Here is a 70,814-nt window from a genome sequence, read left to right on the forward strand (position 1 = left end):
CACACACACACACACACACACACACACTACCCCTAAACCTACCCATCACAGGAAACATTCTGCATTTTTACTTTCTCATAAAAACTCCTCCTGTGTGATTTATAAGCCTTTTGTAAAGTGGGGCCATGGGTAATGTCCTCATATTTCACCCTCTCCTGTAATACCTGTGTCATACCCATGGCATTATACACATTTGTCCCCTGATAGTTTACAAAAACAAGCGCGCACACACACACAGACACACACACACACACACACACACACACACACACACACACACACACACACACACACACACACACACACACACACACACACACATTTTTGCTCATATTTGCTTTTGCAATACATTTGTTATTACTGGCCAGTATGTGGATGTGTAATGATTTTTTGAACATTGGCATTGTTAAAATTGTAACAAAACGTATTGCTATGAGTATCATATCAAATTAAAAAGGTTTGATATCACCCATTCCTCAAATCAATCCCTCAAACTTCCTCCAGAGGTCACATCTCCAGCGACTGACACTAACCCTGATGATCCTCACCTGTCAATCATTCATCTTCAGCTCAGAGAAAAGATCATCACTGCTCTTCAGTTCCAGTAATAATGTTCTCTTGTTGAGGGAGGGACGGATATTTCTGCAGATGTGTGTACAGTGTTAACTACTCAAAATCTGTCACTGTAAAGCTAAAAGTCAGTCGTTGACTAATAATTAAGTGTTTGAGTAAAGCTTACTTGTTTACTAGCCTGATAAGCCAGACCCATATCAAGATGTTGTCATCTTGTTATTAATTTGTAGTCAAAAATTGAAGACGAAAATGTTATAGTGAACACATGCTTCTTCATGACGGTTTTGTAATGTAATAGTAGGCTAGGACCGATGATGAAGCGATTGTGCTTCATGAATGTATTTGCAGACTTTGACTTTTTATGATATATGTACATTAAGATAAATATTTAGTTTCCACATTGTGTTGTGTAGTTCTCTAATAAAAGGGTATTTCCTGCTATTCTCTATCACATGTAGTCACGCCATCTCCTCCTGCGCTCCTGTTGTGGACGATGTGACTGTAAGGCAGCGGTATATTATTTTAATAAATGTTGAATTACGTTTGGATTTTACTAGATATATATATAACCTAAAACAATCAGCACAAATAACACTGTTGGATTTAATTCATGACAATGTGGATATAACGTATGAAATGGAGTGAAAATGAAATGTCATTATTAATTATTATAATCTCACATTTATTATCTACAATCTAACTTCAGTTCACGACTTCACCATCTGTGTCACCAATTCCCTTTGTCTCCAGAATGTGTGTACGCACAGCTCAAAGTTTGCTTAAAGGTGCGCACATTCTCCCGTCAAGTTTGTTTTTTATAGATCACAACCTTTGCGTGGGAACTGGCGTACGTACGTTACCAGACCCGTTTTGTGCGTACACACGCTTTATAAATGAGACCCCAGAAGTCTATTGAGAGATATCAGACGACCGCAAATTAAGTGTCACAAACACGCCAGACTCCATAAGCATGATGCACTGATTCTGCTGATCACACACACACCTGCACTTCATCATCACCTCATCACTGCTAGCACTTTAGCACAATGGAAGACCTTGAGGTAAGTAATCAGGAAAGTCCTATTACAAATGAGACCAGACTGTGTGCGTGGGGCTTCACTCCTGTTCCCTTCGTCTTCAGTGTGTCTCCTCGTCTCCAGTGTGTCTCCTCGTCTCCAATGTGTCTCCTCGTCTCCAGTGTGTCTCCTCGTCTCCAGTGTGTCTCCTCATCTCCAGTGTGTCTCCTCATCTCCAGTGAGTCTCCTCATCTCCAGTGAGTCTCCTCGTCTCCAGTGTGTCTCCTCGTCTCCAGTGTGTCTCCTCATCTCCAGTGTGTCTCCTCATCTCCAGTGAGTCTCCTCATCTCCAGTGAGTCTCCTCGTCTCCAGTATGTCTCCTCGTCTCCAGTGAGTCTCCTCGTCTCCAGTGTGTCTCCTCGTCTCCAGTGTGTCTCCTCGTCTCCAGTGTGTCTCCTCGTCTCCAGTGTGTCTCCTCGTCTCCAGTGTGTCTCCTCATCTCCAGTGAGTCTCCTCATCTCCAGTATGTCTCCTCGTCTCCAGTGAGTCTCCTCGTCTCCAGTGTGTCTCCTCGTCTCCAGTGTGTCTCCTCGTCTCCAGTGTGTCTCCTCGTCTCCAGTGTGTCTCCTCGTCTTCAGTGTGTCTCCTCGTCTCCAGTGAGTCTCCTCGTCTCCAGTGTGTCTCCTCGTCTCCAGTGTGTCTCCTCGTCTCCAGTGTGTCTCCTCGTCTCCAGTGAGTCTCCTCGTCTCCAGTGTGTCTCCTCATCTCCAGTGAGTCTCCTCGTCTCCAGTGTGTCTCCTCGTCTCCAGTGAGTCTCCTCGTCTCCAGTGTGTCTCCTCGTCTCCAGTGAGTCTCCTCGTCTCCAGTGTGTCTCCTCGTCTCCAGTGAGTCTCCTCGTCTCCAGTGTGTCTCCTCATCTCCAGTGTGTCTCCTCCTCTTCAGTGTGTCTCCTCGTCTCCAGTGTGTCTCCTCCTCTTCGTCTCCAGTGTGTCTCCTCGTCTCCAATGTGTCTCCTCGTCTCCAGTGTGTCTCCTCGTCTCCAGTGTGTCTCCTCGTCTTCAGTGAGTCTCCTCGTCTCCAGTGTGTCTCCTCGTCTCCAGTGTGTCTCCTCGTCTCCAGTGTGTCTCCTCGTCTCCAGTGAGTCTTCTCATCTCCAGTGAGTCTCCTCGTCTCCAGTGTGTCTCCTCCTCTTCAGTGTGTCTCCTCGTCTCAAGTGTGTCTCCTCGTCTTCGTCTCCAGTGTGTCTCCTCATCTCCAGTGTGTCTCCTCGTCTTCATCTCCAGTGAGTCTCCTCGTCTCCATCTCCAGTGTGTCTCCTTGTCTTCATCTCCAGTGTGTCTCCTCGTCTTCATCTCCAGTGTGTCTCCTCGTCTTCATCTCCAGCGTGTCTCCTCGTCTTCATCTCCAGTGAGTCTCCTCGTCTCCAGCGTGTCTCCTCAAAAATAAAAAATAAAACGGCCTAAGTCACACACTTGACATAGGCCATTATACTACAGGGGTAGAATTGTATGATCTATTCAACTGAGGATGTGGAGGATTTTACCAGAGGTGGCCAGCATCATGAGGAGATGACTTAAGCAAAAAAATAATTTTTGTCAAAAAATGACTTAGGCAATTATTTTAAGAAGGTGACGTAATGGTAATGTTGTGATTCTCTTAAGGCTTTGTGGAACAAGGAAACGTGAGTGACTGTATTGTACAGGATACAGCTTCTGTGAGGTCAGGATTTGAATAAAAGTTTAATGCAGTTCGCAGGCCTCTTATCAACACACAAAAGAGGAAGTGAGACTAAGGGTTTTACTAAAGATAATCTTATGAAGTCCCATCAAACTCTGAAAAACTGACCACGGTTGCATTTGTTCGCTTTGGCAGGAACTCCGTGAACCGTCCTGTCTGAAGAAATAAAAAGTTCCACTGCGTGTGAAAATAACACGTCTTAAAAAATGTGAAGAACTTTGCATGTCCTCGACTCTTTTCACTTCATCTTTTTCTTTCTTTCTTTCTTTCTTTCTTTCTTTCTTTCTTTCTTTCTTTCTTTCTTTCTTTCTTTCTTTCTTTCTTTCTTTCTTTCTTTCTTTCTCTGTTTGGCTTATTCTTATGCATTGAGGTATTATGTAATATATTGCTTAATATTTTGCAGTATATTTACATATTTTTTGTTCCATAATAGAAAACAAGAAAAAAAATCAGGCCATTATTACAGTAAAATTACAACTTACAGTAATAACAGTATTTTTTTATTATTATTTTTTTAAATTCAATACATTTGTCCTGTCCATTTTATGATGAGGTTTTGTCTTATATTACAAAAAGTTTTCTTTGAATAGTTTTAATCAAAGCTGGTTTTGAAACCACAAGTGAGGGTAAAATGTATCCTACTTGAAAAGAGGAAGATAAAGAGTTCGTCTTCAAGAGAAAACAACTTGTGGTTATAAACCTCTGTTCTCACTGCATCGTTTCCAAGATGAAAAACGTTAAAAGATAATTTGTCTGTTTATAGCTTAAGTTACATTTTTAAAAGTAAAAATTGAATTATTCTTATTATCTGCATCTGTTCAAACTGCATGTTTAATGTTCAGATGTTGCATCAATAACATACCAGTTGTGTATTATATTTTATTACATCATATATTTCCATATATGGGAAACTTGTGCTTATATTTTTCAATATACTGCAATATATGCATTGACCAGGAATGGATATATATTGATACATATAACATATCAAACCAATGCCGCTTGGGTGACACTGTTGAGGAATTCGCCCAGCAATTCTCGCCAGTCCAGAAGCAGTCTGAGCAATATAGCACACCCTGACCCAGTGTGACACCGCCACCAAGCCCCCCACAGGCTGTCCCTCAGCCTGCTCATCATCAGAGTCATCCCGTCCACCTCGTTGAGCCTCCTGCAGGAAGGGGACAGCCCTTCCAGACCACATAACCCTGAGACGGGTGGCCCAGAGATGGAGGGAGCAACTCTGAGCCAGGAGATGGTGACCACACCACTCCTTCCCCTAGAGGAGGGACAGTTGGAGAATCTCTTCCACCACTGGTCTTAGGGCCAGCGGTACCCATATTCTCAATAAAAGAGCAGTTTCCTCAACCTCTGTGCCATACTGAGTCTGTGCTGACAGCAAGTGATGCTCTTCTTCCTCACTCTCAGCCACCCTTTGATTCGCCACAGGCAGGGAGTCTCTGTTTCAAGGATACACTCCCTCCTTATGCCTCCCTACCCAGTCCCTCGGGGGACCCACGGAGCCAGGTAAGCCTCTACTTCGGGACACTTTGGTCTCCTTCAGGCCACTTCCCGGGTTGTGCTCCAGTGCCCTTCCTGCGGGTACAACTGTTGTCCCATTTGCACCAATCGTACGAAGCATGGAAGTATGGCTAGCGCAGTTTCCTTACTAGTGCATATTTTTAGATTGCGGATACTAATCTTCCCCCACTTAGGGAGGTGGGCATTTGCATCCTCAACTATTTTGACGACTGCCGCATGTCATTCTAGCGCACTCAGAATCAGTTATGTGACTATACACGTTATCCCTCTCCATTGGACTAGGTTTGTTTCCCCAACATTAACAACACTGGTCATGACTGAGAAACAACAGGAATTGAGATCTGAAGTACTCTTCCCTGTGAAATGCCATGATATAGGAACAGCAGCTATGTACGTCCCCAGAGTAAGGCCTGTTCCTTTCATCCATTTTGGTATGGAGGATTATGTCCTTAGGCTTATATGGGGCGCTGGTAGGTTATGAATCTTTGAGGGCATCTGCATCTCCAACACTTGTAATACAGTTCAGTGACTATGGCGCTTTCCATAGGCACCCCATGACATCAGTCTGACATAACATCGAACTTGACTGACTGATTGGGAACGTCAGGGTTACTAATGTAACCTCATGGGGTCCATAATGCCGGTAGTATTTATACCCGTATGTCCGCATGGGTATGAATCGGCATGCAAACTCACGGCCCAATATCCATCGGCTCATTTAGTTACCACTTGGAGGTGATTGGGCTCCCAGATAAGACCCCATGACATTATTCCAATGTAATGTCTCCATTCCCTTCTTCAGGGAACGGGGGTTACATTAGTAACCTAGATGATTCCTATATAATTCAATATCAATTGGCTTATATATTATCTAGGTCTTTTCTTCTTTTTTTTCTTTTTTTTACATAAATACTTATTTTTGAGTTAAGTTGTGGATTTGGATTTATATTTATACATTCTCAAAGATTACTTTTTGTTAAGGTTTAGATTTTATTTAAATTGTATTTATTTAAGTGTTCATTTTAAGTATTTTGTATTCATTTTACTACAATCAAACCTAAACACAGGGGGCATTTTGCTAATTCAATAAAATGTAGTTTGAAAAAATCTAATCTGCATCTTTACAGATGGTGGTAAAGTTAATCTCAGTTTAACGTTTATGCTTAGTTTAACTTTGTCAGCCAAAACTCTTATTTTGCCTTGTCTGCATTATAGTTGAGGTGGCATAAGTTCATATTAAAATATGTATTAATCACGTGTCATTAAGTGTGAAAACACCCGTTCTGGTTCCAGCCTGATCATTTGTTAGACTGGCACTGGTCACGAGTGTTGGTGAAATGGTAAGAGTATGATTTTATAAATGTTCTGAATCTGTCAGATATCTAGAGGGATTCATGGGAGATTGGTTGGGGCTAGTTGTCATAGGGCGGTGTCTCAGTAATTATATAGTTTAAAATCAAAAGTCATATAGAGCAAATAGGTTTTGTGACAAATTGATAAATCCACTTAATATTTTACACAACAGATAACTATATAATGAAGCCTGCTGTCAATTAAAAGGGGGCGGGGGAAGATGTTGGACAGTTCTGAACTCATGCATTGTCTTAGATAAATAAATTATTTTAAATGTATTTCTGTGTGCATTAAGCAAATTACGAGAGATTATTTGGTAAAACTTTATAATAACCCTGCAATTTGTACAGTGTCCCAACTTTTTTGGAATTGGGTTTGTGTGTGTGTGTGTGTGTGTGTGTGTGTATACAGTATATAGTGTAACTGTTAAATTTAACATAAGAAATAAACTGTTAACTAATAGTTGGTCTACCGTCATCACAGGCTTTAAAGCATGTGAAAATCCAATAAAAAGTCATAAAAATAACTTTTCTGCCTCAAAAGTTAAAAATCACCTCACATTAATGAAGCATTAATAAAGCATTAATAGACATTAATAGGCAGTTTAAATACAACGATAAAAGCTTTATTCTTGATTTATATATATATATATATATATATATATATATATATATATATATATATATATATATATATATATAATGTGTTTAATAATTATATTTTCATACTTAATAAATTATCAATTTATAATTTCTAAATTAAGTATTACATTATTTACAAACCCGTTATTTAGGAGTTATCAGTGGTTCATATGATCATTTAGAAAGTGTAAGTAAAGGGTTAATAAACTATTTAAATTTACATTTATACATCTTACTATTTAGACATAGTAATAGTCACTCTAATGTTTTAAAGTCAGTACTGTTTTGACACTGCAAAATATTTTATTATTTTATTATAATAATTGTATTTGTTGTATTTGCCACTCCTGAAATCCAGTGTAATCCACTGGTACATTTTTTATTCAGCAATGTTTACACTTTGCATAAATGTATTTTTATAACAGATTGCAGAGGCTTGGTTTCATTTAACTGCAGTTTCTGTTCAGAAGAAAACTGAGTCTTTGTAAAAGCCTTACGAGGCATAAATAGTCCTCACTTTAGTTGAGCTCACATAAATGGTTAGCTGACAACTACTAAATGTTTTATAACTACCTGAATTAATACTGAACTACAGTAGGAATACATGTTAATAGAGCATTTATTAACACACTGAGTAACTATTACTATATGTCTAAATAATACAATGTATAAATGTAAATATAAATAGTTTATTAACCCTTTACTTACACTTTCTAAATGATCATATGAACCACTGACGACAACTAAATAACTGCTCTGTAAATAATGTAATACTTAATTTAGGAATGATAAATTGATCATTTATAAAGTTGGAAAATACAATTATTAAACATATTATAGATATGCTTATAAATCAAGAACAAAGCATTTATACCTGTATTTATAAAATGTCTATTAATGTCTATTAATGCTTTATAAATGACAAATTAACTATTTACTAATGCTTAACTAATGCTTCAAAGCGTGTAGTTATTATAAAGTGTTACCGATTATTTATATCTTCGGTTGTTCTCTATGTATTTTCAAAACGGGTGGTGCTCAATTTACACTGACAAGAAAGAGTGAGATAAGGTCACGGATGCTACATTTGGTGAAGCACAGTAAAAAGCACAGTAAAAAAGCTACAGTCAAGACAGAGTGGGTTAATCTGTAGTTGAGCTAGTGACTTCATCTGTATGTCCATGAACAGTAAGGCACACAGTGTTGGGAAGGTTACTTGGAAATATAATAGGTTACAGATTAAAGTTCCCTTTCAGTCAGTCACAATCAACGTTATGTCAGAACGAACTGACAAATGGGAGGTAATCACCTTCGAGTTGTAATAATGAGCCAATGGTAAGAAAATAGCATGAGTCTGTGGATTCGCAATTTCTACCCAGCCTTGTGGGTATATAAGGAGCTGCATAGTGACTGCATTTTCTCTCCTAGCACAGTCCCTTGCAAAGCAAGCTGGGAACAACAGATCCACTGCCCAGTTAGTTATGAAAGAACAAATATTTCATGTAGTTTTGATGCAAATTAATTAAGTAAACTTCAGTTTTAAATATATTAGGCTGATTGAACACAAACATATCTAATTTCGACGCAACTTAATTTAATTAAGTAAAGTAACATAATTTAAATGTGTCTTATCTATGAAGGGCCTGAATCGCTCCCATCCAGACATCGTCTCTTTCAGGGAAGACCTTGCATTTTCCAACATGCCAATGCCAGACCATATACTGCATCAATTACAACATCATGGCTGCGTAGAAGAAGGATCCGGGCACTGAAATGGCCAGCCTGCAGTCCAGATATTTCACCCATAGAAAACATTTGGCGCATCATAAAGAGGAAGATGCGACAAAGAAGAAACAATGACTAAAACAATTGAGCAACTAGAAGCCTGTATTAGACAAGAATGGGACAACATTCCTATTCCGAAACTTGAGCAACTTGTCTCCTCAGTCCCCAGACGTTTGCAGACTGTTATAAAAAGAAGAGGGGATGACACACAGCAGTAAACATGGCCTTGGCCCAACTTTTTTGAGATGTATTGATGCAATTAAATTAAAAAACTTATTTTCCCCTTAAAATTGTACATTTTCTCAGTTTAAACATTTGATATGTCATCTATGTTGTATTATGAATGAAATATTGAAATTTGAAACTTCCACATCATTGCATTCTGTTTTTATTTACAATTTGTACAGTGTCCCAACTTTTTTGGAATTGGGTTTGTGTGTGTGTGTGTTTATATATATACAGTATATAGTGTAACTGTTACATAAACTGTTAACTAATAGTTGGTCTCCCGTCATCACAGGCTTTAAAGCATGTCAAAATCCAATAAAAAGTCATAAAAATAACTTTTCTGCCTCAATTTCTCTATTTAAAAATCACCTCACAAACGTCTGCTGTCAGTTGTCACAGCTCTAGGATCATTTAATGATGCTCGGTTCAGTTTTGCCAAGTCTCGAATTGGGCTACTTTTAAACTGTTGCTGTGGGTTGTTTGTAGCCTTTAGTCCACGCATTGAAGTTGTCTTTATTTTAGCAATATACTCACTCCCGCTCCATGCATTTGGGTGCATTTTGGTTGCAATTCTGCTACTTTTGATTAGCAATTGGATGGGTTTTGTGTGCAGACCTGGCAACCCTGTTCCTTAGTTCGGCTTTTGTGACTGGACTTCGAAGTGCTCAGTCTTCACATTTGGATAGAGACAGAAACAACAAGACTTAAAATTAAAAAATAATCCACTGTACATTTGTTGTAGGTGTTGATGGTGACGTCAGTCAGAATGGCTCCTCCTCTTCCTCTGATTGTTCTGCTCATGATTCACGGTGAGTCAATGCAACACTTCAGAAACACTCAAGAGGAAGTAGATGTAGAAGTACTATGTACTGACTGAGTTCAAATTGTATTGCAATACACTTTTGCTGATATTGATGTGGTAGAGTTAGGGACAGGTGTGGTTTATGGGTAAGTTTAAGGGTAGGGTTAGGTGTAAGGTAAGTGTAAGTGTACAAATGTAACTACAGAAATTGTTTACAGATGTAATTACATGCAGGTATTTGTAAAATGTAAGTAAACTGTAAAAACATCTATGTACACAATAAGATCATTGTATCAAATGATTAATTTCAATTTTTGTACATAGTAGTTAAGGCCACCTAATATAAAGTGGGTCCAGTGCATTTTTATACACATGCTGCTGCTAAATGTTCTTGATGAATTCTGTGTTTCAGGGGTTTCTAGTTATGAGTGGGGTGTGAGTTACAGTTCTTTACACATCTGTGCACTAAAGGACTCAACAGTGATAATGAGATGCTCTTATACATACCCTTATGGACATCAGATCATGAAAGTGTTTTGGACAAACCCACTGGAAAAAGATAATGGAGAGTTTCCAGATATGTCTGAGGACCCTGAATACAGTCAGAGGCTTCAGTATCTGGGAGATAAACGGCAGTACTGCACCGTCAGACTGAGTCATGTGACACTGACGGATTCACACGAGTACTATTTCAGATTCATCACTGATAAAGACAAATGGTTTGGTAAACCAGGAGTGACTCTTACTGTCACAGGTGAGTTTGATGAGGTTTATCTCTTCTTCTGTGCATTATGTTGAATAATAATCAGTGTATGACAGCAGCACTAGATATAATGTGTGTGTTGTGTTCAGATCTTCAGGTGGAGTCTCCTGAGAGAGTGACAGAGGGAGATTCAGTCCGTCTGACATGTAAAAGCAGCTGCACTCTGACTGACAGAGCAACATTCATCTGGTCCAGAAACTCACAGCCATTAACTGAGAGAAGAGACGGAAACAATGAACTCCTGCTGCAGTCAGTCAGAAGAGAGGATGCAGGCAGATATAGCTGTGCTGTACACGGACACACTCACACATCGCCTGGTGTTTATCTCCATGTCATGTGTGAGTACAGATCAAGTATTTATCTTTAAAGTTCTCTTTGAAAAGCTAGCAGAGTTTAAGACTACATAACGCTAACGATCAGTCAGTTGTGTGGGAGCTTTTGTGTTTCTTCTACTAAAATCTGAAAGAAAAAACAGCATATTTAGATAATGTGTCTCAAACAGCTTTGTCAATTTTTAAAAAGGCAAATCAATTATGAATATACATTAGGGCTGTCAATAGATTAGAATATTTAATCGCGAGTAATCACATGATTGTCATGAGTTAACTAGTGATTAATCGCAACTTAATCGCACATTTTTATCAGTTCTAAATATACTTTGAATTAATATTTTTTCAAGTTTTTAATACTCTAACCAACATCGGTATATGGACAAATATGCATGAGTTATGCAAATGTATGTTTATATTAGTGAAACCATACTCAGAGCATGAAGACTAAACATGTAGCAAAGGTCATAAATGTTTTTCAAAGAACTTCTGGTAACGCTTTAGATTACGGCCCGGAAAGTACTGCATAATTAAAGCGAATTTACAGCATAACTTTCGGTAATTAAAGTGTAACTATTAAGTAAGTACTTGTAGGTATAAGGAAATAATATGTTATATTGGGGGAATAAAGGGGTAACTATTAGGAAAATTAACAAATTATTTATACTGTGAGTATTTTTTAATTAAGGGGTCATTATTCATGTAGTTACGGGGTAAGTACGAATGTGCGGGCTGTAAATTAAAGTGGCTCTTGTTCTCCTCTTGTTTCGTGTAGTTACGGGGTAAGTACAATAAAAACACAAATACAATCTGATATCACTCTTAAATATTTATTTGAAAAACAACTTATTTCAAAACAGATTTATGACACTTCTTATTCATTTTTTTTAAATAAACTTTTCATTTCAAATGATAACATCCTGACAGAAAGAGGCACATTTTGTCCCTTTCTTTTCTTTTCTTTTCTTTTCTTTTCTTTTCTTTTCTTTTCTTTTCTTTTCTTTTCTTTTCTTGTTCCTCTTTTTCTTTTTCATTATTTCCATTGATGGATCTTAAGAGGAATCCTATGTCTTCTGAAATTTTGTATTTATTTATTAAAAGAAAAAGTAAGCAAACAGCTGTTACCAGAGCGTGCATGAGACACTTCAAGCTTTCATGACGTTCTCATGCGCATTTCATCTGAAACATATGCGAGAACTGGCATCTTGTCTTTTAGTCTTATTTGTTTCTAATTGCTATTATCATATATTATGTTATTGTTTGTATACTGTTGTGAGCAAAACCGACAGCATCCGACATCCGCATGACCAGAGTTTTTCGGCACGCGCACGTCACGCTTCAAGTTACGTCAAGCGTGAAATCAACCCTTGCATGCATACGCAGATGACTGCTGGTCGGAAGCGATATAGTCTACAGTTTAAAAAATGTTAAATATTGTTATTTTTCGTACAAACACTTATCTTTTAAAGGGTTAGTTCCCTTTAAAAGATTCATCCGTGACAAGGACGAAAAAGAAATTTTTTTTTCAATTTTTAAATAAAGGTTCCAGAGTGATATCAGATCGTGTATGTGTTTTTATTGTACTCACCCTGTACAATAAAAACCTAACCCCCCCCCCAGATTCGTACTTACCCTGTAACTATACGGATAATTACCCCTTAATTAAAAAAATTTTGCAGTATAAATAATTTGTTAATTTTCCTGATGGTTACCCCTTTATTCCCCCAATTTTACATATTTTTACAATATACCTACTTACTTAAAGTTACACTATAATTACTGAAATTTATGCTGTAAATTCACTTTAATTATGCAGTACTTTCCGGGCCGTAATCTACAATTCTGGAAAAAAGAAAAAAACTGAAAATAAATCCAAAGCTAGAAAAAAATGAGACACTAAATCTAGAACTGACTTGACAAGGAGCTAGAGACTTGCACAAACAAAACAAATGCACATAAATGCAACTAACCATCAAGGACATGAGGGAAGGTAGCACAATATAAAGGGACCAGAGCACATGAGGATTAGGTGAGCACAATTAGTGAAACAAGGACTAGACCAGATTAAACAAGGGGGTATGGTAACAGCAAACAAGGAGGCAGGACAAGAGGAACACATGACAAGCACAAAAACAGACAGATCCATGTGATGCATTAAGACACAACATGAACATAGAAACATTAAACAAAGACAACACAGACAAGGCTGCTAAGGCAGAACCCTGACAGTACCCTCCCCCAACAGACAACTCCTGGCGTCCAAACTGGGCAAAAGAAAGAGAGGTGGCAACACTTGGGAGCACTGGCATGCTCAGGGACTGACTCGAGAGCACCCTCCTGGGCTGTATTGGTGTGCTTAGGGACTGACTCGAGAGCACCCTCCTGGGCTGTACTGGCATGCTCAGGGACTGACACGGGAGCGGCCTCCTGGGCTGTACTGGTGTGCTTAGGGACTGACTCGAGAGCACCCTCCTGGGCTGTACTGGCATGCTCAGGGACTGACACGGGAGCGGCCTCCTGGGCTGTACTGGCATGCTCAGGGACTGACTCGAGAGCACCCTCCTGGGCTGTACTGGCATGCTCAGGGAATGACTCGAGAGCACCCTCCTGGGCTGTACCAGCGTGCTCATGGACTGACTCAGGAGTACCCTCCTGGGCTGTACTGGCATGCTCAGGGACTGACACGGGAGCGGCCTCCTGGGCTGTACTGGCATGCTCAGGGACTGACTCGAGAGCACCCTCCTGGGCTGTACTGGCATGCTCAAGGACTGACACGGGAGCGGCCTCCTGCGCTGTACTGGTGTGCTTAGGGACTGACTCGAGAGCACCCTCCTGGGCTGTACTGGCATGCTCAGAGACTGACATGGGAGCGGCCTCCTGGGCTGTACTGGCATGCTCAGGGAATGACTCGAGAGCACCCTCCTGGGCTGTACCAGCGTGCTCATGAACTGACTCGGGAGTACCCTCCTGGGCTGTACTGGCATGCTCAGGGACTGACACGGGAGCGGCCTCCTGGGCTGTACTGGCATGCTCAGGGACTGACTCGAGAGCACCCTCCTGGGCTGTACTGGCATGCTCAGGGACTGACATGGGAGCGGCCTCCTGGGCTGTACTGGCATGCTCAGGGACTGACATGGGAGCGGCCTCCTGGGCTGTACTGGCATGCTCAGGGACTGACATGGGAGCGCCATCTTGGGCTGTACTGGCATGCTCAGGGACTGACTCGAGAGCACCCTCCTGGGCTGTACTGGCATGCTCAGGGACTGACATGGGAGCAGCCTCCTGGGCTGTACTTGCATGCTCAGGGACTGACATGGGAGCGCCCTCTTGGGCTGTACTGGCATGCTCAGGGACTGACTCGAGAGCACCCTCCTGGGCTGTACTGGCATGCTCAGGGACTGACATGGGAGCAGCCTCCTGGGCTGTACCAGCGTGCTCAGGGACTGACTCGGGAGTACCCTCCTGGGCTGTACTGGCATGCTCAGGGACTGACACGGGAGCGGCCTCCTGGGCTGTACTAGCGTGCTCAGGGACTGACTCGGGAGTACCCACCTGGGCTGTACTGGCATGCTCAGGGACTGACACGGGAACGGCCTCATGGGCTGTACTAGCTTGCTCAGGGACTGACTCGGGAGTTCCCTCCTGGGCTGTACTGGCATGCTCAGGGACTGACACGGGAGCGGCCTCCTGGCTGTACAAGCGTGCTCAGGGACTGACTCGGGAGTACCCTCCTGGGCTGTACTGGCATGCTCAGGGACTGACACGGGAGCGGCCTCCTGGGCTGTACTGGCGTGCTCAGGGACTGACTCGGGAGTACCCTCCTGGGCTGTACTGGCGTGCTCAAGGACTGACTCGGGAGCACCCTCCTGGTCTGTACTGGCGTGCTCAGGGACTGACTTGGGAATATGCTCAGGGGCAGGAGCTGACGCTGGACTGCGCTCAGGGGCTGGAGCCGATGCTGGACTGCTCTCAGGGGCAGGGGCCGATGCAGGACTGCGCACAGGGGCTGGAGCAGACGCAGGAGCCAGGCAAGAGCCGACTGGGCAGGAGCCGACTCTGGAACTGACTTTTTGGAAACAGTGACTGATGCAGCACTCTGAGCCGCCCTCTTCCTTCTCAACCTTATTTTCTCCCGAGTATTGATCCAAAAGAGGATCAATACTCGACTAAGGATGAAAAGTGAGGTGGTTACTACAGACAAGCTTGGGCGGTGTCAGGATCTGCCAGTCCCTGGGGTGATGCAAGTTATTGGAGAAGTTCCAAAAATCCAGGACCCTAAATTATTCCATTTCCCACTGTGGTAGGGGGTCATCCAGACAGATGTTGAAAGCATTCTTGAGGGCTGCATCATCATCATTCAAGACCCTTTGCCATAGTCCAGAAAAACTGGGCGAAGGACCGCACCTCCTGGCCCTATTGGCGAAGAGATGCCACTCCCTTCTGGAGTGCCAACCTCTCCTGAGCAATCGAATGAGGAATGATACGGAAGTTCATTCTACTGGGTCCAATCTTGGGTGGTTAGTTCTGTCTGGATTTATGAAATACAGGACCGAGACGCAGTGATTTAAAAGAAAATTTATTGACAGGACAGTTCAACAAGGCACAAAAGGGTAGTGGATGAGTGACAGTCCAAACAGCAGGGCAGGGGACAGATACCACAGTGAAAGGAAGGGGGGATGACGACTGAGACCAGTCTGGGGAGACAACAAACTTGAAGACAGCTTGGGAGGCAACACCAGACAGGGCATTGGTGGAAAAATCCAAGCAGGAACACAAGGAACCTGATGCTTAATGTTCACTCTCAGAATAAGCTCCAGTCTTGATTGTCAGGCAGTGGAGACAGTGGCCAGGGAAAACACATGGCACACACACACACACACACACACATACACACACACACACACACACACACACACGACAAGACTCTAGACAAGACAACAAGAAATAACATGACAAATTAACAACTATGACTAAAGAAAACAAAACCTAATTAACAACTGGAGCTGGAGATAACTACATCAAAAAAAAAAAAAACATAATAATAATAATAATAATAAAAAAATAAAAAATAAATAAAAATAATAATAATAATAATAATAATAATAATAATAATACATTTTATTTATAATGTGCTTTTCTTAAACCCAAAGTGCTACAGTAAAAAAATACAACCAAAAAATAAAATACAACCATAGCAATACAACAAATGATTAAAGAAAAAACATTTTAAACAAATGAGTCTTAATCAGCTTTTTAAAATGACCCAGCGTTGGTGCATTTCTGATGGGCAGAGGAAGCGCATTCCATAGCTTGGGGGCTTTGTATGAAAAGGCATTAGTTGCTGATGCAATGATCATTAATAAATGGTTTAGTTCTTCATGAGTTATACATTAACTCGTGATTATCGGTGCCTTAGTTAAGCATTAATTAATGCATATTAGTGAACACATATTGTAAAGTGTTACCTATTATCCTTGTCACAATAAAATTGATTGTTTTTAGACCCACCCAGGAGTGTCTCAGTGTCCATCAGTCCATCTGGTGTAATAGTGGAGGGAGATTCAGTGACTCTGAGCTGCAGCAGTGATTCAAACCCTCCTGCTCTGAGCTTCAGCTGGTTTAAAGGAGGAACGATTGTAGGATCTGGAAGAATCTACAGCATCTCAAAAATCAGCTCCAATGGCAGTGGAGAATACAAGTGCAGATCCATCAATGAACATGGAGAGAAATACTCTGATGCTGTGACTCTAAAGGTCATGTGTGAGTTCATTGTGAAACATAAGATGCTAATTTACTGTTGAAACAATTACGTTCATATTAGTAATTTTAAAAATTGTAATAAATCTTAAATAATCTGATTATTATTATTATTATTATTATTATTATTATTATTATTATTAGACCCACCCAGGAGCGTCTCAGTGTCCATCAGTCCATCTGGTGTAATAGTGGAGGGAGATTCAGTGACTCTGAGCTGCAGCAGTGATTCAAACCCTCCTGCTCTGAACTTCAGCTGGTTTAAAGGAGGAACGATTGTAGGATCTGGAAGAATCTACAGCATCTCAAACATCAGCTCTGATGACAGTGGAGAATACAAGTGCAAGTCCATCAATGAACATGGAGAGAAATACTCTGATGCTGTGACTCTAAACGTCATGTGTGAGTTCATTGTGAAACATAAGATGCTAATTCACTGTTTTAAACAATTACGTTCATATTAGTAATTTTAAAAATTGTAATAAGTCTTAAATAATCTGATTATTATTATTATTATTATTATTATTAGACCCACCCAGGAGTGTCTCAGTGTCCATCAGTCCATCTGGTGTAATAGTGGAGGGAGATTCAGTGACTCTGAGCTGCAGCAGTGATTCAAACCCTCCTGCTCTGAACTTCAGCTGGTTTAAAGGAGGAACGATTGTAGGATCTGGAAGAATCTACAGCATCTCAAACATCAGCTCTGACGACAGTCGAGAATACAAGTGCAAGTCCATCAATGAACATGGACAGAAATACTCTGATGCTGTGACTTTAAACATCATGTGTGAGTTTTATTAATTATTGTATTATTTAAATGCCATGTGTAATGGTAATCCATGCCATGTTCTTCACCATTTCCATAAACTTCGACACAAAGGAATTGATGCGTGAACTTTTCTTGAAATGTTTACGTTTTCTTTGTCTTGTTACAGTACAAAAGGAACTGAAAAAAATAATTCTTTCCACTTATTCCAGTTACTCAAAGCTTTTCTTGTTTCCATCTACCTCTTTGACTATACTCTTCTTTTCTTATGCATACGTAATGCGTATATAACTAGTCACAGTCACTTGATACAAAAACTAACCTAAACACACTTTTTCCAAGAACATAATTATTCTTAATATAAGGAAAAATATTTAAAAATGATAAATGCTGTTTTGGCTCTAACACCATGTTTGAGCTAATGATGGTTCAGTAACTCTTAACAAAAAAAAAAAGAGCATTAACAATCACAGAACATAAATAAACCGTTTTCTGTTTTAGACCCACCCAGGAGCGTCTCAGTGTCCATCAGTCCATCTGGTGTAATAGTGGAGGGAGATTCAGTGACTCTGAGCTGCAGCAGTGATTCAAACCCTCCTGCTCTGAACTTCAGCTGGTTTAAAGGAGGAACGATTGTAGGATCTTATAAGGAAAAATATTACAAAATTATTGATGCTGTTTTGGCTCTAACACTCCGGCCCCTAATTGCCTATGGCAGGAGCATAACAATTATCTTCATCTATACAAGAACAGAGTCATGACCATAATTTTGTTCCTTTGATCAGTTATACTAGAGACTTATAATTAAATTTTAATTCACAGTCTCTATGTATATTTTGTCTTCTTCTTCAGCTTCTTGCAATAAGCATAGCTTTGTTATCAGCCTGTCCAACAGACATGTTTTTGTCTGAACACAAGCTCTTCAAACAATACCAGAAGCATCTGGTATGGTCTTGAGTATTCTTCCCATTATCCAAGAATTTCTTGGGGTTGAACTATCCACAATGAGGACAATGTCTCCTGGTACTAAGTTTCTTTTCAGTTGCTGCCACTTCTGTCATTCCTGCAATAGAGGCAAGTACTCCTTAGTCCATCTTGACTAAAAAAGGGCTGCCATGTACTATTTGTCTCCACCTTCTGTGAGAATAACAGTCCTCTTTCACAAAAACTCCTCCACACAAACATGTGCGAAGCCCCTCCTCGTCTAAGGTCTGTTGATTCAGTACAGAATTTAAAATCTTTCGTACTGTGTGAATTTTTCTCTCCCCCACTCCTCCTTGATGCAATGCGGCTGGAGTATTAAAGATCCATTTGATTATTTTTTGGACAAGAACTTCTGCTATTTTGGAATGATCCAATTATTGGATGGCTGTAGTACATGTTCTTGTAAGTAAGGAGGAAGAAGGCAGGTTCGGCGTATCTGGCACTCGTGGCTTTTATTTTATCACTCTTGCAACACAACATAAACATGCGCACACCGCGCTCATTAAACTCAGTCCCAGATAACTTGTACACCAACAATCTTGTCTTTGTAGTCCCAGCCAGCCACGAGTGTCCAGAATGTGTCTCTCTCCCTGTTGCCTGTTCTCTGCTGGCTTATATACCGTCTCTCAATGCCAATCACTGCAATCAGACACAGGTGTTCATCATTATGCACTTGACCTACTTAATCACCATCACTCTCCCGGCTCTTTCTCTCCATGCAGACCTCGCTAAAGCACGCCCCTCTGCCTCAAACCCCCACCGCCCAACTCAGGCTGGGGAGCCGTTCCCACTCCCTTCCCAAGAGGTAATATCTGAGGGTGAGGACGGCCCACCTGATGGCCAGGCACTCCTTTTCTATGGTGCTGTACATAGTCTCTCTCTTAGAGAGCTTACGACTAACGTACAGCACCGGCCACTCCTCACCCCCCACCTCCTGGGCCAGGACTTCGCCCAGCCCCCTGTCCGATGCGTCAGTCTGCAACAAAGCAGGGCGGCGTGCCCTGATCAGTGAGAATATCGGGTTGCTTAATCCACCAGGACTAATGCAAATCGACGTCCTCATGCAGATCGTTCTAATGGCCCGATGAGGTCCATACCAATTCTCTCGAAGGTGACCTGCATGAGAGGAAGAGGGCGCAATGGCGCTTTTTGCCAACTGACATTCACGACATGTGGCACACCATCTGTGCACATTCTCGTGAATGCCCAGCCAGAAAAATCGGGTCATTAACCGATTTAATGTGGTGGTCATCCCCAAATGCCCAGCCATTGGATTACAATGAGTCGCCTGAAAAAGCATTTCCCGGCGGCTTTTGGGTACTAATAACTGAGTTGTATCCTGTTTTGTCTGAGCGTCTTGGGTCACTCGATACAACTTATCTTTTAAGATAGTAAAATACGGATAGGGGAGTGGCCGTCGATGGACACGACCTGATTCAATGCATTTTTCAGCGATTCATCCTGGGATTGATCCAGGGGAAAATCATAATGCTCTGTAAGGTTTAGCCTTTCAACAACGCTCTTTTCTCCTGCAGCCACTCCCAGAGGACCCGGCTCAGCCTCACCCACCTGCACCACCGTGCCCCTTCCATGCTCTCTGTTCTCCCAAGACACATCCGCACATAACATTTCCAATAATAGCCTAAACCCCGGCCAATTTGTCCCTAAAATAAGCGGATGTCGGAGGTGTGAACTAACCGCCACCTCTACTTTATGCTTTTGTTCCTGAAACTGAATAGTGACTGGCATTAGTGGATATTTCAATACATCCCCGTGCACACGTAACCATGCGGCCACTATCCAATGTCCCTGGTTGCATCAAGCTTTGGTGAATGGAGATCTGGTTACAACCAGAATCCACCAAAGCTTGATAAGTACCCCCCTCAATACTCACAGGTATTTGGTACAACCCAGCCTGATCGAGGGCAGCCCGCGGAACGTCCAGGACCCGGGACCCAGCGCCGGAACAGTTTGCGGGGCCTCCCTCATTCCCCCAGACCTCCATTGGGGTAGGCCTCCCGGTGGCAGGCTCCGGCGAGTCCGCGGCATCGGGACTGGCCTAGAAGAGGGAGAGAGAGAGACAGTCAGGGGAAGGGGTGGAGAGAGAAACTGAAGGAAGGGGTCCGCCAACCCCAGGGTATGCCACCAGCTGATCTTCCGCCAGTTGGATAGCCAAGTCCAGCGAATCCAGATGGTGGAACTGGACCCACTCTAATGTTTTCGTGGGCAGACGGGCTATGAATTGTTCCAGCTCCACCATATCGCTGATTTTGTCCGTGTCGCTCCCCTCAGCCATCAGCCATTTGTGGCATGTGTCCCGGAGATGCTGTGCGAGTACAAAGGGCCGGCGGCCACTCTCCCCCAGTTCCAGCGACCGAAATTGCTGGCGATGTTGCTCCGGAGAGAGGCCGACCCTCTGGAGGATGGCCTTCTTCAAGTCCTGGTATACCAGTAGATTCGGGACCTGCAGTTGCTGGGACGCTATCTGCGTCTCCCCCGTTAGGAGAGGGATTAGGCGCAGCGGCCAATGCTATTCGTCCCACCCAATGGCCCCCGCCGTCCTCTCAAACAAGTCCAGGAACGCCTCTGGATCGTCCTAGGCGCCCATTTTGGTGTGAGGCAGCTGTGTGGGTGGGCCCGCTGATGTCTTTGGCTCAGCCCGAACCTCCCAGTCCATCCAGCTCCGGAACACCTCGCGATCCTCCTGCTGGGCACGGATGAGGATCTGGAACCGCCGTTCCAGATCCTTTCTCATGTCCACGAGCGCAAGATGATGTTCTTGGTGGAGGCCCGCGAGTGATGCCAAAACAGCGATCCTGAAGGATTCTGCATACTGGCTGCGGCACTCTTCTTCCTCCCGGGTTTCGGCATCACTGTAGTAAATGTTCTAGTAGGTAAGGAGGAAGAAGGCAGGGTCGGCGTGTCTGGCACTGTCCAGAATGTGTCTCTCTCCCTGTTGGCTGTTCTCTGCTGGCTTATATACCATCTCTCCATGCCAATCACTGCAATCAGACACAAGTGTTCATCATTATGCACTTGACCTACTTACTCACCGTCACTCTCCCGGCTCTTTCTCTCCGCGCAGACCTCGCTAAACAACGCCTCCTCTGCCACAATGGCTTCTTACAGCTCTCTGTCAGCACCAATGATGTTCGTACCATTGTCCGATAGAATTGTAGACACCTGCCCCCTCTGTCACAGAAACGACAGGCTCCCACGTCACGGTATCCCAATGCACACCCTCTCCTGAGTATTGATCACCTCCACCTGCACCTCATCAGCACGAGCACTTAAGCACCACAGTCACTCATTGTCCTGTCTCGTTTATGCAAGGTACTCAACCAAGCTACAAACAAACGGACTCACCTTGCTACTCTGACCAAGTCTCCAGTGACTACCCTGTGCCTCCTTCGTCTCCAGTGTCTAGTGTCTCCTCGTCCTGCGATCTCCAACGTCCTGTGGCTAAGTGTTCCTCGTATTCCATTGTCTGTCTCCATTGTCATTCTGAGTCTCTACGCATCTCTCACCTGGCTGTCATCATATCAAGACCCCTATCTGCACTGCACTTCACTCTGCTCACTCTACTGGTCTGCTCAAATTCATATAACACCCTTGTCACCACAGTTCTGTACCGTAACACCCTCCTGCGGATGAAACGCTGTATGGCCTTTATGCACAATGAGGTATCAAGACTGCTGGCCACCTCAATATGAACTTCTCTTATAGTCTAACAAGTAAAAATCACTCCATATCTCTTCACAACGCTGTGGGCTCGTTTTGTTAAGAAGGGCCAAACATTATCCACACCCACGTGTGTAAAGGGCGGATCATCTGGCAACAGCTGATCTCTGGGCAGTTCTGCCATTTTCTGTTCATTGGCTTTGGCATTTAGTCTTCTACACACCGTGTATTTAGAAATCAGCTTTTGTATGGTTGCATTGGCTGCTACAACCCAAAAATTGCTTCGCCCCCAGGGAGGCCTGGCGAGGCCTGCTAACGGCTAGCTTGTCACTAAGACCGGTTCCGGGAATCCCTTCTCAGGGAGGCCCAGAGGGGCCTACCACCTGCCATCACGTTACACCGGCTAACCGAGCATCCGTGCTCGAGGGCTCACCCTCAGGAAGGCCTGGAGAGGCCTGCTACCTGCTAGCCAGACGTGCAAGCTGTCAGAAGTTACTGTCTTCCCAGAGCTCGCCTCCAAGGAGGCCTGTTTGAGGCCTCACGCACAGTAGAGATTCTTTAGGGTGGCCTGGAGAGGCCTATTGCCAAATGGCAGCCCACTGTTAGAGGCCCGGTGACAGACTGTGCTTATCCAATGGCAAATCCCACCGGGAAACCCTGCAGGGCTTACAACCTGCCAGCTACTAGGAGCCGGCACTGGGGCCAGGGAACAACTCAGGGAGGCCTGGTGAGGCCTGACACCTGATAGCAGAACATGCTAGCTGCCCTGGCTAGCAACCATGCTCACTGTCATATGGAACTGCCTACTAGCAGCTTGTACTAGCTGTCCAGTGACTGATGCCCAAGCACACCCTCTCTGGGGAGGCCAGAAGAGGCCTGCTCACCTCTGGCAGACCCTTAGGGAGGCGCAGAAAGGCCATCCACCTGACTGCAGTCTACACAAACTATCGGGTAGCTGGAGACTGGGAACTTGTTCCCATAGCAAGATACGCTAGTTACCCGAGCCCCCAAGAGTGGGGGATTCCCGCCAGGAGGCCTGATGAGGCCTGCCCAGTAGCGCACATTCAGGGAGGCCTGGTGAGGCCTACTACCTGGAATGCAGTTGTGCCTGCTGCCGGAACATGCTGGTCCAGAAGCCTGCCTCCAGGGAGGCCTAGTGAGGCCTACTACCTGGCAGTGAACCTACAGGGAGGCCTGAACCTACAGGGAGGCCCATTGTCCTCCTGGGAGGTTCGGAAAAAAAATGGCCGCTGCGACCCTGGGCTGACAGTGGCTTGTCTGCTGGCTGATGAAGAACTGGACATCCAGTAACCACCTGGGGACTCATCCCCAGGGAGGCCATAAGGGGCCTGCTTTTGACGAGGTTTCTGCTGCAGCCGACATCGTTAGGGAGAACCCTCCCCGGCTCACATGGGCCACGACGTCAAGGAGGCCTACTGAGGCCTACCACCTGTCCTGGAGTTAACTGCCCGGACTGCCTCGGCTGGCGTCTCACCGCCAACCGGCCTTCTAAAGTCAGTCCGTTCCAGCGGCCTGTAGGGCCCTCTGTACGACGGCGCAGTCTCCCGGGCAGCGCCTACCAACGTGGACCTAAAACACATTGCCAACAGCAGTGTACTCAGCAAAATGCCTTAAACCCTCTAAGCGACGGGAGTACAACTTACGTCACCTGCCTCCAGGGCGGCCGTCTGTTCATTCTGCGGCCCGCCTTCCGTGCAAGGGCGTCAGCCATGGTGTTTCGGCTCCAGGGGAGCATCCGACCAACCCACGCAAAGCAGCTGGTTGTGAATTACAGCTCGACTCGAGCCCAAAAAAGGTGGAGCAGAAGACACAGAGCAAACAAATAAAGCATTCAGCACATACTACCAGCTGGCCGTCCCTCCCCAGGACAAAGGCCGGGGGCCGCCGACAAAATGGCGGCCACACTAAGATCTGAGGGGCGGGGTTAGCAATACGGTTGTTATGGCTGACGTTACGCGGCAGCGCTTCCGGGTCCAAACGCTCTATCTTATACCACAAGAAAAACTACAAACTGTGCTAATATACACACACAATGTGGTGTAATACTACAAAAAGCTATAATCATAACCTTTTTCTCCATAGCAAAATTCCAGATGGCTAGACAGTGATTCATCTTTTTTAAATCATTAAAATATTAATGTCTGTAATGCTGTGACCATAGAGAATGTTGTGTAGACTGTAAGTATTTAAAATGTTAAACTATTTTAAACGTTTGATGTTTAATATGAATAAATAGCGCTCATAAATGAGCGTCAATGGCATTCTCAAGTGAAGCGAGTTGAGGCTTGGACCCAGAAACCACGTTCCTTACGTCACAACTTAACAAGCGGATAGCTAGTCTAACTGACAAGAGATGCCTACCCCGCCCCACGACCACTGGCAAGCCGCAATCCTTTCTGCTACACGCCACACTACTTAATAGCAAACCCCCAAACACAGAGAAAAGGGGGTGGGCAATGGCCGGACAACCCTGAACTGAGGGGAGGCCGAGTAGGGATACAAGCTCCCGCAGATATACTGACAGGAGCCCGGGGCAGCTTGCTACTGCAAGACCGGGGCAGCTTGCTACCGCCATCCCACCAGCAGCCTAGGCCAACCTGATGCAGCGCCCTCTTGAGGGCCAGCCAACATCGATCTGATAAACCCAACAATCAAGGCCCTAAAAAGGGCTGGGACAGATCTTACTGTAGTTCTTGCGTCAGCCTGACCTCACATACTCATCTAGATATTTCACTAGCAGAGGTGCTAACGCTACCCAGAGGTGGCTATGGGCCTAACAGTTAGACTAGGAGAACGCACATAAGTCTGCAACGGCGCTACATGCATGAGCGGTGAGCGGTGGCCTCGACTACTCATATTTCCATATCCAGAGGAGAAACTGCCTACAACAGACCATAGTGCTGCACTCCACTCCACTAGCGAAGCATACAGCCTAACATAAACATTTAATCATTTACATTTAATCATTTAGCAGATGCTTTTATCCAAAGCGACTTACAAAAAAGGGGAGAGCAATAAAAGCAACGAAACAAACAAGGCCAACAACCTGTAAGAATTATCAGTTAATCGAGCACAGTACAGGTCCTTCTCAAAAAATTAGCATATTGTGATAAAGTTCATTATTTTCCATAATGTAATGATAAAAATTAAACCAGGCCAATTGAGCACAGTAATACCATGGTCTTCACACGAGGGCTGCCGCAGACTATCACGCTATTTATACTCACCTGAGTATCGTTATTGAAAGCAGCTGGGAACGCCCCCAACAAACTAGTTCACTCACAAACATGGCAATGACCAAACAAATGCTAACTCCCCCACACACACACCATGAGAATACACCAAAACTACTAATACACACCACTGCACTACACAGACACACTTATCCAACAACAAATGAACAAACAATCAAATGAGAAAAGTTACAAACACTTACAGAGTAGTTGTCTATCAGTCAATCGATGCTTCACCTCTAGCCTAATGCTACAAACAAACGAGGCTTTTATACCTCGCTGGCCACGCCCCCAACAAATGCGTTCACTCACAAATGTGGAAATGACCAAACAAATGCTAACTCCCCCACACTGTGACCACCGGCAAGCCCCATCTGAGGCATCCATGATGTGTATCCACGCTCAGCCTCGGCGTGAGTGGGACCACGTCACTAGTCTCAGATGCAACAATCCTCTTCCCTCAGGAAGAAAGTCAGACGAGAGTGGAGCGATCTCTTACTGCTTTTGTTTAACAAACGCTCCCGTTGCACACAAACAAACAAACAACTCCATAAGAGCTTGCCTGTGCACATGTAACCGAGGCCAGCTAGTAGTAGTTGCTGTGCGAGTAAACCTCACTCCTCTTACCTCAAGAGATGCTCTAGCGACTGACGCTAGAGGTTGCAGCCTTTAGCCTCCTTGTTAGAGCGTCCGACTCTCATGCCGGCGGACCCGGGTTCGAGTCCCGGTCCGAGCAGTAGGGGTTACATTTGTGCTGTGACCCGGATGGGAGTGAGGTTTAGGGGGGTAAGTGTAACAGAGGCCAGCTAGTAGTAGTTGCTGTGCGAGTAAACCTCACTCGAGTCCCGGTCCGAGCAGTTGGGGTTACATTGGTGCCGTGACCCTGATGGGAGTGAGGTTTAGGGGGGTGAGTGTAACAGAGGCCAGCTAGTAGTAGTTGCTGTGCGAGTAAACCTCACTCCTCTGACCTCAAGAGATGCTCTAGCGACTGACGCTAGAGGTTGCAGCCTTTAGCCTCCTTGTTAGAGCGTCCGGCTCTCATGCCGGCGGACCCGGATTCGAGTCCCGGTCCGAGCAGTAGGGGTTACACACACTCTTAATCCCAGGCAGAAATCAAATGAATTTGGATTGCCTTTTAACTTGAAGCATTCAGACAAAACAGTCCCTGAAGATGAAAAAGCTGGTGTCATGTTTGCAAAGCGCCCTTACTTCCTGGTTGCACCTTGATGACATCAAAGGCTGTCGCCGGTCAATAGCATTGCTGTGATTCGATAGTAGTTCAGACACCGGTCATGTTGGAGGCGTTTCCCATAGCGTCAGTTATATTATCATTTTACAGTCAAAAGACTGTCTAGCTCTAAGCTTTTCTTGTTTCCATCTACCTCTTCAATTATACTCTTCTTTTCTTACACATACGTAATACGTATATAACTAGTCACAGTCACGTGATACAAAAAGTAACCTAAACACACGTTTTCGAAGAACATAATTATTCTTAATATAAGAAAAAATATTTCAAAATTATATATGCTGTTTTGACTCTACCACCATGTTTGAGTTAATGATGGTTCAGTAACTCTTAACAACAAAAAAGAGCATTAACTATCACTAAACATAAATAAGTTGTTTCTTTAATCTGTTTTAGACCCACCCAGGAGTGTCTCAGTGTCCATTAGTCCATCTGGTGTAATAGTGGAGGGAGATTCAGTGACTCTGAGCTGCAGCAGTGATTCAAACCCTCCTGCTCTGAACTTCAGCTGGTTTAAAGGAGGAACGATTGTAGGATCTGGAAGAATCTACAGCATCTCAAACATCAGCTCTGATGACAGTGGAGAATACAAGTGCAAGTCCATCAATGAACATGGAGAGAAATACTCTGATTCTGTGACTTTATACATCATGTGTGAGTTTTATTAATCATAGTATTTTTTTAATTGCATGTGTAATGGCGATCCATGCCATGTTCTTCACCATTTCCATAAGCTTCGACACAAAGGACGTGACGCGTGAATACAAACTTTTCTCAACATGTTTACTTCTTCTTTGTCTTATATATAACTAGTCACACTCACATGATACAAGAAATAAAATAAACACACTTTGTCAAAGAACATAATTATTCTTAATATAAGGAACGATATTACAAAAAAATTAATGGTGTTTTGGCTCTAACACAGCATTAACAATAACGAAACATTAATATACCATTTCTTTAATCTGTTTCAGACCCACCCAAGAGCGTCTCAGTGTCCATCAGTCCATCTGGTGTAATAGTGGAGGGAGATTCAGTGACTCTGAGCTGCAGCAGTGATTCAAACCCTCCTGCTCTGAACTTCAGCTGGTTTATAGGAGGAACGATTGTAGGATCTGGAAGAATCTACAGCATCTCAAACATCAGCTCTGATGACAGTGGAGAATACAAGTGCAAGTCCATCAATGAACATGGAGAGAAATACTCTGATACTGTGACTTTAAATGTCATGTGTGAGTTTTATTAATCATAGTATTATTTAAATGCCATGTTTGAACTAGTGATGGTCCAGTAATTCTTAACAACAACAAAAAAGAGCATTAATAATCACAAAACATTAATATACAGTTTCTTTAATCTGTTTTAGACCCACCCAGGAACGTCTCAGTGTCCATCAGTCCATCTGGTGTAATAGTGGAGGGAGATTCAGTGACTCTGAGCTGCAGCAGTGATTCAAACCCTCCTGCTCTGAACTTCAGCTGGTTTAAAGGAGGAACGCTTGTAGGATCTGGAAGAATCTACAGCATCTCAAACATCAGCTATGATGACAGTGGAGAATACAAGTGCAATTCCACCAATGAACATGGAGAGAAATACTCTGATGCTGTGACTCTAAACGTCATGTGTGAGTTTTATTAATCATAGTATTTTTTTAAATTCCATGTATAATGGCGATCCATGCCATGTTCTTCACCATTTCCATAAGCTTTGACAAAAAGGATTTGATGCGTGAATCCAAACTTTTCTTCAAAAGGAACTCAAAACAAAAATTATTTCCACTTATTCCACTTACAAAATAAGAAAATGTCACGGTCAAAAGACTGTCTAGCTCGAAGCTTTTCTTTTATTATTATTATTTTATTTGTAGAAAAAAAAGACAAAAGGGACAATACATATTAATGAACATTTTTCACAAATGGAAATATGCCAGATTATAGCCAAAGGCTAATTTCCATCTGTAGACCCCCAAACAGGTAGATGTTACAAATAAATACACATAAATACATACAGACACACTATGCACAGGCTATATACAGAGAAGCAAGGACAATAACAGTGATCACAACATACATGTCCATAATACACTATATCCATGCTATACTAACTCCTATTACACAACCCATATCACACTGATAGTTCTATCCCCTTTATTTTTATAAAACACTAACTCTATTTTACATCTGGTATATATACTAATGATTACTAAACATAAGCTTTGTCACAAAGGATGTGACGTGTGAATCCAAACTTTTCTTGATATGTTTACTTTTTCTTTGTCTTGCTACAGTACAAAAGGAACTCAAAACACAAATTCTTTCCACTTATTCCACTTACAAAATAAGAAAATGTCACGGTCAAAAGACTGTCTAGCTCGAAGCTTTTCTTGTTTCCATCTACCTCTTCGACTATACTCTTCTTTTCTTACGCATACGTAATACATATATAACTAGTCACAGTCACGTGGTACAAAAACTAACCTAAACACACTTTTTCCATGAACATTGTTATTATTAATATATAGGAGAAATATTACAAAATTATTAATGCTGTTTTGACTCTAAAACCATGTTTGAGTTAATTGTAACGAACTGCTCTGAGACAGAAAGGTTGGAGATCCAAACGCAGTATTTATTGAAGGGTAATCCAAAGTCGTAGTCCATAAAACATGCAAAAGGTTACACACAGGCAAGCAGTCCGAAAAGGCAAACAAAACAGAAGGAACAGGCAAAAGGGTAATCCACAGAGATGGTAAGAAATCAAAGACCAAGATACATGAAACCAGGGAAACGCTCAGAAATGCAGTTGTGACACTAAACAAGACATCGCACTGAATGACTGAGTGAACAAGGTATATATAGGCAGAGGTAATGAGGTGATGAGACACAGGTGTAAACAGTGAGTGCTAATGAGTCCTAGGCCAAGGATTATGGGTAATGTAGTTTGTGATGGAGTGACAGTCCGGGGTAGAGTGCCCTCTGGTGGTGATCATGGGCACTCACACTGGTGAATTGTGACATAGTCCCCCCCTCAAAGGAATGGCTTCCAGACGCTCCTAAAATTGTCCAGGAGGGAGGTGGAGCGGATGCGGACCTGGGGGCGGGATGGAGGGCCAGGCCCATGTAGTGGAAGAGGGCCTGGAGATTCAGGCAGAGCAGGAGGCCAGGATGGAGCAGGCCGGGCAGATGACCAGGGTGGCGCAGACCGCACAAATGACCAGACTGGTGCAGGCAACCAGGGCGGAGCTGGCGGTCTTGAAGACCCCCACGGCGGAACAGACGACCACCACAGCAGCGCAGATGGACTTGTAGACCCCCACGGCGGAGCAGACGACCACCACAGCAGCGCAGGCGGTCTTGAAGACCCCCACGGCGAAGCAGGTGACCACCACAGCAGTGCAGGTGGTCCAGCCAGAGTCCTCTCTGGACTCGGGGCAGGAGGCGGAGCCCTCTCTGGACTCGGGGCAGGAGGCGGAGCCCTCTCTGGACTCGGCACATGGACAGGAGCCCTCTCTGGACTCGGCACACGGACATGAGCTCTCTCGGGACTCGGCACACGGGCCGGAGCACTCTCGGGACTCTGGTCAGTGGCTGGAGGCTCTGGAAGGTCTGCTGGGATGACACGAGGCTCTGGAAGGTCAGCTGAGATGACACAAGGTTCTGGAAGATCTGCTGAGACGACACAAGGCTCTGGAAGGTCTGCTGAGATGACACGAGGTTCTGGAAGATCTGCTGAGAAGACACTGGGCTCTGGAAGGTCTGCTGAGACGGCACGAGGCTCTGGAAGGTCTGCTGAGACGACACGAGGCTCTGAAGGTCTGCTGAGACGACACGAGGCTCTGGAAGGTCCTGGAAGATCCAAACGCAGTATTTATTGAAGGGTAATCCAAAGTCGTAGTCCATAAAACATGCAAAAGGTTACACACAGGCAAGCAAGTTCTTCACCATTTCCATAAGCTTTGTCACAAAAGATGTGACGTGTGAATCCAAACTTTTCTTGATATGTTTACTTTTTCTTTGTCTTGCTACAGAACAAAAGGAACTCAAAACACAAATTCTTTCCACTTACAAAATAAGAACATTTCACGGTCAAAAAACTGTCTAGCTCTAAGCTTTTCTTGTTTCCATCAACCTCTTCGACTATACTCTTCTTTTCTTACGCATACGTAATACATATATAACTAGTCACAGTCACGTGATACAAAAACTAACCTAAACACACTTTTTCCAAGAACATTGTTATTATTAATATAAGGAGAAATATTACAAAAGTATTAATGCTGTTTTGGCTCTAACACCATGTTTGAGCTAATGATGGTTCAGTAACTCTTAACAACAAAAACGAGCAATAGCAATCACAAAACATTAATATACAGTTTCTTTAATCTGTGTTAGACCCACCCAGGAGTGTCTCAGTGTCCATCAGTCCATCTGGTGTAATAGTGGAGGGAGATTCAGTGACTCTGAGCTGCAGCAGTGATTCAAACCCTCCTGCTCTGAACTTCAGCTGGTTTAAAGGAGGAACGATTGTAGGATCTGGAAGAATCTACAGCATCTCAAACATCAGCTCTGATGACAGTGGAGAATACAAGTGCAAGTCCATCAATGAACATGGAGAGAAATACTCTGATGCTGTGACTCTAAAGGTCATGTGTGAGTTGTATTAATCATAGTATTATTTAAATGCCATGTGTAATGGCTTCCCATTCCATGTTTTTCACCATCTCCGTAAGCTTCAGCACAAAGGAATTGACACGTGAATCTAAACTGTTCTTGAAATGTTTACTTTTTCTTAGTCTTGTTACAGTACAAAAAGGAACTCAAAACACAAAATCTTTCCACTTCCAGTTTACAAAACAAGAAAATGTCACGGTTAAAAGACTGTCTAGCTCTAAGCTTTTCTTGTTTCCATCTACCTCTTCGACTATACTCTTCTTTTCTTACGCATACTTAATACATATATAACTAGTCACAGTCACGTGATACAAAAACTAACCTAAACACACTTTTTCAAATAACATTGTTATTATTAAAATAAGGAGAAATATTACAAAATTATTAATAATGTTTTGGCTCTAACACCATGTTTGAGCTAATGACGGTTCAGTAACTCTTAACAACCAAAAAAGAGCAATAGCAATCACAAAACATAAATATACTGTTTCTTTAATCTGTTTCAGACCCACCCAGGAGCGTCTCAGTGTCCATCAGTCCATCTGGTGTAATAGTGGAGGGAGATTCAGTGACTCTGAGCTGCAGCAGTGATTCAAAGCCTCCTGCTCTGAACTTCAGCTGGTTTAAAGAAGGAACGTTTGTAGGATCTGGAAGAATCTACAGCATCTCAAACATCAGATCTGATGACAGTGGAGAATACAAGTGCAAGTCCATCAATGAACATGGAGAGAAATACTCTGATGCTGTGACTCTAAACGTCATGTGTGAGTTTTATTAATCATAGTATTATGTAAATTCCATGTGTGAGGGCAATCCGTGCCATGTTCTTCACCATTTCCATAAGCTTTGTCGCAAAGGATGTGATGCGTGAATCCAAACGTTTCTTGACATGTTTACTTTTTCTTTGTCTTGCTACAGAACAAAAGGAACTGAAAACACAAATTCTTTACACTTATTTCACTTACAAAACAAGAAAATGCCACGGTCAAAAGACTGTCTAGCTCTAAGCTTTTCTTGTTTCCGTCTACCTCTTCGACTATACTCTTCTTTTCTTACGCATAAGTAGTACATATATAACTAGTCACAGTCACGTGATACAAAAGCTAACCTAAACACACTTTTTCAAGGAACATAATTATTCTTAATATAAGGAAAATATTAGAAAATTCTTAATGCTGTTTTGACTCTACCACCATGTTTGAGCTAATGATGGTGCAGTAACTCTTAACAACAACCAAAAAAAGAGCAATAGCAATCACAAAACATAAATATACCATTTCTTTAATCTGTTTTAGACCCACCCAGGAGCGTCTCAGTGTCCATCAGTCCATCTGGTGTAATAGTGGAGGGAGATTCAGTGACTCTGAGCTGCAGCAGTGATTCAAACCCTCCTGCTCTGAACTTCAGCTGGTTTAAAGGAGGAACGATTGTAGGATCTGGAAGAATCTACAGCATCTCAAACATCAGCTCTGACTACAGTGGAGAATACAAGTGCAAGTCCATCAATGAACATGGAGAGAAATACTCTGATAATGTGACTTTAAATGTCATGTGTGAGTTTTATTTATCATAGTATTATTTAAATGCCATGTGTAATGGCGATCCATGCCATGTTCTTCACCATTTCCATAAGCTTTGTCGCAAGGGATGTGACGTGTGAATCCAAACGTTTCTTGATATGTTTACTTTTTCTTTGTCTTGCTACAGAACAAAAGGAACTCAAAACACAAATTCTTTCCACTTATTCCACTTACAAAACAAGAAAATGCCACGGTCAAAAGACTGTCTAGCTCGAAGCTTTTCTTGTTTCAGTGTACCTCATAGCAATCACAAAACATAAAAATACCGTTTCTTTTATCTGTTTTAGACCCACCTAGGAGCGTCTCAGTGTCCATCAGTCCATCTGGTGTAATAGTGGAGGGAGATTCAGTGACTCTGAGCTGCAGCAGTGATTCAAACCCTCCTGCTCTGAACTTCAGCTGGTTTAAAGGAGGAACGATTGTAGGATCTGGAAGAATCTACAGCATCTCAAACATCAGCTCTGATGACAGTGGAGAATACAAGTGCAAGTCCATCAATGAACATGGACAGAAATACTCTGATGCTGTGACTCTAAACGTCATGTGTGAGTTTGTGACGTTTCAGTAACTGTGGTGACCATCAAATGAATAGATTTACAATCACAAAACATTAAAATATACTTTTATTTGTCATTTTCAGACTCACCCAAGAATGTCTCAGTGTCCATCAGTCCATCTGGTGTAATAGTGGAGGGAGATTCAGTGACTCTGAGCTGCAGCAGTGATTCAAACCCTCCTGCTCTGAACTTCAGCTGGTTTAAAGGAGGAACGATTGTAGGATCTGGAAGAATCTACAGGATCTCAAAGATCAGCTCTGATGACAGTGGAGAATACAAGTGCAAGTCCATCAATGAACATGGAGAGAAATACTCTGATGCTGTGACTTTAAACATTATGTGTGAGTTTTATTAATCATATTATTATGTAAATTCCATGTGTAATGGCGACCCATGCCATGTTCTTCACCATTTCCACAAAGAAATTTGTCTTCGACTATACTCTTCTACTCTTCTTTTTTACGCATACGTAATACATATATAACGGCTCGGGTTATGTATATAACCCTTGTTCCCTGAGAGGGAACGAGAACTGCTTTGGAACGACAAAATGGGGATGCTCCCTAAGCATCAGTGAATCTGAAGTCCGAATAGACACTAGTCCAATCCGATTGGCGTGCGTCATGACGTCATTGTGACGGCATACCCGGAAGTATAAAAGGGGAGCCGGCGCATAAAGGCGGCAGCTATTGCTCTGAAGCATGCGCTCCAGGCATGCCGAGGTATGGCGGTGCGACGCAGTGCTCGTTCCCTCTCAGGGAACATAATTATTGTTTTTTTTTTTATATATATATATATATATATATATATATATATATATATATATATATATATATATATATATATATATATATATATTACAAAATTATTAATGCTGTTTTGGCTCTAACACGCCGGTCCCTAATTGTTTATGGCGGGACCACAACAATTATCTTCATCTATACAAGAATAGAGTCATGACAATAATTTTGTTCCTTTGATCAGTTATACTAGAGACTTATAATGTCCATGATTTTTTTTTTCACAGTCTCTATGTAATTTTTTTCTTCTTCTTCTTCAGCTTCTTGCAATAAGCATAGCTTTGTTATTGGCCTGTCCAACTGACATGTTTTTGTCTGAACACAAGCTCGTTGAACAATATCATAGAAGCATCTGGTATGGTCTTGATTATTCTTCTCAATATCCAATAATTTCTTGGGGCTGAATTATCCACAATGAGGACAATGTCTCCTGGTACCAAGTTTATTTTCAGTTTCTGCCACTTCTGTCATTCCTGCAAGAGAGGCAAGTATTCCTTAGTCCATCTTGACTAAAAAAGGTTTGCCATGTACTGAATTTGTCTCCACCTTCTGCGAGAATAACAGTCCTCTTTCACAAAAACTTTTTTCATCAGCAAAAGATGATTCTGAGCCAGAGGCTCTAAGTCATTTGGATCATCTGACACGTTTGTAGTCAGTGGGTCATTTATAATGGCTTCTACTTCACACAAACATGTGTAAAGCCCTTCCTCATCTAATATCTGTTGATTTAGTACAGAATTGAAAATCTTTCGTACTGTGCATATTTGTCTCTCCCACACTCTCCCACAATTAAATATCCATTTAATACTTCTTTGGACAAGATGGCTTCTTTAAGCTCTTTTTCAGCACCAATGAAGTTTGTACCATTGTCCAATCGAATTGTAAGCACCTAACCCCTCCTGCGGATGAAACGTTGTATGGGGTTGATGCACGATGAGGTATCAAGACTGCTGGCCACCTCAATATGAACTGCTCTTATTGTCAGACGAGTAAAAAGCACTCCATATCTCTTTCCAACACTGCATGCTCGCTTTGCTAAGAAGGGCCCAGAATAATCCACACCCACATGTGTAAAGAGCAGATCATCTGGCAACAACTGATCTCTGGGTAGTTCTGCCATTTTCTGTTCATTGGCTTTGGCATTTAATCTTCTACACATTAATCAAATAAATAATGTGCTGCCTTTTGTCAAGACTGTCTGGATGCTTGGCAAATTCTGGCATTGCAGACTGATTTAAATGACCACCTACTCGGAGTATGCCGTCTTGCAACACAGGAGCAAGTTTGGACAGAGACCTACTTTTTTTGACAGGATTACCTCTTTGCAAAGACTTGAATTCATCAAGGAATGTCTGTCTTTGACTGTAGCGAATCAAACTCAGTTCCCTTCTCGAGGCAACTCGCACTGCATCATTGTAGATGACACTTTGGGGTACGCCTCCAGCTGATGCGTGAATGAAAACAGTCCAATCCTGATATGTGTTGCGGCATGACGTAGCTAGTGCCGGCATAACTGGAAGGTACAAAGGGACGCCGGCTCATAGTGCGGTTAGCTTTCTGCTCTTCAGCGAAGCACTCTGTGTGAATTGCTTGTCTGCTGTGTGTTGTTTGTCAAAAATATATACTGTGAGATATGGCAAGTGAGCAGTTCAGACGGTGTGTGCCTCCGTGTCCGCGTTTCCTTTCGGGCACGGACACACACCAGCTCTGTGTGCAGTGCCTCGCCGTGCAGCATGCCCGGACCTCTCTCGAGGGAGCGGCCTGTGGTGAATGTGATAAGCTGCCGCTGAGGGTGCTTCGCTCGTGGCTGGCCGTGTTTGATGAGGCCGGCCAGCCTCGTGAGCCTCGTGATTCTGGGCCCGTGGTTGCTGAGGCAGCGCGGCGCCACAGATCATGGGGCTCACAGATGGATCTGTCGGCGGGACTGGGGACTGCTGAAGTATCCTCTTTGTCCTCGTCTGACAATTCAGACATCCTCCCACTACGTGCGGAAGCCCGCGAAGCAGCTTCTTCCCGTGAGGTGGAGGATCCGGTGCAAAGGCTGTCGGACTTTGAGGAGTCAGTCGCCATGAGCACCGAGGCGGGTGATGTGGGGCAGTCGCCACCCCACTCGCCCGCTAAGGAGAAGCTTGTGGAGGTTTTGTCTCGCGCTGTGGCCAAGCTTAAGTTAGATTGGCGACAGGAAAAATGAACATCCAGCTGCATAATAAGCTGGATGACCGCTTTTTCAAACGCAGGGCTCAGCCTCCTCGCCGAGGTCTTCCTTTCTTCCCCGATCTGCACAACAAGTTGAGCAGGTAATGGGAAAGGCTGTTCTCAGCCCGCTTATTAAATCCCCCAGTGCTTGATTTTGCCAATGTGCTGGGAGCGGCAGAGGCAGGCTATGCAGCGGTGCCGCGGGTTGATGAGGTGCTCACAGGCTACCTTTTACCCGAGAACGCTGCATTAGCGCCAATCAGCAAGCCTACCTCTGCATTTAGATGAGGGAGGTAACCTGTCGCAGGTATGGCCATTTTTCCAGGTCCTTTTGATGAGGGATATTTTCCTGGTTCACAGGAATCTCTTTCTGAGTGAAAACCTTAGGAAGTTCTATGTAGTCTTTACTTTCCAAGCCAATTATTTCCAGGTCTGACAGAATATAACTATGTACATGTTTTTCTTGTCCCATAGTACGAAGAAGAATCTCCATCTTTCTGCCTCTCAAATTCAAATCTCTCATTAGAGACTCGGTGCAAAAAGTCGCCAAACTACTTTTGACACAAAGGACTTGACACGTGAATCCAAACTTTTCTTGACATGTTTACATTTTCTTTTTCTTGTTATAGTACAAAAGGAACTCAAAACAAATTCGTTCCACTTATTCCAGTTACAAAACAAGAAAATGTCACTGTCAAAATACCGTCTGTTTCAGTCTACCTCTTTGACTATACTCTTCCTTTCTTATGCATATGTAATACATATATAACTAGTCACAGGCAAGTGATACAAAAACGAACCTAAACACACTTTTTCCAAGAACATAAAATTATTCTTAATATAAGGAAAAAATATTACAACATTATTAATGCTTTTTTTTTTGTTCTAACACCATGTTTGAGCTAATGATGATCCAGTAACTCTTAACAAAAAAGAGCAACAACAATCACAAAACATGAATATAACATTTATTTTATCTGTTTTAGACCCACCCAGGAGCGTCTCAGTGTCCATCAGTCCATCTGGTGTAATAGTGGAGGGAGATTCAGTGACTCTGAGCTGCAGCAGTGATTCAAACCCTCCTGCTCTGAACTTCAGCTGGTTTAAAGGAGGAACAATTGTAGGATCTGGAAGAATCTACAGCATCTCAAGCATCATCTCTGACGACAGTGGAGAATACAAGTGCAAGTCCATCAATGAACATGGAGAGAAATACTCTGATGATGTGACTTTAAACATCATGTGTGAGTTGTATTAATCTTAGTAATATTTAAATGCCATGTTTGAGCTAATGATGGTCCAGTAACTCTTAACAACAAAAAAGAGTATTAACATTCACAAAAAATTGTATATACCATTCATTTCTTTAATCTGTTTTAGACCCACCCAGGAGCGTCTCAGTGTCCATCAGTCCATCTGGTGTAATAGTGGAGGGAGATTCAGTGACTCTGAGCTGCAGCAGTGATTCAAACCCTCCTGCTCTGAACTTCAGCTGGTTTAAAGGAGGAACGTTTGTAGGATCTGGAAGAATCTACAGCATCTCAAACATCAGCTCTGATGACAGTGGAGAATACAAGTGCAAGTCCATCAATGAACATGGAGAGAAATACTCTGATGCTGTGACTCTAAACGTCATGTGTGAGTTTTATTAATCATAGTATTATGTAAATTCCATGTGTGAGGGCAATCCGTGCCATGTTCTTCACCATTTCCATAAGCTTTGTCGCAAAGGATGTGATGCGTGAATCCAAACGTTTCTTGACATGTTTACTTTTTCTTTGTCTTGCTACAGAACAAAAGGAACTGAAAACACAAATTCTTTCCACTTATTCCACTTACAAAACAAGAAAATGCCACGGTCAAAAGACTGTCTAGCTCTAAGCTTTTCTTGTTTCCGTCTACCTCTTCGACTATACTCTTCTTTTCTTACGCATAAGTAGTACATATATAACTAGTCACAGTCACGTGATACAAAAGCTAACCTAAACAAACTTTTTCAAGGAACATAATTATTCTTAATATAAGGAAAATATTAGAAAATTCTTAATGCTGTTTTGACTCTACCACCATGTTTGAGCTAATGATGGTGCAGTAACTCTTAACAACAACCAAAAAAAGAGCAATAGCAATCACAAAACATAAATATACCATTTCTTTAATCTGTTTTAGACCCACCCAGGAGCGTCTCAGTGTCCATCAGTCCATCTGGTGTAATAGTGGAGGGAGATTCAGTGACTCTGAGCTGCAGCAGTGATTCAAACCCTCCTGCTCTGAACTTCAGCTGGTTTAAAGGAGGAACGATTGTAGGATCTGGAAGAATCTACAGCATCTCAAACATCAGCTCTGATGACAGTGGAGAATACAAGTGCAAGTCCACCAATGAACATGGAGAGAAATACTCTGATACTGTGACTTTAAATATTATGTGTGAGTTTTATTAATCATAGTATCATGTAAATTCCATGTGTAATGGCGATTCGTGCCATGTTCTTCACCATTTCCATAAGCTTTGTCGCAAGGGATGTGACGTGTGAATCCAAACGTTTCTTGACATGTTTACTTTTTCTTTGTCTTGCTACAGAACAAAAGGAACTCAAAACACAAATTCTTTCCACTTATTCCACTTACAAAACAAGAAAATGCCACGGTCAAAAGACTGTCTAGCTCGAAGCTTTTCTTGTTTCAGTGTACCTCATAGCAATCACAAAACATAAAAATACTGTTTCTTTTATCTGTTTTAGACCCACCCAGGAGCGTCTCAGTGTCCATCAGTCCATCTGGTGTAATAGTGGAGGGAGATTCAGTGACTCTGAGCTGCAGCAGTGATTCAAACCCTCCTGCTCTGAACTTCAGCTGGTTTAAAGGAGGAACGATTGTAGGATCTGGAAGAATCTACAGCATCTCAAACATCAGCTCTGATGACAGTGGAGAATACAAGTGCAAGTCCATCAATGAACATGGACAGAAATACTCTGATGCTGTGACTCTAAACGTCATGTGTGAGTTTGTGACGTTTCAGTAACTGTGGTGACCATCAAATGAATAGATTTACAATCACAAAACATTAAAATATACTTTTATTTGTCATTTTCAGACTCACCCAAGAATGTCTCAGTGTCCATCAGTCCATCTGGTGTAATAGTGGAGGGAGATTCAGTGACTCTGAGCTGCAGCAGTGATTCAAACCCTCCTGCTCTGAACTTCAGCTGGTTTAAAGGAGGAACGATTGTAGGATCTGGAAGAATCTACAGGATCTCAAAGATCAGCTCTGATGACAGTGGAGAATACAAGTGCAAGTCCATCAATGAACATGGAGAGAAATACTCTGATGCTGTGACTTTAAACATTATGTGTGAGTTTTATTAATCATATTATTATGTAAATTCCATGTGTAATGGCGACCCATGCCATGTTCTTCACCATTTCCACAAAGAAATTTGTCTTCGACTATACTCTTCTACTCTTTTTTTTTACGCATACGTAATACATATATAACGGCTCGGGTTATGTATATAACCCTTGTTCCCTGAGAGGGAACGAGAACTGCTTTGGAACGACAAAATGGGGATGCTCCCTAAGCATCAGTGAATCTGAAGTCCGAATAGACACTAGTCCAATCCGATTGGCGTGCGTCATGACGTTATTGTGACGGCATACCCGGAAGTATAAAAGGGGAGCCGGCGCATAAAGGCGGCAGCTATTGCTCTGAAGCATGCGCTCCAGGCATGCCGAGGTGTGGCGGTGCGACGCAGTGCTCGTTCCCTCTCAGGGAACATAATTATTGTTATATATATATATATATATATATATATATATATATATATATATATATATATATATTACAAAATTCTTAATGCTGTTTTGGCTCTAACACGCCGGTCCCTAATTGTTTATGGCGGGACCACAACAATTATCTTCATCTATACAAGAATAGAGTCATGACAATAATTTTGTTCCTTTGATCAATTATTCTAGAGACTTATAATGTCCATGATTTTTTTTTTCACAGTCTCTATGTAATTTTTTTTTCTTCTTCTTCAGCTTCTTGCAATAAGCATAGCTTTGTTATTGGCCTGTCCAACTGACATGTTTTTGTCTGAACACAAGCTCGTTGAACAATATCACAGAAGCATCTGGTATGGTCTTGATTATTCTTCTCAATATCCAATAATTTCTTGGGGCTGAATTATCCACAATGAGGACAATGTCTCCTGGTACCAAGTTTATTTTCAAGTTCTGCCACTTCTGTCATTCCTGCAAGAGAGGCAAGTATTCCTTAGTCCATCTTGACTAAAAAAGGTTTGCCATGTACTGAATTTGTCTCCACCTTCTGCGAGAAATAACAGTCCTCTTTCACAAAAACTTTTTTCATCAGCAAAAGATGATTCTGAGCCAGAGGCTCTAAGTCATTTGGATCATCTGACACTTTTGTAGTCAGTGGGTCATTTATAATGGCTTCTACTTCACACAAACATGTGTAAAGCCCTTCCTCATCTAATATCTGTTGATTTAGTACAGAATTGAAAATCTTTCGTACTGTGCATATTTGTCTCTCCCACACTCTCCCACAAATAAATATCCATTTAATACTTTTTTGGACAAGAACTTCTGCTATTTTGGAATGATCCAATTCTTGGATGGCTTCTTTAAGCTCTTTTTCAGCACCAATGAAGTTTGTACCATTGTCCAATGGAATTGTAGGCACCTAACCCCTCCTGCGGATGAAACGTTTTATGGGGTTGATGCACGATGAGGTATCAAGACTGCTGGCCACCTCAATATGAACTGCTCTTATAGTCAGACAAGTAAAAAGCACTCCATATCTCTTCCCAACGCTGCATGCTCGCTTTGCTAAGAAGGCCCCAAAATAATCCACACCCACATGTGTAAAGAGCAGATCATCTGGCAACAGCTGATCTCTGGGTAGTTCTGCCATTTTCTGTTCATTGGCTTTGGCATTTAATCTTCTACACATTAATCAAAGAAATAATGTGCTGCCTTTTGTCAAGACTGGCTGGATGCTTGGCAAATTCTGGCATTGCAGACTGATTTAAATGACCACCTACTCGGAGTATGCCGTCTTGCAACACAGGAGCATGTTTGGACAGAGACCTACTTCTTTTGACAGGATTACCTCTTTGCAAAGACTTGAATTCATCAAGGAATGTCTGTCTTTGACTGTAGCGAATCAAACTCAGTTCCCTTCTCGAGGGAACTCGCACTGCGTCATTGTAGATGGCACTTTGGGGTACGCCTCCAGCTGATGCGTGAATGAAAACAGTCCAATCCTGATATGTGTTGCGGCATGACGTAGCTAGTGCCGGCATACCTGGAAAGTGCAAAGGGACGCCGGCTCATAGTGCGGTTAGCTTTCTGCTCTTCAGTGAAGCACTCTGTGTGAATTGCTTGTCTGCTGTGTGTTGTTTGTCAAAATATATATACTGTGAGATATGGCAAGTGAGCAGTTCAGGTGGTGTGTACCTCCGTGTCCGCGTTTCCTTTCGGGCACTGACACAAACCAGCTCTGTGTGCAGTGCCTCGCCGTGCAGCATGCCCGGACCTCTCTCGAGGGAGCGGCCTGTGGTGAATGTGATAAGTTGCCGCTGAGGGTGCTTCGCTCGTGGCTGGCCGTGTTTGATGAGGCCGGCCAGCCTCGTGAGCCTCGTGATTCTGGGCCCGTGGTTGCTGAGGCAGCGCGGCGCCACAGATCATGGGGCTCACAGATGGATCTGTCGGCGGGACTGGGTACTGCTGAAGTATCCTCTTTGTCCTCGTCTGACAATTCAGACATCCTCCCACTACGTGCGGAAGCCCGCGAAGCAGCTTCTTCCCGTGAGGTGGAGGATCCGGTGCAAAGGCTGTCGGACTTTGAGGAGTCAGTCGCCATGAGCACCGAGGCGGGTGATGTGGGGCAGTCGCCACCCCACTCGCCCGCTAAGGAGAAGCTTGTGGAGGTTTTTTCTCGCGCTGTGGCAAAGCTTAAGTTAGATTGGCGACAGGAAATATTAACATCCAGCCGCATAATAAGCTGGATGACCGCTTTTTCAAACACAGGGCTCAGCCTCCCCGCCGGGGTCTTCCTTTCTTCCCCGATCTGCACAACAAGTTGAGCAGGTCATGGGAAAGGCTGTTCTCAGCCCGCTTATTAAATCCCCCAGTGCTTGATTTTGCCAATGTGCTGGGAGCGGCTGAGGCAGGCTATGCAGCGGTGCCGCGGGTTGATGAGGTGCTCACAGGCTACCTCTTACCCGAGAACGCTGCATTAGCGCCAGTCAGCAAGCCTACCTCTGCATTTAGATGAGGGAGGTAACCTGTCGCAGGTATGGCCATTTTTCCAGGTCCTTTTGATGAGGGATATTTTCCTGGTTCACAGGAATCTCTTTCTGAGTGAAAACCTTAGGAAGTTCTATGTAGTGTTTACTTTCCAAGCCATTTATTTCCAGGTCTGACAGAATATAACTATGTACATGTTTTTCTTGTCCCATAGTACGAAGAAGAATCTCCATCTTTCTGCCTCTTAAATTCAAATCTCTCATTAGAGACTCGGGGCAAAAAGTCGCCAAACTACTTTTGACACAAAGGACTTGACACGTGAATCCAAACTTTTCTTGACATGTTTACTTTTTCTTTTTCTTGTTATAGTACAAAAGGAACTCAAAACAAATTTGTTCCACTTATTCCAGTTACAAAACAAGAAAATGTCACCGTCTGTTTCCGTCTACCTCTTTGACTATACTCTTCCTTTCTTATGCATATGTAATACATATATAACTAGTCACAGGCAAGTGATACAAAAATGAACCTAAACACACTTTTTTCAAGAACATAAAATTATTCTTAATATAAGGAAAAAATATTACAACATTATTAATGCTTTTTTGGTTCTAACACCATGTTTGAGTTAATGATGATCCAGTAACTCTCAACAAAAAAGAGCAACAACAATCACAAAACATGAATATAACATTTATTTTATCTGTTTTAGACCCACCCAGAAGCGTCTCAGTGTCCATCAGTCCATCTGGTGTAATAGTGGAGGGAGATTCAGTGACTCTGAGCTGCAGCAGTGATTCAAACCCTCCTCCTCTGAACTTCAGCTGGTTTAAAGGAGGAACGATTGTAGGATCTGGAAGAATCTACAGCATCTCAAACATCAGCTCTGATGACAGTGGAGAATACAAGTGCAAGTCCATCAATGATCATGGAGAGAAAAACTCTGATGCTGTGACTTTAAATGTTATGTGTAAGTTAATTATAAAACATAAGATGCCAATTCGCTGTTTTAAACATTTCAGTTCATATTAGTAATTTTAAAAACTGTAAAAAGTCTTAAATAATCTGATAATTATTATTAGACCCACCCAGGAGCGTCTCAGTGTCCATCAGTCCATCTAGTGTAATAGTGGAGGGAGATTCAGTGACTCTGAGCTGCAGCAGTGATTCAAACCCTCCTGCTCTGAGCTTCAGTTGGTTTAAAGGAGGAACGATTGTAGGATCTGGAAGAATCTACAGCATCTCAAAGATCAGCTCTGATGACAGTGGAGAATACAAGTGCAAGTCCATCAATGAACATGGAGAGAAATACTCTGATGCTGTGACTCTAAACGTCATGTGTGAGTTTATTATAAAACAAAATGCTGTAGAACATTTCAGCATGTTTATTATAATTTCCATCAATAAATAGTTGCAAAAAAATGTTTAATGATCCGATAACACTTTACAATACGGGTGCACTAATATGCGTTAATTACTGCTTAACTAATACACAGATAATCATGAGTTAATGAACTAAACAATTTATTGATGATAAGTGCATCAGCAACTAATGAACAATTCTATATGATTAATAGATTAAGTAATATATGAATTGCTATTAAGCCCAGTGGAATGTTGACGGAGGGAATTCTGTGTGTACTCTGCCCACCCGAGGAACTGGTTCCTGGAGTTCTGGTGGCCAAAACAGAAGGTATGGAAGAAGCGGCTGATCTCCTGAATCTTCCTCTCTCTCTGCCCATTCGACTGCGGGTGGTATCCTGACCTTCTTCTCTTCATCACTTCTGCCAGAGTGTACGCTGGGGCGTTTGGCTGCCGGAGCTCACCTGGCCTGTTGATTGTTTGCTCTACCTGAAGTTGAAGCTGAACTGAAGCTTATTATGTTTTTCACTGCTCGTCCTATCGGATTATAACGTGCATGGACATCTCTCGAAGATACTGTTCTCACTCACCTGCAATCTTGGACGGCCCGGGCATGCTTTTTTTGCCCGGCCTAACTCGAGCCATCAACTGCCGACCGCCAGCGAGCCATCGACTGCCCCGACGAGCGGTACTTCCCTCAGGCGTAGTTCCATCGGGTTTTAAGCACGCCATTTTTGAAAAATAAATAAATATCTTGAACCTAATGATCCTGGAAATTTCAGACCTATTTCTAAATTATCGTTTATTTCTAAAATCCTGGAAAAAGCAGTTTTCAAGCAGATCTCATCTTTCTTGACTAATTTTAACATATTGGATACATTCCAATCTGGTTTCAGAGCTCTACATAGCACAGAATCCGCACTACTTAAAGTTTATAATGACATTCTTCTTACCATTGACTCTGGATCAAGTGCATTACTTATCCTCCATTATCATTACTTGACCTTAGCGCTGCCTTTGACACTATTGATCATGGTTTACTTATTGATCGCCTGGAAAATAGTGTCGGACTACAGGGCCCCGTCTTACTTAGGTATGGTTTAAATCATACCTGACAGAGAGAACATTCTCTGTTAAACTGGGTGCTAAATCATCCCCTCCAGTGGAGATTAAAAATTGTGTCCCTCAAGGATCAGTTCTTGGTCCCCTGCTATTCTCCCTATACATGCTGCCCTTTGGCTCCATCCTTGAAAAGCACAACTTAAGATACCATTGCTATGCCGATGATACATTATTGTATCTACCCATTTCCCCTGGTTGTACTTCAGATATCAAAACTATTTTTAGCTGCTTGGAAGACAAGAAATCATGGATGGCAGAAAAGTTCCTCCAGTTGAATACCAAGAAAACAGAGATGATCTTATTTGGATCCCCCACACCTTCAAAACACTGGAGTAGTGCCCTTGACCCTTGGTCATCTAACTTGCAGAATCTGGTCAGGAATCTAGGTGTCATTTTTGATAGTTCTCTTAATTTTAATAAACAAGTTAGGTCTGTTGTTAAAGGTAGTTTTTATCAGCAGTAGCTAAGCTGAAGCACTTTTTATCCAAGAAAGATCTTGAAACAGTAATTCATGCTTTGGTTTCTTCACGCTTAGACTACTGTAATTCTTTGTACACAGGTCTAACCAAATATAATTTAAATAGACTTCAGTTGGTCCAGAATGCTGCTGCAAGACTCCTCACAGGCACCAAAAAGTGTGAGCACATAACCCCAGTTTTAGCTGAGCTCCACTGGTTACCAGTGAAATTCAGAATTGATTTTAAAATCTTTTTGTTTTTAAAGCTCTACAAGGTCAAGCCCCTTTGTATATTTCTGAGCTTTTGTCTACTTACTTAGGAAATGATACTTAAATCTGCAACCCAACAGCTACTTGCTATCCCCAAGACACGTTTTAAAACCAGAGGGGACAGAGCTTTTTCTGTAATAGCTCCTAAACTCTGGAACTCCCTCCCACTTCATATTAAGTCCTGTAATACAATTGGCAGTTTTAAGATAAATCTGAAAACACACTTTTACTCTCTCGCTTTTAATTATTTTATTTATTTATTTTTTGATATATTCTATAGCCTTATAATTTATGTTTATGTTTTATTCAATTATTTAAGTGTATTCAAGGAGTCCTGTACTCATTTATATGTATTGTCAAGGCATATTATTTCTGCCTTCGCTGTTTTAACTTATAAAGCACTTTGGGTCAACTATTGTTCGGTTAAATGTGCTATACAAATAAAACGACTTGACTTGACTTGACGAGAGGCTGACGGTCACACCTAGGACCTGATGGAATGCCTTCCAGACCTTAGAGATGAACTGGGGGTCCCGATCTGATACTATATCTTCGGGGATGCTGAAGTAGCGGAAGACATGATTAAACATGAGCTCTGCAGTTTCCATGTCAGTGGGTAACCCTCTCAGGGAAATTAGGCGACTTTGAGAATTTATCCACCAAGACCAGTATGCAGGTGTGGTTCCCGGAGATGGGAAGGTCGGTGATGAAGTCCACTCCCAGGTGTGACCAGGGTCAGTTGGGAATGGGTAGAGGACGGAGTCTACTGGAGGGAAGATGGCGGGGACTCTTGGACATGGCACACTCCCAACATCGTACCTTCTGACATCAGATGCCATGTGTGGCCACCAAAAGTGCTGTCTTAGCAGCAAGAGGGTTTCATTGACTCCTGGGTGGCCAGTGCCCAAAGATGAGTGCAAGGAGTGAATGAGGGGGTTACATCTGGCTCAGATGACGTACTGCAAGCCCAGTGGGCAGCCCAGTAGGATGTTGGTGGAAGCACTGGCGGAGGGTAGGGTTTCTTCGGACCAGACTATGGGGTTAACGAACATCTGTTCTGGAAGAATGGGCTCGGGGCTTTCAACCTTCTCTTCTAGACTGTCCATGCGGGAAAGAGCATCCGCCTTAATATTCTTGGACCCAGGGGCAAAAGGAGATGGTGAAGTCGAAATGGGTGAAGAACAGCGCCCATCATGCCTGGCATGGGTTCAGTCGTCTCGTCTCACGGAGATACCCCAGGTTTTTGTGGTCAGCGAGCACCAGAAAGGGATGTGTAGCACCCTCTAACTAGTGCCTCCACTTCTTCAAGGGCAAGCATGATGGCCAGAAGCTACCTGTTGCCGATTTCATAGTTGACCTCCGCCAGGCTGAGCTTACGGGAGAAGAAGGCGCATGGATGGAGTCTTCCGCTGCTGCTGAGAAAGGACCCTTCCTACTGAAGGCGCAGTGCTGAAGCCGTGCTGAAGGTGGTCTTCAGGGTCTCGAAAGCTGCTGAGGCTGCTGGGGACCAGAACAGAGACTTGGGCTTGTTGCAGAGAAGATGAGTGAGTGGACTGGCGATGGAGCTGTAGTCTTGTACAAAGCAACGATAGCAGTTAGCGAAGCCAAGGAAGCATTGGAGTTGTCCATATGGCATGACCAGATACTCATAGTGGCCAGTAGGGGTCACGAAGGCTGTCTTCCATTCGTCCCCCTCACATATCCAGATGAGGTTGTACGCGCTGTGGAGGTCCAACTTGGTGAACACAGTGGCACCACAGAGATGTTCCATAGCCGCGGGGACGAGAGGAAGAGGATAGCGGAATTTGACAGCAATGTTGTTCAATGCTCGGTAGTCTATACCAGGCCTCAAGCCTCTGTCCTTTTTGGCAATGAAGAAGAAACTGGATGCAGTAGGGGAAGTAGTCGGACGGATGGAACCCTGGTCGAGCGCCTCTTGGATGTATTTCACAATGGCCTTCTCCTCCGGACGGGCTAGAGGGTAGTTCTTCCCAAGGGGCACTGGCTTACCCGGCAGCAGATCAATGGCGCAAAGGTAATGACCAGTGTGGAGGCAGCTTAGAAGCGCATGTGGGGCAGAAGATGTCACTGAAGGGTGGAACAGGCTGGAACATCAACAGAACGGTTCTACACCGGACTCTCGATCGACGTTGAGCATACAGGAAGATTCGAAGGATGTGGAGAGACTGGAACAGGAAGTGATGGAAAGCAATCCGGGAAACAGCCGTCACCCCACTTCAGTATTTCTCCAGTCTTCCAGGAGATCACTGGATTATGCTGCTCCAACCACGGGCGTCCTAAAATGACATCAGCGGCGGACTCCTCCAGAACCAGTAGATGGAGCTTTTCCTCGTGTAGAAGGCCTACTCTGAGCAGTAAGGGGCCTACAGAGAAGCGAACCTGGTGGCGGCTGAGAGGTCTCCCGATTTTGTAGCTTTGTGTAGTAATCATTAATAAATGGTTTAGTTGTTAACGAGTCATGATTATCAGTGTATTTATTAAGCATGAACTAATGCATATTACTGCACCCATATTGTAAAGTGTTACCTATGATCCTTGTCACAATAAGTTTGATGATTGTTTTTAGACCCACCCAGGAGCGTCTCAGTGTCCATCAGTCCATCTGGTGTATTAGTGGAGGGAGATTCAGTGACTCTGAGCTGCAGCAGTGATTCAAACCCTCCTGCTCTGAACTTCAGCTGGTTTAAAGGAGGAACGATTGCAGGATCTGAAAGAATCTACAGCATCTCAAACATCAGCTCTGATGACAGTGGAGAATACAAGTGCAAGTCCATCAATGAACATGGAGAGAAATACTCGGATTCTGTGACTCTAAACATCATGTGTGAGTTTATTATAAAACATAGAATGCTAATTCACTGTTTTAAACATTTCAGTTCATTTTAGTAATTTTAAAAACTGTAATAAATTTTAAACAATCTGATAATTATTATTAGACCCACCCAAGAGCGTCTCAGTGTCCATCAGTCCATCTGGTGTAATAGTGGAGGGAGATTCAGTGACTCTGAGCTGCAGCAGTGATTCAAACCCTCCTGATCTGAACTTCAGCTGGTTTAAAGGAGGAACGATTGTAGGATCTGGAAGAATCTACAGCATCTCAAACATCAGCTCTGATGACAGTGGAGAATACAAGTGCAAGTCCATCAATGAACATGGAGAGAAATACTCTGATGCTGTGACTTTAAATGTCATGTGTGAGTTTATGATGTTTCAGTAATTGTGACATTAATCCTCCAAATGTAGTCTGTGATGGTAGCTTTATTCTGATTGTTACTGATATCAATGTTTCTCTGTGTTAGACTCACCCAGGAGCGTCTCAGTGTTGATGAGTGGATCTGGTGTAATAGTGGAGGGAGATTCAGTGACTCTGAGCTGCAGCAGTGATTCAAACCCTCCTGCTCTGAACTTCAGCTGGTTTAAGGAGAATGAAGCCTCAGCTGTTGGATCTGGACAGAGTTTCAGTGCACTACAGAGTGGACGCTTCTACTGTCAGGCTCACAATCAACATGGATCTGAGAGATCAGACGCTGTAACTGTGACTGTTAAAGGTAGATCAGCTCATATTTACTTTACTCTTCATAAAGTGATGGAAATGATTCTGTTCAGATGTTTTATTTTTTGTCTCAGATGCAGGACTTCCAGTGAAATTACACATATCCATCGGAGTGGTTTGTGGAGCTGCAGTGATCATTATGATGTTACTGATTTGGTAAGATATCCGTTTGTGCTACTATGAAGTGTGTGTGTGTGTGTGTGTGTGTGTGTGTGTGTGTGTGTGTGTGTGTGTGTGTGTGTGTGTGTGTGTGTGTGTGTGTATGTGTGTGTTTGTGTGTTAATGAGTGACTGTGAATTCAGTGCAAATTTTCCAGTTTCATCTTTCCACACTGACAGCTACTCAGTTAGTTATTGAATGAGGAAGTCTGAAGCTCATGTCATTACTGCAGTTAACCCTAAAGATACACCAGATTTCATCACATTCACATCGGCCCATCCTATAGAGAAATCTCTTTACTCATAACTGTGTAGTTAACCTCAAATAAGTTCTGTTTGGTTGCAATTGTGTCACATTGTCTTTAAAGGGGAGGCAGGTGGATGAAAAAAAGAAATGCAATACAGGAGACTCAGGTGAGAAATTATTTGGTTTTCAGTAGTTTACTGATCAGGTAAATGAATTGGTAATGTTTTGGTTACGGATGTATCCCTCATTCCCTGAAGGAGGGAACAGAGGCATTATGTCGATGACTAACATAATGTAAATCTCACTAGAGAGACCAATCCACTTTGAATGTAGCTAAACGAGCCAATACACATTGACATGATATTTGCGTCTGCTGCCCCGCCCTTAAGATAGGGTATATAATCAGTGTTGTATATATAATCTGGGCTGCCCACTGGGCTTCACAAGTAGTGAAGCTACTAGCTTAAGTACATTTTTCAGTAGCGTGGTGGTAGCGTCGCTGTTTTCTCAATGAAATAGCTTTTCAGTAGCGAAGCTCTTCTGTTGATCAAGTAGTTCGGTAGCGTCCACACAAACTAACGTTACATTTTCCCAAGCATCTCTGAGGATCAAGCTCAAATTGGAAACACAACTGATAAGAACGCGGATATACTTTCTACGTTCCTTTCTGCCTCACGCAGATGCGCAGAGATGCCCACGCAAGCCTTTTAAAGTACTCATTTGGCAGTGAGCGCGTAAAGACGGGATAGGCGCGTGCACATCTAGTTGACGTTTTTTTTCCTAGCACTCAATTCGTTGTTGCACGCGCATCATTCGCGCGGTGACAAAAGAGAAACTGCAAAGTTTTAAAATCTATTGTGTCTCTTGAATAAACACCTCTTGTTAAAAGTATCGGGGTCCAGCCTGGCCACCTCTTGATATGAATGAATGAATGAATGAATGAATGAATGAATGAATGAATGAATGAATGAAACTTTCTTCATGTGTGTGGGCGTCGGGGTGATAACACACACACACACACACACACACACACACACACACACACACACACACACACACACGTTTTGTTTTTTGGTACTGTTTGGAGCAGGTCATAATTATTTTGCTACTGTCATTTCTGGACTGGATTTTTTTTGTACAAGTTGAGTTGTAAATTAACTTACAGTTTGTCCTGCCAAAGTGCCCAAGTCTAAATTGATCATACACCTTCAGATGAACATTAACACACATACACACTCTCGACACCAGGGGCCTATTGCACAATACTAGGATAAGGGATTAAGCTGGGATATTTTGGTGATCCTGGCTCAATTTATCCGCTAATATACAGTTATCTTTCATTATTATCGTTATCGTTCTTGGTATGAGTTTGCCTTCAGGGTATGTTTACATGACAAGCTGTGTACTAAATTTTGCATAAAAATGAAAAGATCATCAAGATATCCCGGCTTGATCCCTTATCCTAGTTTTGTGCAATAGGCCCCTGGTTTTGTTAATATTATGGATCACATGTTTTTGTTGCCGAATTGATTTCGGACAGTTTTTGAATAACTAAAAAAAATGTGTGTCTATAGGCTTGACTTTTAATGATCACTGAGATAGCATTGATATGAATGATGTTGTTTTTAATATAAAAATTAATAAATAAAAAGTAGCTTAGATGTAGTAAACTACTTTTTTCAAGTTGCTGTAGCTTAGCTTGCTACATTTCCCAGGGGGTTAGCTTCAGTGTAGTGAAGCTTAATTTAATGTAGAGTAACTGGTAGCTTAGCTCACTACATTTTCCAAGTAGCTTGCCCAACACTGTATATAATGAGCAGCAGGTGCAGCGCTTCTTCAGCTTTTCAATGAGATGGTGGATACAACAACTCTGGCGATGGGAAATGGGAACCAGGGTTACATACTGACATTTCCTTTCAGTCATTCAGGTTTAATGCTACGTTGATGACTGACATAAAGATGTAATATGAATCCTACCAAAGCACCACAGTCACTTCCGTGCAAACTTCATCTACGAAAAGTGGAACCCATTCATCGAGTGGTGGTCCCCCAGACTTGCGCAATCAGGCCCATGCTTTCATTCACCAGAGGAATGCGCCAGGGAGGGGCTGTTGCGAGGAGTGAGAGTTCTGGGAAATTAAGTTTATGCGCAAGTTCTGCCAGGAAGATTCAATGTTACTTCACTTATCACATTCAGTCCAATCCAATCAAGTCATAATTCTAAGAGTATAAAAGATTGGTAATTACGCATGTGAGAGTTCACAGATGCTTACGCCAGCATTGCCTCCATCCTCTCCACTTCCACTCGGTCGGTCCTCGTCTACACCTACCGGGGGTTGGTTGCACCTCTGCCTTATTTTTCAGGCAGGAAATGCAGAGTCTGTTACCCTAGTGAAAAGCGCTAAGGACAGAGCCTATGCCAAAGAACCTCTAATAACAATATTTGCTGGTCTGCTAATAAACTTGCAATGCTATCATACTCCATCTGGGCTCCCGAGTCTTTCTGGTAGAACTAGTTCTGGTTAGGCCAGTAATGCGCAACTAACAAAACCTGCTCCTCGTCCTCCCTGACTTTTCACAGAGTCTGGGCTAGAAAGCTCACAGGGGGAAATGCATATTTGCACAGGCCAAGGGCCCAGCTGTGTGCCATTGTATCCGTGCCGAGTGTCCCCCTGGTCAGGGAGTTAAACAGATGGCAATGAGACGTTTCTACAGAGGCAAACAGGTCTACCTGATGGAGTCTCCACTCTCCTGTATGTACAGGCTGTTGTGAGAGCTTGGACGCTTGGGCACACCCAGAATGTGAATGACATGAAGCAACCTCAGATGCATCTGACTTCAAAGAAGGAGATGGCAGGCGATTTGCGACATGCAGAGGGAGCACAGACTACCTTGCTGATAGATGTACACAGTGCCATATAGACCAATATGTCTGCCCTGTAGTGTGTTTTTTTTATGTTGTGCAGAGCAATACTGCTAGCAATTCGAGGCAGCTGATGTGCCAATGCAACAGACCTCCCGCTCCTCAATGTCTCCCTTCGAGCTACCAGCTGACAGGTAGCTCGAAGGGACACTTTGAGGAGCGGGAGGTCCGTCTGGGGTTTTCTCAGCAGATAAGCTCTCCTTGAGATCCTTGGATCTACCAGAGTTTCAGGCAGCCCCTCGGCTCTGCTTTTACACGCAAGTGGCGGCCGGACAACAGCAGAGGGAACTTCGTCAGCTTAGCATGTTTAGGCATGTGAGACAGTGATCATGGCCATCAGTTGAGGACAGGAACAATTGCACTGAAAAATGCACGGGTGTGATAACATCTTTAAAAAGACGCACTTTCAGGAAGATTAGCCCTCTTAAAGTGCCGAAGCATGCAGGGGAATGGCTGCACCATGGCAGGGATGAGTGCAGCCTGAAGACGCAACTTCTCTCAGGCTGAATGAACAGCAGTCTCATTGAAGACACTCTCACTCAACAGCTGTTCTGAAGTGCGCTTCAGAGATCATGATAGAATACACTCTAGTAAATTGTAGAGCAGACGCAGTTGAATCGCTCGGCTCCTCAGCGTAAAGCAGAAGATGTGATGCACCTGCTCCTCATTATATATCAAGCTTCAGGGCAGCAGATGCAAATACCGCATTGGCTCATTTAGTTACACTCAAAGTAGATTGGTCTCTCTAGCGAGATTCCCATTACGTCAGTCGTTGAACTAAAATATTAAAAAGTCTGAATATAGTTGTGACTTTATCTAGTGAGTTATTTATAGACATTATTTATATTCTGTTCCATTCTGTTTTTTTTGTTTTTTTTATGGCAAAGATGGTTCAGTCCATACCTCATCATGACAGACGACAAGCGTATGATGTTGAACTGAATGAACATGTGCATGAGAACTCAACGGTAATTGTTTTAACTGAGTTATTTCCTACACCTTTACCCAAAAGGGTTGAAACACTCTTCAATATCAGTTAGAAAATATCAAATGTCTTTTGACTAAGCGTATGGTATACAATAACACAGTCCTGTTTTTCTTTTGTCCCTAGGCTGCTGAACTCGGCTGTGTATGGAAATTGTCCAGTGCATAAGAATACTTCCTAGATTGAGACAAAATCCGACCTATTATCCTTTCCCTTATGACTAATGTTCTTGATGCTTTTATTTTAATATTTCATTATTAATGTTCTTTCTTTCTTTCTTTCTTTCTTTCTTTCTTTCTTTCTTTCTTTCTTTCTTTCTTTCTTTCTTTCTTTCTTTCTTTCTTTCTTTCTTAATCAAGAAGCTTTTTGAATCTTGAATCTTGAATCACATGTCACATTTCCTTTCTATTATTTATGTATATATGTAGTTTGTCTCCTAACCTTATGTTTGCCGTTTAACACACAAGTGTTTTTTTTTTTAGTTTTTTTTTTTTTTTTACATTATTCATACCACAACAATAAATGTCTTTATAAAAATGTTATAATATAGTGAAACATAAATAGAATTGTCTCTTCATTTTAAATGGACAGCATTATATTTAATTGTGTCTGGCAACTTGAAAATATGTTTCATTGGGGTCAAAAATAATTACTTTAGACTTTATTGTCATTGTAAAGTACAAGGAAATTTTGTCTGGTGAATCTCAGTTAAAGACCTAAAGAATTATTAAACTTAAATCAAACAATAAACAGTAACAAACATCAGCAATTACAGTGAGATAAAGTGCAATTATGTCACGTGTGTGTGTGTGTGTGTGTGTGTGTGTGTGTGTGTGTGTGTGTGTGTGTGTGTGTGTGTGTGTGTGTGTGTGTGTGTGTGTGTGTGTGTGTGTGTGTGTGATGCAGGTCACTGCTCTCAGAAAGAAGCTGTTTCTCAGTCTGTTTGTGTTTTCAAAGTCCTGTCTCCAATCAAAATGTTTATTCTTATTTAGTATTTTTGTCTTTTTTTTTTAACTCCAAATATATATATAAAAAAATTGTTTTCCTTTTTTGTTTTTTATGAAATATTTATGATTTAAAATTTTGGAAATTTTTTAATTGTATTAAATATGTTCCTAAGAGTGTTTTATGCACATGTTAAAAAAGGTGCCCTTTATGAAATGAAAAGTACTTGGCCATGTATCTAGTAAGAGCCTCCCTCGCAGTGTTGCCAGGGGCAGTTTCCTGGTAGTTCCTGTAACCCTGTATAATTTATCAAAGTAATTATAAAAAGGAAATCATTAAAGAGTCTGTAAAAATAATAAACTAACCATAAATTAGTTAAGAAAGAAAAATTGTAAAATCAAAGTGAAATGCATGTCAGTGTGATGACATTTTAATGATTGTCCAATCACCTGGGGATTATGTTGAAGCCCCGCCTCACCACACTAGTTGCTGCTGGATGGGGGAAGCCATTTTGTTTTCTCTTCATGACTGGAGAGACAAGCAACAGTATAACTTTGTGTACAAGTTAAAAAATGTTATAGACACATTTATATGATCTAATTTATTTGGATTTGGTCAGGTTCTTTTGTCCTACGCTGGAACTGTGATATTCAGCGTGATGTTGCCTTCCCAGTGAGATGAGCGTTGACTTGTTTGAGCTTCAAACCAACACCTAAGGAATTGGGTAGGAAAGTTCTGATTGCCTGCTAGTGTTTCTATCTAAACTGAACGGAGCTGAGATTGGTTTTGTGAGACTGCTCAGGTTTTTTTTTTTTTACTTATTTTTCTGCAATTCTAAGGATCTTTGGATTCTCCAAACCAAATATTTTGAACCAAATCTGTTAGACAAACTTTTTGAACAAAACTTTAAATCTCTCAATATCTCAGCTAAAGACATTTTTGAGAACTAACAGAGGTTTTGATGTTTATGTTTTTACTGAAAATGTTTGCTCACCTTTATGGTGATCGGTGTTTTCTTTAGTTGGCAGTTAATGTGAGTTTGTAGTCTTTGTAACAGTTATAATAAAACACATACTTTGCTATAAAGAAAGTGAGAAACAAATATGATCAGGTTCATAAAGCATTATAAAGTAGAATAAATAACTGAGAATAATCTCATCACTGACCAAAAGTGGCTATTTGTCATTATTAATATATCTAACTCAATAACAATTATTGTAACAGATCAGCAATCTAAATTGAAAACATCACACAACTTACGGGAGTTAAATGATCTGCGGCTAACATCTTGCTCCCAGATACCACAGCGCACCTTCAGGGATCTAGTGGAGTCGACAGGTCAGGACTGTTTTGGCAGCAAATGAGGACCAACACAATATTAGCAAGGTGCATACATAATCCTATGCCTGATTGGTCTATATACCGTATATACCTGAATATAAGATGACTATGAATACAAGATGACCCCCCATTATCCAGACTTATTTTTGGGAAGTATATTTTATTACTTCTGGTTTTAACCCTTTAACTGATTTCTTAACGGCACGGTAGACCTTACTTTGAGTGTTAAAAAATGCAGTCAAAAGAAAGAGATGAGACAAAATTCTTCTACATCTCTATTGTTCCACCCCCGTCTGATTTTGGAATGGAGGGATGGGACTTTTCAGTCTTCAGGTGACAGTATCAGTTTGCACACTTCAGTCGGTCACACAAAAAAGGAAGTTGCTGATCGGTCATCAAATAATAGGGTCAAACAAGATATCAGTAAAGTAGGGAATCAACCCATAATTATGTAGTTAGTAGTAGGGATGGGTACCGAAAACGGGTATTAAACGGGCCCCGGGGCTGAATTTTGAAAGACCGTTGTATCGATAAGCTCGGACGTTATCGGTTCTGCTGTCGGTACTTTTGAAAATACACGTGACGAGAGAGAGAGAGAGAGAGAGAGAGAGAGAGAGAGAGAGAGAGAGGGAGAGAGAGAGAGAGAGAGAGAGCTCCGCAAACGGAGGACAGAACCAAACATTCAAACAGCCTGGTTACACTTTAGATCTGTGATAGTCTGCTTTTATTTTAGATTTTGTCTTCCAAAGATTATAATAATAATATTTATGTCTAGCCCAACTTGATTCCCTTTGCAGCAGTAGCCTACGCTGTCATTTCTTCATAAAACTAAAACGTAATGACCAGGGGCGTGGGACTGGGGGGATAAAGGGTACTGAGTAACCAGGGCCCGAGGCAGGGAAGTCCGTTTTCTATACATACACATACATGGTACGGGGGCCCAGCAAGATGGTTTGTACCCAGGGCCCAAAATTTGGTGCTACGCCACTGGTAATGACAGAATCAGCAGTTCAGCACGATCAGTGATTGTTGTAAAATACAGTCTAGCCACTGTTGGTAAATTGTGGGACGCGTTTAATAATAAAAAGAGCGATTAAATACACAAAAATGTGCGCAAGAGATTGTTCCCAAGTCGACGCGCGCGCTCTGAAACAGCCGCAACGAGACGAGCAAATTACACTTTCGGTTTCACACTCGCGTCTAAACGATCAAATGTACACAAACATCTATGTCAAAATGACCGGCTTGGAGAGTCTCTTAAACACAACACAGTTTGTGTCTAAAATGGACGTAGTTATTATGGATATAGTCAGGAGAAAATATAGTCCATCTGCCTATTATCAGTCGCCTATAGAGCTGCACGTCGGTCTTAAAGAGGCAGCAGTGTAAATAAACATGCTGACGGATAACTGCGAATTAAACAACCAAATGCAAAGAGAAAATCACTCACAGCTCTTGCATGAATAACTTCAGCTTTAATAAGCATTAATTTGGCTATTTATGATGAACAGTGTTATTTTACATTTGATTAGTAGAATTCTTCCTGAAATGAAAGCACTGCATGTGTAGGCTGTGTATTTTTGTTAATTGTGTGTGTGTGTGTGTGTGTGTGTGTGTGTATATATATATATATATATATATATATATATATATATATATATATAATCTCAAAAAGTACCGATAAGAATACCGTTAAAGTACCGGACCGATAAGCAGTATCGGTAAGAGTAGTAATACCGTTAAAACCTTAAGGAGACCCATCCCTAGTTAGTAGGGTAGAGTCCTAGCAAAACAAATATGGCAAAATACAAGAAAAATGCATAAACACCTGTTTGCCATAATTTTCCAAAAGTATGCGTGACCGTACGGGTGATATGTCTGTAAAGGGATAAAATAGCCAGATAGTAGGACAGACTCAAGTGTGACAATAGGGCCTTCCGAGAGTGGATTATGAGGATGTCCATTGGGATATTTTATTGTTTTCATCAAGCAGACATAGTAAAAAAAATACTATACAATAATAATATTACTCACACAAACACCGATCAGGCATAGCATTATGACCACTGACAGGTGAAATGAATAACACTAATTATCTCTTCATCACGGCACTTCATGCATCTCCAAAACTGCAGCTCTTGTGGGCTGTTCCCGGTCTGCAGTGGTCAGTATCTATCAAAAGTGCTCCAAGGAAGGAACAGTGGAGAACCGGCCACAGGGTCATGGGCGGCCAAGGCTCATTGATGCACGTGGGGAGCGAAGGCTGGCCCGTGTGGTCCGATCAAACAGACGAGCTACTGGAGCTCAAACTGCTCCAGAAGTTAATGCTGGTTCTGATAGAAAGCTGTCAGAATACACAGAGCATCTCAGTTTGTTGAGTATGGGGCGGCATAGCCGCAGACCAGTCAGGGTACCCATGCTGACCCCTGACCCCGCCGAAAGCACCAACAGAGGCGCGTGAGCATCAGAACTGGACCACGGAGCAATGGAAGAAGGTGGCCTGGGGCCTCATGTATCAACCTTGCGAACGCACAAAAACTTTGCGTACACCAGCTTTCACGCTCACGGTCAGATGTACTAACAGTGAAATTAACACTAGACTGTCCGTTCCTCCACACAAATGTCATGTCTGCCGTACGTACATTTCTCATCTGCATGCAAACTCTGACCCATACGTACAAACTCTTTTACTAGAGTGAGAAAAGTAATAAAGAACAATTTAAAATTGTTTTCATTTTGATATAGGAACACATTAATGTTCCAGTTTTATTAATGGTGATATGCACTGAAATTACATGACTTACTTTAGCAAGGATTAAATACAGGCTAAATCCAATAACTCCTCTTTAAACTAAACTGTGATCAGTGATGCACACAGCAAAACTGCATGAGTTTTATTTGATTTGAAGTGTTAAAAATTAAGGCAATATTTTTAATTAAAATAACACTTTTTTTAAATTGTTATACAATTTTGTTTATAATTGATATTTTGTTATATTTATTCTACAACATAAAAAGGATATTGAATGATTTTCAGCAATGTAATGTAAAAGGCAAAAATGGCATTTATAGTCCATATCTAATATTTTTTTAATATGTTTTGTACCTTTGACAGTGTTAAACATTGTGTCACGTGGATGGGGATATACATGCAAATGATATGCAGATGAGATCATGCATAGTAAAACTAGGCGTTATCAGCTCCATATATGGTGATTTAGGGGAGGAGTCAGGGTGGAGGAGCACAATCTGCTGCTGGCTGGGATTTATAAAGGGATTTTTTGCGCAGATTCTGGCGTACACATGGTTTTTGTTTTGTTTTTTGTGCGTAAGCAAAATCTAGCTTTTGTGCGTACGTACAATTTTACAATGAAATCTATGGAAAGTTGTATAAATGAGGCTCCTGGTCTGATGAATCAGGTTTTCTTTTACATCACGTGAATGGCCGGGAGTGTGACTCATTTGTGTCACTATAAACCTTCTTAAGCTCAGTGTAGGAATACAAATGTTGTATTAAATACACTTTTAAAGGAACACTCCACTTTTTTTGAAAATAGGCTCATTTTCCAAGCCCCTTAGAGTTAAACAGTTGAGTTTTACCATTTTTGAATCCATTCAGCTGATCTCTGTATCTGGGAGTAGCACTTTTAGCATAGCTTAGCATACATCATTGAATCGGATTAGACCATTAGCATCACACTCAAAAGACTTCACTATATTTTCCTATTTAAAACTTGACTCTTCTGTAGTTACATCGTGTACTAAGACCAACGGAAAATGAAAAACACAATTGTTTTAGGCCGATATAGCTAGGTACTATTTTCTGCGTAATATCACTGCACTGCTGCACCCATTGCATGGCAGAAAAGTTCCCTGATTATTACACAGGAATGAGATAATAGTCTAATATCGGTCTAAAAATCAAAACTTTAAATTTTCCGTTGGTCTTAGTACACAATGTAACTACACAATAGTAATGTTATCTTTGAAAATATTATCTTTGAAAAAATAAAGTCTTTAGTCATTTTTGAGAGCGATGCTAATGATCTAATCTGATTCAATGATGTATGCTAAGCTACGCTAAAAGTGCTACCGCCAGATACAGAGATCGGCTGAATGAAATCAAACTGTAGTCAACTGTAAGGGACTTGGAAAATGAGCCTATTTAAAAAAAAAAAAAGTGGAGTGTTCCTTTAAGATTGACCGTTTAAAATTCATAATTCTGTCAATAAATTAGTGGTCTCAATACTATTGCAATGCTCCCTTTTCACAATCCAATCAACAACCAATAAATGAAAGTCCCACTCCGTTTTGTTTCTTCTTCTACTTCTTTTATAGCCATTTTACAAAAGGCCTCACAATATCGAAGTGAAGTCTGTCGCAACTTCTGTTTCAGTGCCGACTTTAGTCACTGGAACTTTAGCTTTTGCTGGTCAAGCATCCCTTTCAAGAAAAGTCGGTTTGTTTGCAACACTTTCAGGACGCCTTTGGGCTCATGCAAGACCGACCCCTATCTGAAATATACTAAAAACTGCTAAACAAAATGTAATTTTAATAACATATTTCAGATCAGCAATAAAAATCTGACATGAACCATACATGTTGTTTCTGATGCTCAAATGGCATCTAGCAAGTGTTTATTTCAGGTTTGTCCAGCCATTGCTACTGTGTAGTCCTGAACAGTTTCTATGAAAATCAGAGCTTCTAACAGCAGCTAAAGTGACATGATTACAATTTTGGATCAAAGTGAGGGCTTCCATTAGAACTGCTATATTAGATATATGAAAAAGGCCTCAAGCTTTACTCTGACAGGACTGATTTCCTCTTCCTCCTGGGAGTGACGTGCCTCAGTATCTGTCCATCGCTTATGAAGGTCGTGATCACACTGAGATGCTGCTGTCAAACGTTCATGTGTTTGGTTTTCTCACTAACTAAAGAGGAAACTGTAGTTGTCACTATTTAGAGACGTGATGCATTCAAGAAGAACAAGGCTGCTGACAGAATAAAAGAAGTCTGCAAGTTCTCATGATAAAAACATTCATATGATTAAATTCTGTGCTTTTAAGATCTTTGTTTGTTGAATTTCCAGACTGCTATTAATAAATCAGTCAAATGGAGGATTATCAAATGCACTGCTAGTGATAAAACGTGTTATTTGACATCACTGCCTCTGCAGTTCCTACCAGTGTTTTACAAAGGAGGATGGTTGTTCTGCATATGCAGATTAAAGCACAATTATTGAAGCAATTATTATCTGTCTTTTAAGAGCAGTGAAAGTGATTGAATATAGATATTCCCAAGTTTGAAAACATTATTCCATGAGCATCCTTATGGACTGCTGTAAAGTGTCTCTCAGATTAACTTTCATGTCTTTAGTGTAATGCTATCAGCTAGGACTCTTCTGCTCGATCTGCACTAGTTTTGGTGTCGTAAGGTGTTAATATGTCATAAGTTTGTATGTGTTAATCACATGACATTTAGTGTTAAAACACCCAAACTTCTTCCGTCAGGTCATTTGTAGTGCTGACACGGGTGTTGGTGAAACGGGTAAGAGCATGATTTTATAAATGTTCAGTCAAATATCTTACATTTGAGGGATTTATGGGAGATTAGTTGAGGCTAGTTGTTACAGGGCTGTCTCAGTAACTATATGGTTTAAAATCAATTTAAAAAAAAATCAATACTTTTGTATGTTGGTGACAGACATATTCATAAAACTCCTCTTTAATTTTTTACACAACATATAACGATATAAGGAAGTATTCTGTCAATCAAAACGGGGCGGGAAAATATGTTAGACAGTTCTGAACTCATGCAGTGCAAACATGACTGTTGCTGTAATTTTCTTCCATAAATAAAATATTTATGTGTGCATTAATCAAATAACTATAGATTATTTATATTTTGGGTGTTGTCTATTCATTCTCAAAACGCATGACGCACAGTTTACTCTTTCAAGAAAGAGGAAGATAAAGTCACTGATGCTACATTAGTTGAAGCACACACTAGTATAGTAAATGTGCATGTGCAGCTACAGTTAAGATACAGTGGGTTTATGTGTAGTTGAGCTAGTGTCGTCATCTGTATGCCCATGAACAGTACAACACATTACACATTTGATTTAAAACATCTAATGCAATAAGGCATGGTATTAAATACAAGAATATGTATCAGAGACAGAAACAATGAGACTTAAAAGCAGTGGCGGTTCTAGGGCGGGGCCAGGGGTGGCCAGTGTCAACATGGGTGGCCCCCTCTCTGCCCCCCTAAAATTGCAATCATAATGCACCAAACAATTTTCTGAAGCTGGTTGCAATGTGCAGTTTTTGCAGTGGTAGTATTTGATGAAAAGAGTAATTTATTGTGTCATAACCAATGAGGAGGCTGCGCGCTGAGGTGCGCAAGTAGTAATATCCATTTATGAATGATTCGTCCCTCAGTCTGCATTCGCTCAAATAGTTGTAAAACGCGGGCTGTAATGGTTGCTACGCACTTGATTTGTCTACAAAATAAGTTCTCTTTATACACGTTGTGTTGTGTGTAACTTCAACCCATACGCATCAGTTATACTGTAGATTCATTTTACTGACTTGACGACTTCGAATTCAATTCAGTTCGTTCATTTAAAAATATTGGTAGTTAAAAAAAACTAATTTAATGGCTAATTTCTCCGAACACGTCCACATATGCAACATCTGATAAAATACCACATTAGGAAGATATGTTGCCAAAGATAAATTATGACCAACGTATGCAATGGAAGAACCGTTCATGGTGACTATCACAGCAACCCAATCACACATGAATGCGTTTCACGAGTTCCCACTTACATCAAATTAAATAGAGTGAAGATTATGCGTATTTGGCGTGCTGTCCAGGGGAGGGCTCCGGGCTCGGATTTTTTTGCCCGAACCCAGAGTACCCCCCCCCCCCCCCCCCCCCGTGGTAAAGACACTCTATAACTAGACTGTAATGTTTTATGGATTGTGATGGCATCTAATGAGGGTTTATTAAATTGAAGTGAGGAGATGGGGTGGTGGAGGGATGCCAAAATAAAAATGGTCAACGAGAGGAGGTAAATCTGTAGTATAAGTACACCTCCTATCGTTGATCAGATTGATTAGCTTACCGTGCTCCACCTGTGTTTAATTAGGTTTAATTATCTGACGTGCTCCCCTTGTTAATTAGGTTTGATTAGCTGACGGCTCCGTTGTTTAATTATCTGTTAGTGCTCCTCCCGAAATTAGTTAATAAAACTTCACATAAATAGTATGAGTGTGAAATATCGTGGAATGTATACGGCAAAACTCATTTTGGCGTGCATATGATACGCTGTTTTTCGTGTGCATATGATACGCACTTTATAGCGTATATATGACACGCTCTCTTGGGTAGGTTTAGGGTGGTGGGGTGGGGGGTTTGTATGTATAATACGCCATGAAGTGCATATCATATGCACGCGAAAAACAGCGTGCCATAGACACGACAAAATGAGTTTTGGCGTATACATTCCACGACATTGCACACTCGTACTATTTATACACATTTTTCGTGAGATCCGGCTGATCACAGAGACGTGTTTCACTCATAGACTGTAAAAAAATGGTTTCACCACAGAGATAGACATACCCGGGTATAGATAATATTTAATATCAGTCTTGTTCACATATAGCGAGAAATAATATTCTTTTATCCAATTGTCCAGCGTTGCTTATAGAGTAGCCTAGATTTTTGTTTTAATGTCTCTGCAAACTTTGCAAAGGGTCCGCTAACAGAGAGCAGGTAGGCAAAAAAAGGCCTTAGTTTTGTTTTTATAAATTGAGCATCTATGATCATAGAACAGTTAGGCCCTGCATTAATTTTCAAATAAATAAATGAATTATTTTACTTGATTATTTGATTTTACTTAAATTATTTTACTAGAGTGATATACAGTACATGGACAGATAAAAACGTCTTAATCCGGAGAATAGGTTAAGCGTTAGTTCATCCAAAAAGAAAATAAAAACACCTAATGTAGCCTAACTCAACCTAATATTGTTACAAAAACCTGTTACAATGTCGGTAACCAAACCGTTTCATTGCTTCTTAGTTAGAATGTCCATAAAATTCCAGATGCACCAAGAATGGCCCGTTTGAGTTTTAAGTCTACAGAGCGTTTTTACACTGGGTACGTTTGTTGTGGTCGGCGTCAGAGCGCATTCCCGCCGATGCTATGCGCGAACACTCCACACGCTCCCTCTCGGCTCCCTCCCTAAGCTAAATCATTAACACTGTCATCTCTTACATGTGTTTTATTGAACTAAATCAACATCTAATAAAATGCATTCGCAGGTTACTTTTCTTTGAGTTCTTGTTGCTTCACATTCACATGAATCGCGGCACAGCTTTTGCGCAACCGAACTAAGACCACCTCCTTCAGGCACACTTGAATTCAGTTCCCCTGAGCTCAGCTCAACCGGGTCCCCAACTTTCACATTGCTAAATATTCATGTGAATCGTGCCCCGTTTCGAACTAAACTGACAGAGTGAAAACGCCCTCACACATCATGATATACAGTGTAAGCAATATAACATGAGTAACGAGTGCAAAATATGAGTGTATTTTACCCAGAATAGCATGAGTGCAAATGTGAGACTGATCTTATACACCAGTTTAATAAAATAATTAAGTTGATATTGTGTTCAACATAAGAAAGTCATATTTGAAACAACATTGGGATGAGTAAATGGGTGCATAGAATTTTCCTTTTTAGGTGAACTACTATTTAAAGGGATACATCACTGCTTTTTCACATTAAACTGTTACTCCCCTAACTAAAACGAGTTGATACTTTGATACGAAGTTGATACGAGTTGAGAGTACTTCGACTCGGCGCAGTAAAAAGTCCCGGCTGAAACATCCTCCCTCACATCTCCCCCTCCCCCTATTGACAGAAATGAAAGTGAGGGGGAGATGTGAGGGAGGATGTTTCGGCCGGGACTTTTTACTGCGCCGAGTCGAAGTACTCTCAGAAGTGCTAATCCACCATACATTATAGTTCTCCTTTTTAATCCGCTTAGAAAAGCTCCTAATTTTATTTCATGTCACCATTCTCAGCTATTTGTGTGACTGTATTTAAAAAGGGAAACGTGGAGGTGTTTGGTCGCTTCTAACTTGATCTCTGTTTGGTACCATAGTGAATGAACTGGACTTAGTGGGCTAAGCTAAATGCTATCAGATCGTCACCGCGCGTCAGAGTGATTAAGAGCACACACTGAGACGAGAGAGAGGTATGTATCAACTCGTTTTAGTTAACGGAATAACATAGTTTAAAATGAAAAAGCAGTGAATAATCCTTTTAAGATAAATGTTAACTTGCCCCCAGAAAACAACAAGTGGCCCCGCCTGGTCCCCCTGGTTACCATGGACTAGAACCGCCACTGCTTAAAAGTAAAAAAAGAAAAAACATCCACTGTACATTTGTTGTAGGTGTTGATAGTGACGTCAGACAGAATGGCTCCTCCTCTTCCTCTGATCGTTCTGCTCATGATTCACGGTGAGTCAATGCAACACTTCAGAAACACTCAAGAGGAAACAGATACTGCATTTTTATACACATGCTGCTGCTAAATGTTCTTGACGAATTCTGTGTTTCAGGGGTTTCTAGTGCTGGTTGGGGTGTGAGTTACAGTGCTTCACACATCTGTGCACTAAACGACTCAACAGTGATAATGAGATGCTCTTATACATACCCTACTGGACATCAGATCATGAAAGTGTTCTGGACAAAAGTCTATAAAAAGGGTGTAGAGCCTCCAGATCTGTCTGAGGACCCTGAATACAGTCAGAGGCTTCAGTATCTGGGAGATAAACAGCAGAACTGCACCGGCAGACTGAGTCATGTGACACTGAAGGATTCACACGAGTACTATTTCAGAGTCATCACTGATAAAGAAAAATGGCTTGGTAAACCAGGAGTAACTCTTACTGTCACAGGTGAGTTTGATGAGGTTTATCTCTTCTTCTGTGCATTATGTTGAATAATAACCAGTGTATGACAGCAGCACTAGATATAATGTGTGTGTTGTGTTCAGATCTTCAGGTGGAGTCTCCTGAGAGAGTGACAGAGGGAGATTCAGTCCGTCTGACATGTAAAAGCAGCTGCACTCTGACTGACAGAGCAACATTCATCTGGTCCAGAAACTCACAGCCATTACCTGAGAGAAGAGACGGAAACAATGAACTCCTGCTGCAGTCAGTCAGAAGAGAGGATGCAGGCAGATATAGCTGTGCTGTACACGGACACACTCACACATCGCCTGATGTTTATCTCAATGTCACGTGTGAGTATTGCATCATTCTTTAAACTCAAGCAGTTCATTTAAGTACAAATATTAAGTTAAAGGTAGAGCCGATCATATACTTTACTCTTTATAAAGTGATGTAAATAAATCTGTTCAGATGATTTATTCTTTTGTCTCAGCTGCAGGACATCCAGTGATATTATACGTATCCGTTGGAGTGGTTTGTGGAGCTGCAGTGATCTTTACGATGTTACTTATTTGGTAAGATGTGTGTAGTGTGCGTGTGTGTGTGTGAATGAGTGACTGTGAATTCAGTGAGATGATTTACATGAGCCAAAGCAAATTTTCCAGTTTCATCTTTCCACACTGACAGCTACTCAGTTAGTTATTGAATGAGGAAGTCTGAAGCTCATGTCATTACTGCAGTAAACCCTAAAGATACACCAGATTTCATCACATTCACATCGGCCCATCCTATAGAGAAATCTCTTTACTCATAACTGTGGATTAAACATCAAATAGTTTTGATTGGTTGTGATTGTGTCAAATCATTGTCTTTAAAGGGGAAGCAGGTGGATGAAAAAGAGAAAAGACACACAGGAGACTCAGGTGAGAAAAATTGTTTACTGATCAGGTAAATGAATTGGTAATGTTTTGGTTACGGATGTAACCCTCATTCCCTGAAGGAGGGAACGGAGACTTTACGTCGATGACTGATGTAATGAGAATCTCACTACAGAGACCAATCCACTTTGAGTGTAACTAATCGAACCCATACACATTGGCATGCGATATTTTCATCTGCTGCCCCTCCCTTCAGCTAAGGTATATATTGAGCAGCAGGTGCAGCGCATCTTCAGCTTTTCACTGGTACAGCAACTGTGGCAACGGGAACCAAGGTTACATACTGACATTCCCTTTCTGTCAGTAAGGTTCAATGTTACGTTGGTGACTGACATAATGATGTGATGGGAATCCAACCAAACCACCACAGTCATTTTGGTGAAACTCCATCTATGAAAAGTGGAACCAGTTCGTCGAGTGGTGTTCCCATGGACTTGCCCAATCAGGGCCGTGCTTTCCTTCATCAGTGGAATGTGCCAGGGAGGAGCTGTTGCAAGGAATGAGAGTTCTGGGAACTAGGTCTGGTTAGGCCAGTAACGCGCAGCTAACAAGAACTACTCCTCATCATCCCTGACTTTTGCACAGAGTCTGTGCTAGAAGGCTCACTGGGTGAAATGCATATTTGCGCAGGCACTGGGGCCAACTGTATGCTAGTGCCTCCATGCCGAGTTTCCCCTTAGTCTGGGAGTAAAACAGCTGACTATAAGTCATTTCACGAGTTCACACTTACATCAATTAAATAGAGTAAAGATAATGCGTATTTGGCGTGCTGTCCGGGGAGGGCTCCGGGCTCGGAAAATTTGCCCGAACCCAGAGTAGGTCATCGGGAGCTGCTACCGATGGGAACTAGGTTCACCTTGAGCTGGCTACACCTTGAGCTGGATGGAGCCTTACATGGCTGACATCGCCGTCGGTGTATGAATGGGTGAATGTGAGGCAAAAATGTAATGATAAAAGCGCTATGTAAATGCAGTCCATTGCAGTCCATTACTTCAGATGCATCTGACGTTATAAAAGGAGATGGCAGGTGATTTGCAACATGCAAAGGGAGCATAAACCACCTTGCTGACAGCAAAACGCTGTACGGACCAATATGTCTTTGCCCTGTCAAGAAAATTAACTTAAAGTGTCGAAGCACGCAGGAGAATAGCCGCACCAACACTGGCAGGGATGAGTGCAGCCTGAAGACGCAACTTCTCTCAGACTGAATGAACAGCAGTCTCATTAAAGATGCTTTCACTCAACAGCTGTTCTGAAGTACCCTTCAGAGATCACGACCACTGCTACAGCCCCATCAGACCAATACCGATCAAAGAGGCTTCTTTCCTGAAGATCTCGCTCATAGAATACACTCTAGTAAATTATAGAGCAGATGCACCTCAGCGAAAATCAGAAGATGTGATGCACCTGCTATTCATTATATATCAAGCTTCAGGGCAGCAGATGCAAATATCCCATTGGCTCATTGGCTTAAGTTACACTCAAAGTAGATTGGTCTCTCTAACGAGATTCCCATTGTGTCAGTCATCGAACTAAAAGATTAAAAAGTCTGATTGTAGTTGTGAATTTGTCTAGTGAGTTTTACATTTTTTAGACATTACTTATATTCTGTCCATTCTGTTTTTTGTTTTTTTTTTAATTGGCAAAGATGGTTCAGTCCATACCTCACCATGACAAACAACAAGTGTGTGATGTTGAATTGAATGAACCTGTGTATGAGAATGTAACGGTAAGTATTTGAACCGAGGATTTTCTACACCTTTATCCCGAAGGAATGAAACTCTCTTTAATACCAGATAGAAAATATCAAATGTCTTTTGACTAACTATACAATATATAATAGCACAGTTCTGTTTTTAATTTGTCTCTTTATTCATAAAGGCTCATCAACTTGATGATTGTAAATCCGATCTGAACACGTCTGTGTATGAAAATCTTCCAGTAAGTAAGAAAAATCTCTAGATAGAGAGAAAACCCAACCTATTATCCTTCCGTCATGACTAAAGTTATTTATGCTTTTATTTAAATATTTCATTATTAATGTTCTTTCTTTCTTTCTTTCTTTCTTTCTTTCTTTCTTTCTTTCTTTCTTTCTTTCTTTCTTAATCAAGATGAGGCTGTAGTGTTTTGAACACTGGAAATTATGCAGCCCTTATGCATCTCTTTGTGGGCGGAGCCCTGGATGATTGACAGGAGTGCCGTGATGATGTGTGACTGTAATTCAGGGATCATTTTATAGATGGATGGGTGAAAAGGGAAGTAAACAATGTAAAAGTGTGTAATCACTTCTTTACACTTTTTTTATTTAATCCATGGCGCTTATTTAGATTAATAATGTTTTATACCTTGACTATCAGTATTGTTCATGTTTCAAATTAAAGGTATAAAAATATGGCTCTAGATCAGGGGTGAGCAATTCCAGACCTGGAGGGCCACTGTCCTGCAGAGTTTAGCTCAAACACTATTCGAACTCACCTGAACCAGCTAACCGGTGTCTACAGGATTACTAGAAGGCTACAGGCAGGTGAGTTTGATCAGGCGTGGAGCTAAACTCTACAGGACAGTGACCCTCCAGGACTGGAATTTCCCACCCCTGATCTTGATGTACAATTCCACTCGTTTCTCTCATTCAATTCAACAGAATAACAGCATAACAAATATTAAAGAGCATTGCTTTGAGGGATTGCTAGAGAAAAGCAAACTATCTAAGCAGATTATTAATATAATAGTTATAATACTAAACAAAAATATTGCTGTTGTTCACTATAACATTTTAATACAATTCCATAATATTTAGCAACTTATATTTCAAATTGTTGGGGGCGGCAGTGGCTCAGTGGTTCATGTAGGTTGTCTACAAACTGAAAGGTTGGTAGTTCAATCCCCGGTTCCACCTGACCAAGTGTCGAGGTGTCCATGAGCAAGACACCCAACCCCAGCTGCTCCTGATGAGCTGGATGGAGCCTTACATGGCTGACATCGCCGTTGGTGTGTGAATGGGTGAATGTGAGGCGATATGTAAAGCGCCTTGGATGGCCATAGGGTCTGTTAAAAGCGCTATATAAATGCAGTCCATTTACATTTACCATTGTTCTTATTCATCAAAGTTTGTATTCCTTTTTTGACAATGAAAATAGTTCCAACCATAGACATAATAAATACATAGACACTCCATTGGCCACTTATTCGACACCCTGAGTCTGCCATCTTGATCTGGGCAAGACCGCTCTATAAACAAATGCAAGTAAACAGGGAGCTGTGGTTTTTAAGGACAAAAAGCACAACTTCTATATTTCTCAGCTAGTTAGAGCATGAACATTATTCATTGGGTAACACTTTATTTTGATGGTCCCCCTATAGATAGTCTACAGACAGTCTACTGACTATAAGTTACTTTACAAGTACATATCTACTTACTCTCATCAGGGTATAATCTGTAGATTGTCTTTTAAATGTTTTATAACAATCATTACACTGTATGCAAAGTGTAAACAGCTATTAAACATTCTGTCAGTAAAGTGTTACCAATGTGTTATCCATTTAGGTTGTAGATGTTCAACAACGCATTAGTAGACATGCAACAAATCCTCAATAAGGTCTCAGTACTTTAAGTCCCGCAAAATAAGAGCTTTTAAGTAGTCAGTATGTAGCTATTAACCAATGTATCAAGATACTTTCAGTAATCAGGAATTGTGAAAACTCACGCATGTCAAGCATAGCTTTGGTTTGTTTTTTCCGGGTTAGAAATTGTAGAGATGTCCCTAATGTAATATAATTTCATGTTCATGAAATATGCATAATGTATTTGATTGTGGAAATGTCTTTTTCTCTTTTAAACTCTCTTGTTCCTTTAGCTTTCTCTCTTGATTCACATGTCAGGATGGATGTCACAGGGCAATTTCAATTGAATGTGAAGATCATTTGCAGATCAAAACCTTATTAATCTGAAGCATCATCTTAAGGCTCTTTTCATTTATATTATT

At 41.9% G+C, this 70,814-nt stretch overlaps 2 protein-coding genes across 2 annotated transcripts; both read left to right on the forward strand.

The window, feature by feature from the left end:
* Positions 1 to 6,192: 6,192 nt before the first annotated feature.
* LOC137073735 (sialoadhesin-like) lies at positions 6,193 to 46,573 on the forward strand. The gene is made up of 25 exons (XM_067442441.1): positions 6,193 to 6,205; positions 9,615 to 9,681; positions 10,087 to 10,428; positions 10,527 to 10,775; positions 16,668 to 16,925; positions 26,854 to 27,111; positions 27,435 to 27,692; positions 27,827 to 28,084; positions 29,530 to 29,687; positions 29,787 to 30,063; positions 30,852 to 31,109; positions 31,637 to 31,894; positions 32,426 to 32,683; positions 32,998 to 33,255; positions 33,351 to 33,608; positions 37,250 to 37,507; positions 37,644 to 37,901; positions 38,433 to 38,690; positions 39,005 to 39,262; positions 39,358 to 39,596; positions 41,798 to 42,217; positions 42,318 to 42,420; positions 43,249 to 43,506; positions 43,619 to 43,876; positions 46,377 to 46,573. The coding sequence occupies exons 1-25, from the start codon at positions 6,203 to 6,205 to the stop codon at positions 46,571 to 46,573; spliced, it is 5,925 nt and encodes a 1,974-aa protein (XP_067298542.1). The 5' UTR covers positions 6,193 to 6,202.
* Positions 46,574 to 65,416: 18,843 nt separating this feature from the next.
* Positions 65,417 to 69,090, forward strand: LOC137073736 (carcinoembryonic antigen-related cell adhesion molecule 21-like). The gene is made up of 8 exons (XM_067442443.1): positions 65,417 to 65,459; positions 65,561 to 65,899; positions 65,998 to 66,246; positions 66,387 to 66,468; positions 66,771 to 66,816; positions 68,480 to 68,560; positions 68,713 to 68,772; positions 68,943 to 69,090. The coding sequence occupies exons 1-8, from the start codon at positions 65,417 to 65,419 to the stop codon at positions 68,952 to 68,954; spliced, it is 912 nt and encodes a 303-aa protein (XP_067298544.1). The 3' UTR covers positions 68,955 to 69,090.
* The last annotated feature ends 1,724 nt before the right edge of the window (positions 69,091 to 70,814 follow it).

Source organism: Pseudorasbora parva, chromosome 4 (genome assembly GCF_024679245.1).
Source record: "Pseudorasbora parva isolate DD20220531a chromosome 4, ASM2467924v1, whole genome shotgun sequence".
NCBI classification, from domain to species: domain Eukaryota; kingdom Metazoa; phylum Chordata; class Actinopteri; order Cypriniformes; family Gobionidae; genus Pseudorasbora; species Pseudorasbora parva.

Bases quoted from the DNA above. Each gene is read 5' to 3' on its own strand.
- LOC137073735 (XM_067442441.1), top strand. The intron at 10,429-10,526 runs GTGAGTTTGATG...TGTTGTGTTCAG, and splicing joins AGTGACTCTTACTGTCACAG to ATCTTCAGGTGGAGTCTCCT. The intron at 28,085-29,529 runs GTGAGTTTTATT...ATTGTCCAGGAG, and splicing joins TGTGACTCTAAACGTCATGT to GGAGGTGGAGCGGATGCGGA.
- LOC137073736 (XM_067442443.1), top strand. From the start codon at position 65,417: ATGGCTCCTCCTCTTCCTCTGATCGTTCTGCTCATGATTCACG. The intron at 65,900-65,997 runs GTGAGTTTGATG...TGTTGTGTTCAG, and splicing joins AGTAACTCTTACTGTCACAG to ATCTTCAGGTGGAGTCTCCT. The intron at 68,561-68,712 runs GTAAGTATTTGA...TTATTCATAAAG, and splicing joins CTGTGTATGAGAATGTAACG to GCTCATCAACTTGATGATTG.